The sequence below is a fragment of the Echeneis naucrates genome, chromosome 4, assembly GCF_900963305.1.
Source record: "Echeneis naucrates chromosome 4, fEcheNa1.1, whole genome shotgun sequence".
In the NCBI taxonomy this organism is placed as follows: Eukaryota; Metazoa; Chordata; class Actinopteri; order Carangiformes; family Echeneidae; genus Echeneis; species Echeneis naucrates.
In genome coordinates, this window is record NC_042514.1 from 6,493,338 (window position 1) to 6,554,285 (window position 60,948).

A 60,948-nucleotide genomic window follows, 5' to 3' on the forward strand; every position below is an offset into this window, starting at 1 on the left:
TTGTTAATCCATTGTCAAGTTTGGTTTTTCAGGCTTGGAGTTTTTAATTAACAGGGAAAATAAACAAAAGTTATTTATTTATTTATTTAAAGTGTTCCAAATTTATCAGGAAGTAAAATGTCAACCTGACAAATCTCAACATTTATGTCGAAGCACGGTGCTTAATTAAATTGAGTAAAAATTTCATTTAATTTGGCCAGAGCAAAGTAATAAAGCAAAAGCTGTTGAAACTGCAATTAAGTTGGCAGAGGCTTTTTCAAAATGCCAGGTGATTGATTATGACACTGAATTCACATTTTGAACAAAAAATGAAGGACAGCAGCAGAACCAGTAGGCCCTCAATCCTGGACAGAAAATGCTGAGCCCAAATGAGTCCACCAGGTGTCACTGAAGAATCACAACACAAAGCCTGTATTTAAATGAATAATAAGAAGGCAAAAAAAAAAAAAAATAGGTTTAACCGCTTATTTTAATGGATGCTGACAGGAAGAGACTTTGGATTTGCAAAAGTTGGAGATGGTGAGAGTTATTGAGCGGATGAAGTTTTTATCTGTTTGAACAATTTGACACAGGGGGGATTTTTGGAAATTTTTTTTTTCTGGCTTTCTTCTGTAGCTCAGCTGCATTGAATGAGGCAGATTTGTGAGTCAGGCAGTTTCAGACAGGTATATGTGATATGTGTCATGCTGGAATTTGCTGCAGAACTAAGGACGAGGTTGAGGTTTATTCTTGATGAAAAAGACCAGGACTTATTATTTTTCACACAATTTCTGATTATGTTTGAGAGGAATTATTGTTAGACTCTACTGAAATGTCTTTATATACAAGCCAAATGATTTTCTTGTTATTAAGGTACATAAAATAGTAAATCATATCTAATCCTGAATTTTCTGTCTAACTCAGTATCATGTTGAAAACAAATCGCCAGACGTTTTAGTGAAAATCTAGAAAAGAATATCACAGCCTGTTTTGCCTTCACTTCCATTGATTATTCAATATAGTCTTCCCAGTAAACAAGACTGCTTCTGTCACTCCCCATTGTTTCTGTGTGTGCTTTTTACTAGTTTATTTTTATCCTGTATCCTTCAGATCTATTGCAGTATACCCACACACCTACACCTGTGTTGGTGGCCTACAGGTAGCCTTATGATATCACGCCAGAGGGATGAATGGACAAATTAACTATTAAGATCACACATAATATCACAATTCATTTAGAAAAAATCAGCGCATTGTTTGTGTGTTGCTTTCGGTCATACATTTTTAACAACTTCTGATTGTTGTTGTGATGTCATAAATAGTGAAATCGCAAAAAAGGGAGTCTGTCAGTTTTATTCCGATGTCTCCGACACACTTTGATATGAATCATGAATAGTAAATGTTAGGATCTTTTGAAATGGGAGTGTGAGGCACGTTCTACTTATTTTCCAACAGAAGCATACTGAATCCTAGCATCACTTTCATGCTGAACTCAAATGTGGCTTTTATTACTCATTACTCTTCTCTAAAACATCACATAGTTGAAAAAGTGTTTTGTATCAAAAGGATGCAGTGTTTTGACGAAACAGTTAAACGTTTTGGAAAATATGTTCTTGCAAGTTTGGGAGGTATGTGTTTTAAATTTATAGATCCCAATTCAAACAGTAATGCCAGCATCATCCCTCTGGCCCCAGTCATTTCTGCATACTCCCTGTCTCTTGATGTTTCCGTGGCCATCGAAAAATAATGATGCTGCCTCAAGCACGAGTGGAAAACGGTGACAACAGGATCATTTGCAGCCAGCTTGTCCTTTGAAGCCTTTAAAATCCAACTTTTCTACCTGAAGGGCTACTTGGTGTGCAGAGCACACCTAGTAGCAGCAGCCAGTGCACTTAGCATGACGGCCCGGCTCTGCATGGGCTTCTCTCAAAGCACCTGAGAGCCGCACAACATTAGGATTCCACCTGAGTGCAGGCTCTGGTGGTAAAACCCTGGATTAACAAAGAGACAGAGACCAGTCAATGCTTTTCTTTGCACATCTTGGATCAGTAGAGGCTGCCCCCCCCCTCACCCTTGAGATACAGTGGATAGCGCAGTATAATCCCTTGCTAACAACCAGCTCTCCTCTGTATACTGAGGAGGCTGAGACAGAAGCTTGTGGGTCAGGACTGAAGAGCCTGCACAGGGCGTTTGGACGTAATCACTCGAATCAGTATTACAGAAGCTGACGTGCTCTGTGGTTGGGGGAAATGCCTTTGAGGGCTTGTTCTGACATTTGGCTTTAATTATAGGACAAATCATTGCTGCGAGTGTCTGACACATGGCTGGCAGGGCCTTTCTGAGGGGCCATCTGTTCTGAGCTAGAGCGTTTTCTAGTAGTATAAATTTTCACATTTGAAAAAACCCAAATAAAATTTAAAAATAAAAGTTCTCTTTTTTTGACCTAAGCAACTGAAATACTTCTGGTATTTTACCTAACAGAGACAAACTCGTGAAGAAGTGTACATTTTTGAGGATTTATAAATACTGATGTTAACAAACTAAATGACTCAGTAAGTTTTTGTTATTGTTGTTGACATTTTTTAGGAGAAAGCAATATAATTTCATATAATTTTCATATAATTTGAAATCAGCCATTCATTTTTAGCTCATACACTTATATTGGTTATTTTTCTGGGTAAACAAGACCCTGCCGCTCCTATTTTTTACTTTGAGTGGTTTTTATTTGTTTTTTTCTTGTATGCCTTGGATTTAATCCAGTATGTCCTTAAACCTACATCTGTCTTGTTGGTTTACTGGTAGTCTGATAATACTGTTTAAAAAATTATGATTGAAAGTCAAATGCTTAAGACTGCACATAATATCACAGTAACTTTGGGAAAAACTGTATTATTGGTATGTAACTGTAGAACGTAAATGCCAGAAACAATATTGAGCACATGACCTCATCATCCTCAGTGAATCTGCGTTCAGCTTTAATTTATGAAAATGTTTCTTCATACTCCAGTAATTGCAGCGGTGCATCGTCTCATCGTCTGTCCCCGCTCTGACAGCTCAAGTGCTATTAAAGCAGATCCACACAGAGTAAAAAGAAAAAAAACAAACAAAGAAAACACACGCACACACAAAAACACTTGAGCCAGCCTCCATGGCTTGGATTCTAGTATGAAATTCATCCTATTATAGTTACATTTCCAAAACACTGTTGAGCCTTTGTGTTGCCATTATGCAATGATCCCGATCTGCCAAGCTGCTTAGGCTTTCAGGCTAACAGCCACAACAGCAGCTTCCTCCGTCCTATTGCTGTCTCATGAATTCATATTGGCCAGAAAAAGGGAATCTGCAGGCTGGAAACTCTCCACACACACACATCCCACACTTCAAGTCAGCAGTGAGCGTCAGGATCCAGCTGGAGCCGGAGCATACGAGCTGTTCGTACTGGTGATGACAGCAACCGGCTTCCAGTCTGGCTGGTAAAAGTGGATATCGAGGGTTCGAGCCCAGTTTGCAAACACCGTCTTCTCCGTGATGAAGCGGTGGTGGCTCCCTTGTTGATTCCTCTCGTGGGAGAGATACATGGAGCACTCGTCGGGCCCTGAGGGCTCGTAGTAATGATACGGCACAGAGGCGTGGGTGGAGGACCTTCACGGGAGCAGCATGTAAAGTCATGAAAGTGAAAGTGTGAGGGAGGGATGTGGAAATAGCACAGATGTGAGATGAGGGGGGTGGGGATTATCCATAGTGGAGGGAGAGATGGAGACAGGAACAAAGAAAAACTGAAATCAGAAGAATCTGGGCTCACAGACGCGTTCATTATGCACCATCATGCTCCTCTGATACACTCAGTCTCACTGAGCCACATGAGAGTCACTTCAATCTGGGCTGCATTTCTCTGTGGATATCCCAGTGTGTCCTTTGTGCCTGTATAGATATATGTGCAAAAGTGATTAGCCAAATTATTCTCCTATAGTCAGGGAGCTGCACTTTTTATTTCCAGGCTGTTCACTCAAACGTGTTATTTCTGTTATTAGATGTCAAAATGAATGTTTTGTCGGGTGCTAAAATCGTAGTCGTTCACCAGCTTGGCTGCGTGGCAATAAAGGACTATTGAATTTGTCACTGCAGGGAGTAGATGTCGCATTGTCATTACAAGTTGAAGACATCATTAAAGATGCACTAGACAAGATTTTAACGTGGAGGCACACCCGTGTTGTCAGAACACAGTAAATCACAAAGGGAAACTGCAGCCCTCCTTGCCCTGCTTGCTCAAACAGGAAGTGACAAACTAAAAATCGAAGCCCTGAGGAGGCTTTTCTGTGGTGTCTTATATTTATAATTTAACAGATGATACAGAATGATGCTGAGAGAGAGAAAAGACTAAAATTTGTTGTTGAACTTGTTAAAATCTTTTCATGGTTATATTTATCCCTGGTATTTATTATATTTAGTATGTCCCTAAAAGTACTAATAATAAGGAGATCATTATCTTTAATATAGTAGGAATTTAAGAAATTGTGTCTTCAACCAAAAAATCAACGAGAAAATGATCTTCACATTCAGGTGCTTTAAGTCATGTAAACACTGTTGCTAGGAAACGGTCACTAGGAAACGGAAAGTGACACGGTCTTATTTCTTTTTCAGAGATGATTTTGCGTTTTCAAAGCCAAATTCAATCAATGAGAAAACATGATGACGAAAAGACGCTTTTGTTCACCGACAGTTTTTGTCCCCCCCCCCCCTCCTTTGGGCAAAGGTCAAAGGTCAATCTCACTGTGTACGAAACATGATTTTTGGCCTTGGAAATTGCTCAAAGACACCCTTTCACTGGGACTCAACAATTAACTGATTACGTTTTGATGGTCAAAGGTCAAAGATCAACAGTTAATGTTGCCACATAACACACTGTTTAGCCATAACTTACCATAACCTGAGACTTTCCGTGGATGCACAACCACCAGTTTGCAATTCTGGTTCCTATTTGTTGCTTCTTGCCACAAGGCAAGAAGTCTCACATATAGAGAAGAGTCTTTTTTTTTTAAGGTCTACTGTCAGCTTGGACTAATGATTCCTCTGGAGCTAGTAAAAAAACTGGATTTTACCTGCAGAAATCAGGGGGCACCATGCCATAAACGCTGATCCTGTCACACAGCTCCAGGGCTATGGCCATGGTGAACCAGCCAGTACTCAGCCAGGAGTTGGAACTCTTCCTGGAAGACAAGAAAAGATTAACATGCCAGAGTCCATACTGGTAAAGCGTGACTATACTGGAAGTGCTGGCTACTTCCAGAAGACTGACTGGTCAGAAGAGATAACATTAAAAGCTGCAGTGCCTTTTTAGATTTTACCTGATGAGTCAGGTGGAGGCACATAGATGTTCTGAAAAAAGGCGTTCTTTCTTGCTATGTCCTTCTCCAGTCAACAGAGGAAATATTAGTAAGTGCGATGTTCATTTAAACACTGGGCACATTGATGTGATTGGATTTTTAATTCAAAAATCACACCATCTTATCAGCCAATGAGTTTAAAGTTCACAGGCATATGAGTTTGTATGAACAGCTGAATTTACATCAGTGAAATGTTTTTATCCGCTTGGTAGTTTAGGTCTCATTTTGTAATCTCATGTTCAGTTCCAATTTCTGTACTAGTTTCCTTTGAATCTATGCCCACAAAAATTATTCTGTTTGTTATAAACTAAGTATTAGATTTGCCTCTGAAAATATCAAAACATCCAGTATAGGCCTTCATATAAAGTGCATATTAATAATATATGTCTTTACTTTAGGTCTCTGCAGCATAAACTCAGAAATGAGCCAAATACAAATGTTTCAGGTGGAAAATAGTTTCCTTCTCTCATTTTTAAAATGCGCATATTTATAGCAAGGTGTGCACAAAGCTGTGAAGAATAATGAGAAGTAAATCTAAGGTGAGCATGGCTTGGCAGATGTGGCACATTCTTTTATATACGTACCGATTTTACCATCAATGTCTGTGTCAACATCGTTTCCAAATTAAATTCAAATATGATCCGTAAATATAGTTATAGTAATAATATCAACTCAATCAAAATCCTGTCAGTGATAAATATATATATATATATCACTCTGCATTTTGTGAATTGGCTGTCAGCATGTTGGATTTGTGAAACCAGATGAGAAGGTGTATATGAAGAGGCATGAAGGCTGGATCCGACCTGCCCCATGCTTTCTCCAGCAGGTTGCTCTTTGTGGTACTGTCAGTCTGTTAGAAGTTACACAAAGCCTAATGCATTCCCCGCTTTATTGTCTGCTTTCCTTTTAAATGGGGCCATAAACACATAAAACCTTTATTGAGCTAATAAATAAAAAGAAGACTTGAGTCATTTCCAATAAACACATGTACAGACATTGGATAGAACACAGGTTTAAGGCTCTTCAACATCGGCTTCACTTTTCAGCCCTGGTCCATTTTTTATACAGTCTATGACTTGATGCTATAAGTTATAGCTGCAAATGTAACTTTTCCATAGATACAATTAATGATAATTTCTGCACATTGCACATCTTTTTACCCACACTTCGAACATTTACCTGTCAATCCCGGTTTCCTTTTTGAATAGTTCATCAAACTTGAGCATCTTGATCCGAGAGATGATGTAGATCTGCAGCCTTGGAAGCAGCTGCTTTAACAGCCTGAGGTTGTTGTAAACGTGACCTTTCCCGTCCCGTCTCATGCAGCTGCTTGGTCCCCAGAAGATGAACACCGTGTCCTGGCTGGCGTTGAGCAGCTCCTGTCGGCTCCGCAACACCCTCTGCAGGCTGGAATGAGCTACGACGCGCAGGCTGGTGCGCTGGCCTACGTCCTGCTCGTAGCCCACACTGGGAGCGTCGTTCATGCGGATGACGCACTCAGAACGATCAATTTCTTGACCCCTTTTTCTCCCAGTCAGCTGAGCAGAGCTGGTAACAAGGGCACAAGTCTTGCAGTGCATCTTCAGAGACTGTGGAGGTGAAAAGTCAGAAGTGAGGCGTCTTTGCAGTATCACAGAGACAATATTGAAGACTATATGGGAGACAGTACTGAAGTATACACTTGGCAAGCATTACAGTTTCAAACAAGACTCATCCTCTGCTCAGACATAAAAATTTTCAGCACCTGGAGATCAATTTTACAGTCGAGAGAACGACAATAAGATACAAATTAGCATGGGGTGGTGTGAATTGATGCGTCTGTGCCCATTGCAAATGGTACAGTGTGTTTAAAAACTGTGACTTGGGCATCTGCCTCATTCTCATATTGAGATGAGGTGAAAAGGAGAGCGCTTGGATGGAAACAACTGCATAGGAGGAATGTTTAGTGGGCTTCCACATAACAAGCATAGAATTAAAAACCACCAATGTCAACTTTGTGGTGGTGCAAGAGAAAATCACAGCAAAGCAAGTTGGGGTTCATCCTCTGGGGATTATGGATGTCTGAACAGAGGTTCAAGACAGTACATGTAATAGCCAACCAACTATGGAGTTGTGATAACAATCAAGAACTTTTCCAGAAAGCATGCTATACCAAATTTCATAACTTTAACCGTCAAACTCATTCCTTCACATCATCATTCACTCTGGCATCACATTGCTGTTTATGATGCACGTCTCAATTTATTTGTGTAGTTATTGTTTGTGAGTTACAGTGATGTGCTTTCATCTGCCAGCAAAGCCGAAGGAAAGTTTCCACATTCAAGGACAATAAAGATTATTATTATTATCATCATTATTAATATCACTTCTATCTCCAGAGCCATGCTTGTGGGGCTAATAAATCTACAGCCTTTAGCCGTCAAGGTCAGACTTTACATGCAAAGATTCTAAACTGCCAGGAAAAAAGGAAAAAAAAGGAATGACCCTGAAAGAGTTTGCACAGTAGCACAGAAAGACATGGCAGGGATGTCAAGGGCATTTTCCACAAGCTTGATATAAATCATCTCTGATTGTGCAGCTCAAAGTTTGGAATTTAATGTTGTGGACTTATATTTGCAGGTTAAAATTGCTTTGTGTCACACACATCATTGCTCCGGAACAAACTGGTCCTAAATTAAAGTTGATACCACTTTTATTACCGTGATTTTTCTGTCATCTGCATCCAAATAGGACCTTAAAAAACATGTAACATGGCACAGAAGTAGGTTCAGTCATTCTGGTCTTCTTTGTCAGGTATGCTATTATTCAAATGCACTGCAGATTATAATGGTTGACAAGAGTGCAGAAGAAATTCTGTATTGGCTATTTTTGTTTTGTAGGAACAACATGAATACACAAAAAAGCCTGAATATTTATTCAGTCAAGCACAGCCGTAGAGAAGTGCTAACTTTCAGAGAACAAGGAACGTATGTAACCATCAGCCTGCGTACCTGTGTGGGATGCCCAGTTGAAAACTCTGCAGTAAGTAGAGTAGCATACTAACTTACCATATACTGCAGAACTGGGCTCCACAGGGTATTCAAGTAGTTGTGTCCAACCAGGTTTTGAAAGCTGTAAAAGCAGAGCTTGGATTGAATGATCCAAGAGCCAAAATGGCTCTTCACACAAATTATTCTCGACCTTAATAGAGAGCTACATTGGCATTCTGAAGTGTGCGCTGAGCTTCACACTCCATCAGCTTCTGAGGTGGGAATGTGTGTCTGTGTGTGTCTGTGAGTGGGTGCATACATACAGGTGATATTACGAGCACCGCAGGCTGTGCTGCCCCCATTGCTATACTCATAATACTCTCTCTCTCTATCTTTGTGACCCCATGATTGCCTTGTGTGTGTGATTTCTTCAGTCTGGTGCTGTTATGGAGCTCCTCATTAAGGTGTGAATGTAGTTTGAATTGAGATTATGGCATTAGCTTCATTCATTCATTCATTGTTTATGGTTAAAGTAGGCAATATCCCAACAAGGACAGGATTGTTACCGATCTGGCTTCTGTCTGGCCCAACCTGTTTAAGGTTATGGATAACGTTGGAATTGAGGTTAGGTTCATGAATTGTTTATGGCTAACGTTGGGGTTATGGTGGGTTAGGGAGTTCATAACGAATAGAGGTCGACGCAATCCTGACAAGAATAGCTCTGAAATTTTTTATGTAGGTTTTCAGTGTGGCCTGATATATGTAATGCAATCACGTTTCTCTGGCGAGAGTCTGCCACTGCCTGAAAAATGTCTACATCCAGAACCAGGTGTAATCCCTCCTGTTCACAGGAACCCTCCCCCCCAACACACACACACACACACACACACACACACACACACAAACAAACAAACATACACACGCAATCAAAATCTGAGAATTGAAGGTATTTTCATTCTTCAACACACTGCCATTTCCTGTAGGAGTGTGTTTGCACACTGTGCACAGACCCCTTCCCTCAATAATGGGTAAACTGGAGTGAATTACACGCTTCACTGCACAAACACACCCTGTCTGCCTTTGCTGAGGGACGAAAAAACTCCCAATCTTGTTCTTTTACCTGCAACAGAGAGAGTGTGTTTTGCTCTCCGCACTGTCCAACCCCCCCCCCCCCCAAAAAAAAAAAAAAATAAAATAAAAAAAGAATCACATCCATGTAAATTTTAATCATTTAGAATTTATATACTAATCAGGGATTATGTGAAAAACAGTTGAAGGTCACAAGGCTAGTGTTGTAGTTTGGAGTACCTCTGAAACAATAAAGGCACTCTTGACAGAGATTGTGAAGCTCCTGCAGTTTCTGGCAGCCTGATGATGCTGGGAAATAGCCACTTATGAGCCCTGTATCACAGTGAGAGGGGCTCTCAGAATCAGATGGAGAATATTTCAGATGGCAGGCAGCTGAGGATGCAACTGACAATGAGACTGTTAAATGAATGAATAAATGAGGGCTTTAGCAATCAAATGCATATTATAGGTAGCTCATAATCAGCATTAAATGAGTACTTCCCACACACATTCTTAGTCTGCTTCTTATCATACAGACAGAGGGTTCTCTACCTTGACCAATAGTACATAACCTCATAAGCAATCCACTTTCTTGCATTCAGAGGAGAACTGTTTCGACCTTAGGAGGTGATTCAGTGAATTACACAGAGCCATCATAATAAGAGGGGCAGCAAAAGAATAATAAACAGTTCGGAGAATGGCACTGGTTCCACTCCCAATCAATTACTGCCCACACAGTGGCTCCAAACTCATCAGTATGATCCTGTTTATACACGTCCCTGTGGAACCCGGGATCATAATTGCTTTCAGAGCAAACCCCATCAGTCAGCCTCTAATAGTGCACCAGAGCTTCCTCAGCGCCTCTGCCTGCGCCACTTTCACTTTAAGAAGTGTGTACAGAGCAAACTGGAAGGAAAGAGGTCTACAGGGTCAATATTTCCAAAGGTCAAAAAGGACTCATGAGAAAAAAAGCAAAACCAAAAATCTAAATTATTCTTATTAATTCCAAATAGTTTTTCATAAGAACAAATCCCAAATTATATTTCATTTAATTTCCCATGTACTGGCACAAACTGGGTGGAGCATTTTTTAACTAACATTTTCCCTGTAAGCAGTACCTCTGACAGTCGTGGAGCAAAACTGAAGCACAGGATGTTCAATATGCCCAATTATATTCTGCTAATGTCACATCTCTGATATGTGAAGTGGGCGGCTAAATATAAAGACTGAAAGGTCGTCTTTACTTGCAGAGAAATCAATTATTCAGGTGTTGAGCATTATTATAACGGTAGCTATATACTTTCTAAAGTGTATGGAACAGGGGTAATGGCTCATCTGAGAGCTGAGGTGCATTAAGTGGCACCTGCTCTGTAGTGTAAGGGCAGGACGATCAGTGCTGCTTCGTTTTCTCAGCGGCTGATTAATTAAACTGAGACCCTCCTAACAGCTGACATCTCACTGAGCTCCTCCTGGTGACACACATTCACATCCTATTCTTGATCTGCCCTCAGTTTAAGGGAATAAAGTTTCCACAGCCGGAGCAACTGTCCTTCCCTCTCACGTTATACAGTCGACCTCAGGGAGGATGATTCTCAGGACGCAGCCTCGTTAGCAGCCAGTGGAAGGAGAGACATGAAATAGAGCTGGCGTGGTGGTTTCCTCCTTGGCATAAACATTAAGTTCACAGCATTTGGCTCTTACCACAAACCTCATCCATTCCAGCTGGATAAATATTATGAATTAATGCGAAAGGAAAGAAAAGTATTTCTTAATCTGTAGTTGCGTGGCTACAAATTGGACTGTGTAACAGCACTGTACGGATGACACCTGATGTTATAATATGTCCTGCCAGGTGTGCTTCCTTACTTTCAGTGGAATTAAATATTTGCATATCCTGGGAAGCCGTCCATTAAGTAAGCTCTGCAAAAGGATGGAATGTGTAGGGAGGAAGCTGTTTTGCATAAGTGACTTTGTAATGACACAATTTTCTTTGAGGGCGACTGTATTACAGGTTGTCAGGGCCCAGAAAGGTAGTGCCCATAATAAGTAGGTACACCATCAGCTGGCACAGGCACACTATCCACATTCTTACTCCCACAATGGCTTTTTGATTACAGCACATAAAGGCCAATGGAGATTGATTCTGCTGACGGTTCTTCAAAGGTCAACATCCCTTTAAGAGGAGTCGGCAAAAACACCGGAGGGGGCGAGGTGGAGGATGAGGGGAATGGAGCAACTGTCTGCGCCGGTGTTCAAACTTTAATGTGTGTGTTGTGTGTGTGGATGAGGAAGCACGGCTTTGAAAGCGTCTATTCAACTCTGCAGCTCTAATTACTGTAGCTTGTCAAAGAAAAGAAACAAACACAAGAGGACATCTCGCAAAAAGCTGCACACAGGCGGACAGAGTGAAACAGAATAAATACAGCCAGTTGCTCAAAATATCCCACGTAAATGTGCTTCGCTGTGACGTCTCACCTCACAGTGTATAGATTTTTGGCTTTCAACACTGCTGTTTTCATTTCACCCGTGAGCACTTGGAGGACACAGAGAAGAAGCAAATTGTTGAGCCCTTAACCCTCCGCAGCATGAGATAGTATTAGTTATTAATGTGTGCGGGGTATTTTATGACCTCGTGGGTCAGACGTAATGAGCCAAGCAGCCACAGACCACCACCCACCTTGGTGAAGTTACAGCCCAGGCGAACTAGAAATGCGTATAAGTTAATATGGGCCATAAAGAGCGTCCAGCAACCACATTAGCTCGAGCTCTGCTCAAATTTTCCAGCGTCCCTGGCTCTGATGAGGCCATAAAATTTTAACGTGTCTGGGCATTTACATGGACGTACCAGTGCCGCATGAATGTGTGTGTGTGTATCTGTAGCCAAGAGTCCCTCCAGCAGCAACACACTAGATGGCCCTGAAGGGAAGTACGCAGACTGATCCACCCACCCTACGGATCCTACAGCGGCGATTGAGTGACACACAACAGCACCAAAATGTCGCAGTGTGAATCTATCATGAATCAGCCATCAACGAGGAGGAGGTGGACAGTCAGGTGAGACTTTGAATAATAAAGTGGCTGCACCACCAAAAACTCCAAATGGCAGCAGCTGCCTCTTATTTCACTTAAGAGCTCCTGAAAAATGTTCCTTTTTAATTCGGTCTGAAAGGATGTGATGAGGGTTACAACATCCCTGGAGATCCCTGAGCTCAGGAGTCCTGCACGTCTCAGCCACAGTCTCAGCTTCCAGCCTCTAGCTGTGGAAGGTGTGGAAGGGGAAAGTGAACCAGCGTTTTCCTTCCTTTTTATCCTTTCTTGTCCAGCAAAGCAACTTCCTTTCCCCTCTGCTATGCTTTGCTGCCTATCTACTTCCTTTAAAGGGAAATGCGACACTTGCCTGAATGATCAGACTATTTGAATAAACTGCCTGTAAAACTGTGCTACGTCTGAATGGTGGGCCTCTACATTATAGCAACAACAGTTCTGAGGCTTAAATGACCATAAGATTATCGCAGTGATGTCATTATTAGAGACTCATCCTGTTTTAAATGCTTTCGTGGCTAAATATTTCATGGTGGACACATTAATTATGAATAAAGAAACTGAATAAACTACAGAGAGAATTAAGAAATGGGACAAAGCAGCGAGTTCAATACCATTACTTGGTATTATAACAGATTTAGAGGGGACCTAATTAACAACACATGCTGAGCAATTTCAGTCACCTCACAAAGAGTACTTTTACATTACACAAAATAATGGCTGGTTCCTGCATCAAAAAAAAAAAAAAATAAAAAAGAAAAAAAAATACACAATCTCAAAAACCTGCAGACAGCTACAAGGCTGTAATTCTGTCTACAAGTCAGAAGTGGACAGAAAAGATGATTTTTCAGTTCCAATTGAAACCTGTAAAGTGGCTCGAGCTTCAGAAATGTATTTTAAATGCAACCCTGAGTTCTACATTTACATGCAAGTCTCTGCTTTATCTGGATGCCAGCAGAATAAATATGAAGTCCTTTGCGTTACACATATGCAAAAGCGCCAAGTATGATCAGTGTTCTTACTGACAGTTATAGGAGCTTGAGAAACACGTCCGACGTGTACTTAAGAGATTAATTTTATTTCTGCACTCTCCACAGTCAAAGTATAATTCTTGCTTTAGTACCACCGAGTCTAATAATATTTCCACCACTGAATACCACACACCTCAAAAATACGTTTAGCTGTCCTGGATCCTGCCTCCCCTCCTGAGCAGACACCTGATGCGCTGACAGGAACCTGATCCCTCACCCCAAACAATCCCACTTTCTTTCACTGAAACAACCAACCAGATGATGTTTTGTCGTTAGTGGGTGAGTGGTTTTACTTTGTGTCAGCTGAAGCTTCTTGCTTTTTACATAACATCGTAACTGTTAAATATCACAAACTATGAGCGTCTGATTCCTTTTCAGCTGATGAATGTTTTTTTGTTTTTCTTTTCCATTCATACAAGCTTAGGCATGTGCGCTCACAAAAGATGATTAAATCTTTCAACGGTAGAATGAGTTCAAATTGCATGAGGAGACAATGTCACAGTGGACAGACAAGGTATATTTACCTTATGATCCGTGACACCTGTGTACCCCTCAAGTGCTCTGAGTCTCTGGGGTCTCTCTGGGTTTTTTGTTGAGGAAACAGGAGTAATTAAACGGCGGGAGGCAGGTGATGATGATGATGATGATGATGAGGAAGCTGATCTGTCACCAAAGCCACTGTTGTACACCAACATTAAGCTGGTAACCATGGTGACGATGATGATGCCACTCACCCCTTGGTACTGAAAAGACACGAGACAAGGCACGAAGCAGTGCGAGTTAGACAAAGAAACCTGACGTAGAGAATTTCTTTCAGGGTGTCTCTGTGTAAAAATGTCACATCAGGATACGAGGGAAGCAAAAACTCACTGTTAATTAAATGTCAGCTTTCAAAGGCAGAAACAACCCAACAACAACAGCTGCACTCTTCTCATGCGAGGCAGCAAATGTCAGCTGTGCCACTCAACATGCTCCATCAACAGGACAGGATGTTTTCATGTTTTAAAGAGCACAGCACAAAGCACTATTAGGTTGGCTGAAGTCTAACTACCCTCATATGAATTAACAACTAACTTCAGCCTGGTGCTGCCTCCCAGGGTGGGTTTTGTTGAGTTGTATAGCATGTACGTATTACGCATACATGTATTTTAAAATACAGGATACAGTAAGAATGCAAAGTCGACACCGTAAAGTACATTTAGGTCACACAGAACAGAGCTCAGCCTGTAACTCACTTCAAAGCAGCATAAACACTGAATAACATAAAATAAGCATTACAGTGATATTTTCCTGCCTGTCTCATTCATATTTACCACTCTTATCTTCATCTTCATTTCCCCTGGTTGCCACTCGTAGATCGAGCCTTCATCCTAATGGGGCCAAAGCTTTCTCTCACTCTCTCTCACACACACACACTTGAACACACAAACGCACAGAGAGCGTTGGGACTCTTCAGCATGCAACACTTAATCGGCAGCATCACTGGGATCAGCGCGGCGCAGATGAAGAGAACGACGCTCCACTACTCTTTTCCCATGCTCTCCCCTACAGAGACGCCCTCTCCCAGCCCTGCGCTCCTCATGGTCCTAGATAACTCAACTTCCCCGCTCACCTCTTTTCCAGGGTCTCCTGGGGCGCTTAGTGGGATGGTGCATGCCCATCACTACTTAAAGCAATGGACAGCAAATGGTCATTGCTGCGTATACATAGTGAGGTGAATAATCATTTATGTGAAGCCGTGTCTTTGGATGTAACAATAATCAACCCACTAATATCAAATAGTGAATATTTTTTAATTTTGCGAATAATTTAAACATTTTTTCCTCGCTTTTTTATAAATGCTATCAAGAAGGCGATAAAAATTGTCTTCTCCTGTATAAGTGACGTGTTCCATCCTGGTGATGACAATGTGTCAGACAGATACACGCTCATAGTTTGGATCCCTGTAGAGCATTAAACTGATAACATTTCAAATGCCTGTGCTTCATAAAGAAAATGTGCCCTTCTTAATCATAATCTAATAATGTTTTTCATGAAAAGGTGTCCATCATCCATATGGCTGTATATTGTGTCTGTTTTGAACAGAAATGCAAAGGGTGTAGTTTGATGAGAAAAAATGTTGTTTGAATTATTTCAGCAAGTTCTCTCAAAGTAGGTGATATGTGAGGCATTTTTGTTGCCTGTACAACCCTATCAGATGTTTTACTGAAGGGTTTTCTTCTTTGCACCATGGCAACAGATGTTGTTTTATGATAATTATGAGGAGAAACACAGTAAATAAAAATGGATAAATGTTGTGAAAGTTATCAATGTTCAAGGTTATAACTGAGTGATATCAGTAAAACAGATTATTTTCAAAATTCAGCAAGAGTTGAAAGCTTTGGGTGAGTAATTGCCTTTTATAGCCTTTTTATAGGCCAGATGAAGTCTCAGCTGCACAGTGTGCACAAACCCATATTGGCCCTTATCTTCTCTGTGTGCTTTCGTTGACACTAAAAGCCATGATAAGATTACTGTAGTCCTTCAAACTGTGTTGAAGGGTGTTGTGATGATACGAAATAGACTCACAAACATTCGTGGACTAGTGCATCGTCATTTTTTTGTCAATCAAGGAGATCTCGGGGCATCCCATCAAAGGACAGGGACCAAATTTCCTCATTTATCACAGCAACCTGAGAAGCCAATGTTTCTCGTGAGAGACAGATCTGCTGGAAGCTGTAATTTAGTCAGGATACACGGGGAAATGAGGAACAGGTCTTTTTATAGACGCCCTCTGTGCTGGTGCAACTGTGTTCAGTCTCTAATGCATCTTTTATGTTCGTGTTACTCCTCATCCAGTCTCATTTCACAAAATATCTTGGCTTTGTGGGAACTGGCTTGCAATTTGTCTCAAAAACAACACAGAATATTGCCATCAGATCAGATGCTGGAAGGAAAATCAGGATAGCCTGCATAAAAGCTACAGCAGGAACAAAATCCAGTCTAGATGGCCTCACGTTTAAATATTGTTACATTTAGCATCTGAAAGCGAATCATCTAGAACATGATGTGATACAAGATACAAAAACATACTAAAACAAAATTCAGTGTATGATGCAATATGACAGCATACTGGTACTTTTTTTTTTTTTTTTTGACTTGGTGGTAAAAAATTTGATGAGTTATTTATCGTTATGTTGAAGTTTTGACACTAAATATAACTTAAACGTTAGATAGATTAGTTAGTAAACGTTAGATAATGCCACATAAAGAATGGTCTCCAAACTGGGGCTAGGGGCCCCCAAGTGGTTAGAAGATAAATCTGAGGGTCAAGAAAAATCATTGAGAGTGATTGTTTTTAAAACTGAAATTCTTCAAAATATAACCCTCACTCCTTTAGTTTACTTCAACTGGCATACATGCAGCCTGTGACAAGGAGAGTGCTGTAATATAAGAGATTACACAGGCACATAAAACACACATACACTCAAGCAGAAGTACAAACACAAAGAAAACAGCAACTATTATAACGTAGGTGGGAAATCCACCACAGAGTAATAGAAAAGATCATTATTTTAAACCCGAAATGTAACTTTCACGTATCTCCCACTTTAAAAGAAAGGCTAATAGCTATAATTGTTCTGAAGTCCAAGTGTCGGGAACAGTCATTTACTAATTCAACCTTCTGAGGACAGCTTTGAAACAGAAGCTATTACAGAGCCAAGCCATTTGTTGGTTTGACAGCAATCAATACAAGTTAAAATTCACTGCATAGGCTTGTAAATAGATGCTTGTGGAAGGTTTGCTGAAATGGAAATAGCACTACCTTCATTTTTTTCCAATAAAACATTGCCACAGCTGCAGCATCCTTAGTTGATAACACAGAATTAATCTTAAAAGGCTGGCTATAATATATTTTTTTAGGTTGATAACTCCTACGACCTTGTAGGTCATCGGAGTATGAATTATTTTCTTGACATTCACACAGTCTCTGTTCCCTTTATTCTGTCTCTTTACTGTTTTCTTTGATGCCATATGGCCATATCATTGGGAGATGAATCTTAATCACCTAATTATCTGTATCATTGAGGAGCAGTGCTTCATAATGCACCTCGTCATTGTGAATGCGGGGGATTAGGTAGCTGGAAGTCTGTGTTCTTTGATTAGAGGTGTCTCTGAGGTTTAAAATGCATCTCAAAACAAGAGATGCAAGGCAAACGTCTGTGGAACAAAACCTTTTTTAATTAACTCCAACCTCCTATCCAGCGAGGTGCCAGACGGCTTTCTGCCTGGGCTGAGCCAAACACAATAGAAGTGTAAAAAAAATGTGATCTGTTTGCACCTGTTTACTGTGCCAAAAGCAGTTTGGTGTTTCTCATTATGTGCCTAACATGAAGAGTTGCTGCCTCTGGGTCTCAATCAAGCAACGGAACTAAGACCAAAAAGTCAAGGTGTTGCAAATGCCCTTCCAAATTACACAGCTGTTTATGGGAGAAAAAAAGCTTTTTCAGCCGTATATTTGATGCAATGGTGAGGCTGTCAGATGCCACAGAGGAAATTTGGTTAATTTATATTTAAATTTCTTTATTATTATTCTATTCTATTCTTTTATCTACATCTGCTGTAAGTATAATACAAATGTGAAGCTGACATATCTGTGGGTAAAATATAGGTGCAGGTACTCGTGAAGACATTGAAAAGTTGCCTTGTCTAGATGTTACTGTGCACTTAAAAAAAAAAAGATGATGGTATCTGAAAGCAGCTACAAGCTTTATTTCAAGCCTAGGAGACAAAACGTCTTCATTCCCTTTGCAGATTGTTTTCACTTACAGACAGATCATTCATTGTTTGGCGTTCCCTCCAATCACAGATGCAATTACCTATTGCCCAGTGTGCGGTATATCTTTCTCAGAATTGCTGCGTTTATCCAATTGAAAGGCAAAAAAAATAAAAAAAAAGGATTCCCTATCAACTAGTTCATTCTATACAGCTGTTACACATTTATGCGGTGATCCTACAGCGTTGCTGAATGGCCCTTTTTATGATGGAACCTGGGAGATTTCAATTTTTAGGGGTTGAAGGGAACAATAGCAATTATAACCAAAGAATACAAAAGATAAAGGTGATTTTCTGAAAACCATCTTCTTCTGCCTCTGCTATCAGAAAAAAAATATCTCATTCACTGTGCAAACTGCAATAGGACAACTACCAGAGAGGAAGAAATTACCTTTTGTTTCACAAAGCGGAAAAAGGCTACACAAATTAAGCTCCAGATTTGCTTGCATCTGTTGTGCATCCTTGCCCTCAATTATGCAATTAGCAAGCTGTTGGCATCCATCATTTTTGCTGAACACTCTTCTTTGTTTTGAACCGTTTCAGGCCATAACGGGTTGAAACTTGCTGTCAGCAAGATAGATTGCTCCACACTTTAGTGTATTTTACTTGGTGGTAATGCGATTCAGATTCTCCTGGTGTGCTGCTGGCAGTGATGCTGTCATATCAACATATGATATGTCCAAGTGAAGTCAATCCTTTCTTAATGACCAGCCTTTGGCAACTGAGTTCTCATTACATCCATCCACTGAGCACACAGAGAGATGTCAGTGCAAATACCTGTTCCACTTTTAACCCAACAGCATATTAAAGGAATAAAATATTAACATCTTCAATTTCTGCCATTAAAAAGTGATTATGTTTGACAATGCACAATTGCCATTCAGGTAAAATCCATGCTGGATCCCTTCGACTGCTGTTTCCACAGATTAAAGATGCTCGCTCTTTGGTAATACTATGTGAAAAACTCACGCTGCAGCTCTTGCATTTCTCTGTTATTGTCCATGATTTCTAGCCTCTTCTACCACTTCCTGCTCATGGTCACATGGTATACTCTCAAAATCCAAAAACAGTGTTTCTCTGTGTGCCATTACAAATGTGCCTTACATAATGACTTACAGCACAGTCTAATTCTCACCTTGGGTGTTATTATTCCCTGTGACTCAGTATTTTACTTCCTCCATTGCCAATACGTGTTTTATTTTTCACTCAAAACATTGATCTCATAAAACCCAACAACATAAAACAGTGTCTGTAAGGCGTGGGAGCCACCTGGATGACCCAAATATAAAAAATACTACATACTGGACACACATTGCAATGCTATTGATGCAGAGGGTTTACATGTAGCCTAATATAAGCATTATCTTGTTTACCAGCAGCATGGCAGCATAATGGTTAGCACTATTGTCCCATAACAAGAAGGTGCAGGTTCAGTTCCTGTTCCTGTTCCTGTTCAGTTCAAGGCCTGGGGCCTTTCTGTGCTGTTTGCATGCTGGCCTAGCGGTGGACTGGCAACCTGTCCAGGGTGTGCCCCGCCATCAGCCAGTGTGAGCTGGGATTGGCTCCAGCACCCCCCTGTGACCTGGAAACTGATAAGCAGTAGAAGATGAATGAATGAGTGATTTTGTTAACTTGTGATTATAAAGGCTCTGTACACCAAGTGACCAGAATTTCTGTTTTTCCTGTCAGGGCTCTGAGACTGGAAAGTCTGTGTTTGACTGACAATTCTCTGACCATGTATTTGTTTTGATGTCAATCTTTACTGGTTTGTGAAATTTGGGGACCTGATGTGATTTGTGTGACCTTACGACATTCCACCAAACTGAGCAGGGGTCCAATATTTCAAAATGCACGTCAGATGACACGGGCTGGAGTCAGAATCCTAAAATTAGATGGCTTTGGCTGGCTCATGGTGACTTCACCTGCAGCCTTGAAAGACTTCATGCCCTCCCTTTTTCATATTGGCTCTGCATTAGAAGCAGCAGCAGCATATTAAGAGAAGGAGCGGATATATTCACAATGACACCGTTCAAACTGAAGGGGGAGCCAGCAAAAGAAAGCTGTGCAATGTGAAAGAACCCCCAGCTGAGGTCAGTGTTTCTCCACCGGAGGGTCCAATGTGGACAGAGACGTCACTGCCACCAGAACAGAAAAAAAATATAATAATAAATAAAAATCAGGAGCTGCAATATTGGTAGTGCTGGCCTTAATCGACTAAGAAGCACGTCGGTGCTCTTGTAGCCATCTTCTTTTCTTTTGTCTTCCTGCCGCTGTGCGTGTGAGGTGGACATCACGCACACACACACACACACACACAAAACAACAACAACAACAACAACAACAAAACAAAAAACGCATCCTCTTCCTAACAAAGGGCGACAGCGGCGGCTCGGAGGTGCGCGGCCCCTTTAAGGAATAATTAATGACGTCGCGCTGTAAACACGACTGACGCTCGGCTGCGTGGCCGGAGCATCTCCAGACCAGGAGCCCGACTCCCCTCCAGGTTCCCCGGCGTGATCTGTCGACGGGATCGGCGGAAGGCGTTACAACGAGCGAACAAAAACAGCCGCGGTTCACCTCGACTCTCATATGCGGTCTCCAAAACCGAGACGACGGAGCTGCATCTCTCCTACGAAGTGCCATGGCTAGAAAGACGGACATCCCCTCCCCTTACTATGGTGAGTCGGGTCGTCTTTGTTGTAAACGCCGAGATGTGTGTGTCTGTGTGTGTGTGTGTGTGTGTGTTGTTTTTGTCTTTATTTTTTTTTATCATCTCCGCCTTTAACGTTATGACAGCAGCCGACAACGACGCGTTCGTTCGGGTGAAAGCTGTTTGAATCCCTCGTTGTGATTTTACGGTAACGTCTGCCCGTCCGTTTGCTAGCTGCTATTTTAAGGCAATTTAACGGCTGGCGACGAATACGCAGTAACGGCTGGATACGTTAAAAAAAAAAAAAAACAGACCCGTTGCTAACGTTTGATTAGTTTAGAAACCCAACGTTGTTTCATTTGGTTACGTTGTTCATCTTTCTTTGTTTGTTTTTATGCTTTAAATCGTCAAAATGATCACGTTATCCGTGTATCTTCGTTAAGGAGATAACTGTCACAACAATTTTTTAAAATTATTTTTGTTGTTGCTTTGAATTGTTCGCCTGGTGTTTGAATCTACTTTCCTCCTCCATATGTCATTTGGTCTTTGTTGTAAACGCAGATTTGTTTATTTATTTATTTATTTTAATAGTAATAATAATAATAATAATTATTATTTTTTACAAACTATCAGCTGACAACATGACATTGCTCTCAGGGTTAGCGTTATTTTCGTTTGAGCTGCAGAAGACAAAGATCAGAGACGATCTTCACTATTGTAATCGATTAATTGCTTTAAAAATGAAGGTACATTGTGAGGAAGGCTTCATCCAAAGTTGAAGTTCTGATCACATTGACTTGTTTTTAGTGTTTCAGGCTGAAATGTAGAGACGTTTGTCCAGTCAAACAAGACAAAGAGATTTTTCCCTTCAAAACACCATCAGAAGACATGACATAACCTCAGTACCTTCATGAGTTGATTCATGAATAAAATAATTACTAAATAATGAATGAATGTGAGAAATTAGCTAAACCTCAAGAATATGCCACCAAACTTCTTGTTTTTAGCCCATTGCCAGCCCAAAAGATAACAACCAATAAGACAATCATGTAAGACAGAGATATGGAACCAAACATCTGATACCATGACATTATAATATCCCCAATCATTGCAAATCAATTAAAGGTTTGCATGGCATACCTCTCACTATTCACTAAAGCTCAATTAATGCGGTTAAATTGCATTGTTTTCACTCTAATGGCAGCCCAGAAGATATGCAGTTTCATTTATGCAGATGCAGTTTCAAGCATCTGTGGTATTGACAAAATGAGGAAAGATTGGCAATATTGCCTGAAATAGCCTTCAACCACTACCAGATTGTTTACCAGTTACCAGAATAACTATGTATTGACTATTGCCTGACCAGTCAATTAATCCTGTCAACTCTAAATAATCCTCTTTTGCCTGAATGATGGTTGAACTTCTGCTGTGATTTAGTACATTTAGTTTCAGTGACATCAAATACGCAGTAATCGTGGAATGGTGTTCTCTTAAATGGCTATTTATGATAGAATAAAACTGCCCCTGTCTTTCAGCATTTTATGAAATGCTGGCTCATAAATTATGCGTAAGTCATTTAATATGATTTTCTGCTTTATATTATTCACTTGGAGTCTGTTAAGAACAATAAGTCCCCATCCACTCCTCTTTCCCCTTTAGTGAGAATTAACTAAAAGGTTGGAACAGCTTCAATCCAGGTATTGCGGTCAGTGCCCTCAGTTGCCAGTTTTAATGGGAAAAAAAAAGGATTTATTGTCTCAAAGTGTCTTTTTTTCTGCCCCAGGCTTATGAGCATATTTAATCCATGGGCATATTTTCTGTCCATTAGCTTGCAGTTGTAATCATGTTGTTTATCAAAGCAATATAATCCTTTATCACCACCAGATGCCTTTACAGACAGAAATGTCTTTCCTCTGAAACAACGAGTCACTTAGCTTGGTGATTTTTACTGAACTGATGGCTTGAGCTTTTCAAGGCAGTGATACAGCCACAGCTAATAATATTAAATAGTAGCAAAATAGTATTTAATTTTTTTTTTTATTTATTCATTGGAATATAAGTATTCAGTCACTATTTTATGATTAAAAATGACAAGACTATTACTGAAACCCAGACAAAGTGAGCCATACCACAGGGCAACTCATGAATCCTTTCAATAAAGAATTTCTCTGACAAATCAAAATGTGTTCCACAGAGAATAAAACAACAAGGAAAGGGGAAATACTTTAGGCATTTATCAGTTTATTAGGGCAACCCTACCTGTAACGCAGATGCCTTAGCGGCCTTCTATATTTATATTAGCCGCAAATGTTTAAGTTGTATATGATAATTATAGCTTAGATGTCAGAAACAGAAGCTTTGCTGTCTCACAATGGCACAGGCACTGCCCTGACAGCGCTTGATGGCCGGAACTACTGTGTCCTCCTGTTACTTCCCCATATGTTCGCCCTGTGTGTCCCTCAGATCTCATGACTCCAGGACTCTGCCAATCATAACCGCAATATGTCAGCTTATGTCAATTTTCACTGCTCTCTGCAGGCATGCAGCTCAGCATAGGGGCCTTCAAATTATATCACTCCCTGTTCACAAGTTCAAGCTGGTGCTTTACACAAAAGCTCCAACATTGGGTTTATGGCATACAGTGAAATGTTGAATGCAAACACTCTGGAGTTGTGAAACAATCTCAAGCCTGTGTATCAGTGATATACACACGAAATAGAAACAGCATCTTACGTCATTACACAGGCTAATATGTGCATATACTTGCATTACTTTTTATTGATTCAGTTCATGTATTACTCTGCAAAGAATTACACATAATATGGTGAAATGATATACTTATGGGGCATAATTTTGTCCTAACAGAGTCCAGTGACTGAGCTACTGAAGTGTAGGATAGAGTTATGGTGCGTCCCTGTGTTTAGGTCAGCTGCTTTATGTTATTGGCTCTCTGGTGCTTTTGTTACATTAGCTGGCTTAACTAAAGAGCTATTTAAGGTAATTTGGTCTCACAATTGAGCACAGAACAAGAAGACAAATTTTACATCAGCCTCACCTTGTAGCGTTGGCAGCTAATGTTTCACACCCTGCTTTTGTCTAAATGCAGATTCTAAGTGCGGTGCACAGCAAAGAAAATCACCCTCCTACTTAAAGATAATATCATTTTTATTTTTGCCTGTCTAATTTTATCGAATTATCGAAGATGCTGATGTTGTTGTTGTCCAGTCCATTATTTCCAGTGCTTGCATGATGTCTATTATTATTATTATTATTATTATTATTATTATTATTATTATTATTATTAACAACATAAGCCAGGTTTCTTTCTAAACTTACCATATTGGAGTGACACTCCACTGTTACATAGGAATACATGAAAGGAAGACAGACATCTTTTTATCAACAGTAGCTACAAGGCATGTTTTGCAGAAAGAAGTGTTATTGTTCTCACTTTTTTTCCCTCATGAGAAAACCTTCCCACTCCTGTTGAAGTAATCAGCCCACTCCAAAAAATATGGGACACTATTTATTGAAGCCTTGGTAGATTTGGCAGGATAAGGAGGGATTGATGATGATGATGATGAGGAGGAGGAGGAGGAAGTGATAACATTAGTTATCCTAAAATAAACTTGAACTTACTTTTAATTAACATATGTAAAAAAAAATATCAGTGAACCATATGTTGGCAGGTTGTCAAACTAGCTGTTCCCATCCCATCATTCACATCCATTTGCTTTCCATCCCACATTCAAGTGTACACTGGGGGTTGGTTTTATTATATAACATTTCTAACTCTGTTGCAAGTGTTCAGTTCGGCTATACAGTACTACTGAAATGTTCAGTCAGTCAGAAAAGTAGAAAAACAGGTCATAATCATTCTGTGACAGCTTTGTAAGTAACAATTTAGATATGAATTCCATTCACCACAGAAAGTGTTGAGACGGGCACATTGTTAATTAGCAAATTTCTCGCATGGCCAGTTTCCCTTAATGCTGCATTTTCATACTGAGTCAATGCAGAGTCTTGACAGAAAGCTGAGAGCTGTGGTTTTGAATCAAACATTCACAGCCTCTCCCTGTGAAATTGCAGTCAGAGAAGGTTGTGGTTCAAATGGCCCATTTTCCACCCAAGACGAACTGCTATTACGGGCTTTTTATGTGTCACTGTCCTCTGCAAATACTCCTTTTAAATGAAGACCAATGCTCACTCCACAGTGCTACACATTATATTAGTCTGTACAGCAGACCTGCCTGTATGGTCTGTATACGCTCATTATTTTTTAACAAGGTTGTGCTCCTTTGCTACTAATTTCATGTGTCTGATAGCTGTGTCAGCACCTGGAACTTTGAAATATATTACTCATACTAACGACAGGGTGAGTGTGTAAATAATTTCACAATTTAATTTCTGTCCAGAGACAAGCATGGGACAGTTGTTTGTTCAATTCTACATTTAGCTGTGAAGGGGCCGTCAAGGTGACAACAAAGAGACTTTACCAGTGCCAATATAGGCAATTTTTGTTAATGACTTTAAGACTAAGATAAGTTGCAAATGAAACACAGTCCAAAGAGGCACCAGAAGATGTACACCATGCTAAATATGTAGATGCTGACTCTTGCTGGACTAAGGGAGCCAGATTTATGAAAATAGTCATTATCCAAAAACAAAAGAAACTTGATTTTCAATGTCATAATTGTGCTTTCTCGCTCACATCATTCATTTATCCTCTACCGCTTATCTCTTTCTGGGTCACGGGGGGTGCTAGAGCCAATCCCAGGTCCCATTGGGGCAAAGGAGGGGGGGTGTCACAGGTCCCCAGCCATACAGAGGTCAACAGAAACAAACAACTCCTCACACTCTGACCTACCGGCAAAAAAACCCAAAAAACAAACAGTTAACCAAAACCTGAGGCACAGGGAGAACATGCAAACTCTACACAGAAAGGCCCCAGGCCGGGAACCAAACCTGCAACCTTCTTGTAGTAGGGCAGCCGCGCTAACCACTATGCTGAGATCAAGATTTGAGTCGTGTGACATACCCCAACACATCCCTTGACACACGGCACACAAATTTTAATTTATGTGAGGTACTACATCTGCATGACCTTCATCGCTTTCCTGGCTTTTTGGCAATGCAGAGAGCAGCTAGTTTAGATGAGATTTATACACAGTTGATTAGTTGTAATGTGTAATTCTAATCTTTCTCCCAGTCCCATTAGGAATCTGTTTGCACTTGCATTACACAGGAGGAAGACCCTCATCCTGCTTTAGTCCATTAGTTGTAAACCCTTTTTCCTAAAGCCTGCAAATAAGTTTGCCCACAGGATGAGATCTAGAATAACTTGTTTTCAGTGCAGATTAATGGAGTGAGTATTCTATTTTGGTTTTCCAGATATTGCTAATTGCTGTATGTTGTGAAATTAACTGTGGCATTGTATCAAATTGTGAATACTGAACTAAACTGATAATATTTGTATATATTTAGACCGTGGCAGATATACTATCTCAATATGGCATTTGTACTTGTTTTCTTTTTTTAAGTCTTTTAAATCCAGGCCATAGCTGGTTCAGCCTGTCACTGATCCGCAGTAGCAGGAGCAGATCTGGTTTCGCAGGAACACAGGGCTGCCACTGACATGCCTGGAGGCTCCCACAGAAGTAACCAAGGTCACAAAACTCCAGCCACAATACGCGACTTCTCTGCTCTCCCTGCAGCAGCAGGCTAGCTGTCAGGGTCTGACACCGTCTGATGCTAACTCACCTCTTGGGGGTCGAATCCCATGCCAGATTCCACTATTTTATGAATTTTAGGAGATGTCAGCTACGACTGTGTCTTTGCTTCACTCTGAAAATAAGCACTATAAATACTGTTGATGCACCGATAGGAGTTAACCCAGTGGGTGACCAAGGCAGATATGCCAAGTACACAGTCCTCAACCATCTGCTAATAGTTTCAAAGGATCCTGAGGGACTCTGTTAAGTAAACCTAAACCAGAGATCTGGATGCTGTTGCCTTATTTCAATGAGACAAACACTTTAAAGGTTATTCTGTTCTTCAGAGAGGGAAAATAAGAGCAAGGCGGAGAAGATGTTTCTGGATTCAGAGGGGCAATACACTAAAGGCCTAGATAAGGAGAGTGATAGTGCTACATAGAGTGTGTTGGTGTGTATTATGGCCAGATTTTAAATATTATGAAAATCAAGAGCCATCTGGAGCTTTTTAAATACTTTGATTGCTGAAGAGGGATTCCAAATATAATTTTTTCTCTTTTCTGGGGACTGTGGGAGACGAGATCATGATGGAGTTACCAATTAATCTGTCTTTAGATGTGTGCATTTTCTTTGCGTGACCCTGCTCTCTCTTGGAGTATCTGTGTATGTTTTTCTGATTCAGCAATGAAATCTTGACAGGGAACCCCGAATACCGCTCAACCTCCTTCTGGTTGTATCCAGTCACAGCTTTACTGGCTTCTTTACTTTATGGCAGTGATTCATACAGGCATCTCTGTTACCAGTGTAACATGTCCCCAACACTAATGTTGCAAATAGAGACTTCAGGAAAACATAAAGTCCGACTGATGCTTCCCACTGTGAATTGGGGGAAGCCATTTTTTTTTTATTTAATATGAATAAACATACTGCACACAAGATTCAGACATACAGGATGCACCTGCCATGCTGAGCCATATCATTATTCTTGATTTTTAACGTGTCTATTTTTTCTTTTTTGTTTATTTGTAGCTGCATGGTAGACTTCTCAAAGCCGACCATAGCTTTGACCGAAGTGCTTCTTAAAACGCTTCACTTTCCCTTATTCATGGAAATGTTTATGAATCAGCAGGGCAAAAAAAATCCAAAACAAAACAAACAAAAAATGTCCTCTCCAAATGTCCCCTTTGACCTGGCCCATGAAAAGCACCTGCAGTGTTCGAGCTGTTTGCCTTACCATGCTATGAAAGAGTTCAGTGTTGAACAGTGGAGCCTGGAGACAGTAGTGCCTGTGTAGGGACGAGCTCAGAAACATGGAGGAGGGGGTATAAAAAGGACGTGGGGAAAGTGAGGAAAAAGTTTTACACTAGAGAACACTGTACAGTATTCTAACTCATTATATTTGCAGACTGTTTCGTGACTATTTTCTAGCACATTAACAATTAACATTACCATGTAAGTATATATATTAAATCATCAACCATCATCTTGTATTGATTTTTTTTTTTTTTTTTTAAATCAATACAAGATGATGGAGAATAAAATATATAGACTGTCTGTTTATGGACAGTATGGCCTATACAAGGGCTATGTGGAATTCAAAAGAATCATATTGCAATTATTGTGGCTGGTATTGTGATATAATTTTTGTTGGAAGAATTTTTTTGCTTTCCTTTTTTTATTTTTTTAAGAAAACATAATATAGAAGCATATTGCAATTTTGATTAACTGTGCAGCCTTGGTGTATATCTACAGCGTAAGTGTGCGGAGACTGCTAACACACTCAAAAAAATATTCCCTGAGCAGACTAACCTTGTGAGTGACCTACAGAAGATAAGTGTGCAATTTAGTTTCCTCCCAAATTGTGAAATACAAGCAATGAACTGCCTCTGGTGGGTTGTTATAAATGGCTCTTTCCTAGCTCAGGTACTCTGGAGATGATCTGTCGTCAACAGATACTTAAGAATCTGTATGGACTTTAAATTGAGGCATTGTCATTGTGCCCTCCAGTTTTTTGTTTTTTTTTTTTAGGACTTTTATTAAATGTCTGTCAGCAGCATTTTAAACACAATTTTAATCTGTCACAGGCTTCATCTGTTATGTGTGGGTCCTCACGACTCTATTTTAATACATTGATCTTGTTGCAGAATAGCTGCAAATGCAAGTAAGATTTGGGAGAGGAGATGACTGCCAAATCCTTTGTCTGATCCTGATGTGTAATTCCTCACCCTGTCCAGCCTCATTGCTTCAGAGCCTTTGATTACCACTGTGATTGTTGTGTTATATGTAAACCTCTCAGTCACAGCGGGAATGCGGTGGCATTATCCAACAATTTGTCAATAGAGGTGACTAACAGTTAGTGGAGTTAACAGTGGCCCTAGCTGTCCCAGTGTAGCATCCCTGCCAGGCTTTTTCCAAATGGTGTTGACTACAGACCCCCATTCAGCCTGACTGCAGCCAGCCGCACACATCCAGTCCACCAGCTTCATCTCCTGCACTGGCAGACTGCAGTGCAGTCCAAACAGCCGTCATGTAATGCAGAGTCTGCTGGTGGCCCAGCTTCGCTGATGATTGTCTCTATCCTCTTTTAACCGTTCAAAGAAACCTCTTTTGTTGCCAGACAAAAGTACTGCTGCCTGCTGTAACTACTAAGGCCAGTGTAGTGACCAGGAACAACAGCGAAAGCAAAATTTGGCTTTGTTAAATATGCCTGTATTCTGTCACCTCTATATTATTGAGTTATCCGGGAAATTTTCCGCAATAATTTTTTGCTGCAGTGTTGTGTAATGTAAACTATTTTAATTGCAATTTGTTCCCAACATAATGACTGCCTTCATTTTTCATCACTTGTTGGGAGGGAGCATGTTGCCTGTTGCCTGTCATCTTGCTGGACGTACGGGCTGGCTCTGCAGCTCCAAACAGTAGGCTGATGATCAAGAAACTACTGACATGATTGTGAAAGCGGCTCCCCTCCCTCACACTCACTGCACCACAATCTGTCCTCTCACCACTGGCTCCCCTTGATCTCAGTGTGATTCAACTTGTGCGTGCCACATGAACTAACCTGGGTTTACTACAACTGCTGCTGCACCATGGACACCTGCATGTGTTTTGAATATCCGCACAACCCAAGAAGATCAATGAAAGGATTTCTTTGCAGTCTATGCATATTAAGCTTGTGTTGGCCCCCGTTTAGAAGATAGCTCTCTATCTTTGTCGCCCCCAGCCGCTGTACATCTAATTAGCTGTCATATGAGTTCAAGTTACGTACTGTAGCCTGTTGGCCATAAAGCTGTAGCAACAATTGTCACCATTAAAGCAATTTTAGGCAAGTAAGACTAGAGAGGAAACAGAGAGGAATTGCTTTAACTTGATCTGAGCACAGTATGCATTTGCTGCTTTAAGAAAGGCCAAATTATAATCTAACTGGTATGAAACACTATTAGAATTTAATATCACAATTATGTGTCACAAAGGAGCTATCACAATTATCACAGTATTGTTGAAATGCGTATAAAATGTTCAAAAAGTAATAAGTTTCACCATGTGAATGATGAATAAAAACATTGCCGACACATCCAGGTCACAGATGAGGACAGAGTACCAATAGCATTTCTGGGTTTTCTCTCTATGGACAAGGAAATGACAATGCATGATAATTATTAATATTTGCAGCGCAAACAGATGCATGTAAAGGAGAGACTGTTGATGCAGTGCACAATTTAATGTGAGTTCAATTTATCAGTAATTAGCTCTGCTAATCAAACGCTATCGTGATATTTAAATTTTAAAAATCCAATTCTAATCATGAGGAATTTGTTTTGTGATTCAGCATGACACCAGAGCTATCTCCAAATCACAAATACTAAATGCAAATTTGGATTTCTGCCTTTAGCGACACGCGTTTTAGTGGTAGCTTGTAAGTCAACAACATTGCTCATGATCCTTCTCCATGTGAAACTATATATAAAAAACAAGGAATTAGCACCGTTGATATCAATCAATAATTGATAATAGAATTTGTCGACCATGTCAAATTTATTTTAGTGCTCATACGTTTTTATCAAATAGCAATAAAGCAATGCAGTGGATTTCTCTTTTCTTGTTAAATTTGATTGTTTTAAAGGCTGCTGTTTTTGTGCGCCGCGTATCTTTAGATTAAACTGTCCAACCGCCAGTTCTGCCCTTAGAGTGGGACTCTTCATCTTGGAATAAAGATTTAATTGAGGGAAAATTACACAGAATTTTGATATTCATCAAAATTTTTTATATAAAAATACAATGATTAATCTGTAATTGATTAATTTTCCTGATGATCATCGAGTAAAATGCCTCCAGATGCTCATTCCCATATCATTTTTGCCTTCATATATGAGCTCTGCTCTACATTTCGGTGTGATACAGATTAGCATCCTTTATACTCAGTGACCTGCAAATGCTGCAGTGACCACCTGGTCGGTGGCACTGTGTCCTTGGCTGAGGAGTTTAGTCATATACTTAACCCAGAACATCTCTCATTTTTAAGCCTCAAATACAGCGGAAGTGAGCGTCTTTCAGTGACAACCAAGCAGATGGCTTTGGAGTAAGGTTTTGAACAGCAAGGACGAAAGAAAAGGGGACATGAAACCCCAAGTGTTAAAGTTTGTAGTTTAGACTGCTTCCTGAAGTGGCCTCCTGTGCACGTAACGAATGTCCAAGTGTTCGCGCTCCCATGAAGTCATGAGCCAGGCCAGTTTTTCAAAGCTGAGCTTGTAACCTTTGTCAGATGTAGGCCTTCATTTGATATAATCCATTGCCATCTGGAATAAACGGTTTGGAAGAATGAATAGTAATGTGACAATAGACACTAGGGTGTGCCAAAAACATGATTCAGAAACAATTGTGATTCGAATTTACTACTACTACTATTCAGAGTCTGGTCCTGTCGCTGGTTTGGTCTAGTCTCTAGTTTCTGGAGGGGTCTGGTCTAGTTCCTGGTAGGATTCCCATTCCTTGCTGCAGTCCATTACTAATCAACAATTAACCATTTAACCTAGACATGTTCAGGTGCCCCCACTGGGAACTGAACCTTGCCCGCTACACTCAAGTCACCACATTCATTCATTCATTTGTTCATGGGTAGAGGGGCGTGCATTATTAGAGACCCCAATCAGAGCATTTTCCCAACAGATATGTTCTTTTTTATTCCGGGGAAAAAAAAAAAAAAAATGTGTATGTAAAATGTCGGCCAGTTCTGTTATTCCGTGTTAATAATGAATTCCGTGTTTTGTTTTGGGTTTTTTTTTTTTCCGTGATCGCGGATTTTATAGACAGGGCTTGACGTGAGCTTCACAGTGTGTAAGGTCTGCAAAATGAGGAACCCATGTTTGACTGCACTATTTTTTTTATATTTTTTTATAAAGAGACACTTTTACTTTTGCTACTTAAGCAATGTGGGATATTGCTTTTATGCAACAATCCTATCTAAGTATGGATAAATGTTTAAAACTCAATAAATGTGAAAAAGACACTTCAACGTCTCCATTTGTCATCCTGTCTTGCAAAGCAGACTGGAGTAGATCACGAGGCTCCTTTGCACACCTACAGATTGAAGCAGAAATCATTATGAATCAAATCGTTTTGAATTGAATTGAATGGTGAGATAGTAAAAGATTCCCACCCCGAATAGACACTCACTTCCACAAAGGTGCATTTCTAGTCCTTGCAATTTTTGCTGCTGACTTTGCAGCTTGAGGATGCCTCATGGGTGAGCTACTTTCTCAGAGTGTGTTTGGCTGTTGGCCCAGAGATTTGGCATTTCTATCCTTCAGGTCACTGCTGCTGCAGTAGAGAAACAGCAGCAGGGAAAGGAAGGAATGCCCCATGTACACAGAATAATGGAGATGAAGGAGAAAACTGTGAAAGCACATAAAGGTGAACAATGGACTTATGAATCAGATTTTACTCAGTAAGCACGGGAAGCTATCAGGGCCTAGAGGGTCCATGGACACTAATAACTGCAAAGTTCTTTCTCCATGAATATTTTCTGTGCATGTGGATTTACAACTGGAAATGCGTGAAATATCCTTCCTTTATAGTGTGTTATGTAAATACAGAAATATTGGCTCTTGAAACCTTTTTTTGCCACAGCGCAAACAAATTTCTCCACAGCCAGACAATTGCCAGTTGTAAGAACTCACTCACTCAGGTATGCGTATCTGGCAGTGTGTGAAAAGCAGCTGCCAGTGTTTACTGTGCCGATTCCATTACGTTTCTGGGCGCAGGGGGAGGTTTAATGAATGTATTTATGGTACTACAGGGTTTCTGCTTTTGAAGCTGCAGTTGACATCTAAACTACACTAACTACGGCCAGGAACTACAGACTTCAGATCACATATCTGTAATAAATATATAAACATAAAAACAAGCCATTAAAATGTCTGTAATTGTAACTAAGAAAAGACACAAAAGACTTACTTTCTCTCATGACGTGCTGCTATTTACTCACTGACTACAATTCTTTTGTTTTCATGAACAACAATCAGCCTTATTTCACTACTCATGGAAATCAAATGCTGTTCCACCTTCACTTTCAGGCTAATATCCCAAAATCAAGATAGATAATCTGAATTGTGTAGCAACAACTTTAAACCTTTTTTTTCCAACTACTCCATTGCACCATTTACTGACTTTACACTCAGATAAAATAAAGATAGGCCATTATTGTGCTTCACACACGTATGAGCAATTTTGGCAGCACAATAAGTTCACCTTATACCAGTCAATTTCATTTTCTTCGGCACAGTGATGGCAGAAAAGTAATGATTTTGTGTGAACGTGCCCAGGAGATGCATTACTTGTAGTTTCAGAGGCAAGAGCATACTGTGGTGTAGTTTACACAGAGGGAGGCCTAATAAATCAGCATGTTCACCTTTCTCCCAACAAAACAGAAGTAAGCTGTGTGGTATGACCTTATTAGGTGTGATGGAATGTAAGTGGATGAGAGAAAAGATGAATCATGTTTGATTTAGTTTCCCAGCAATGTTTTATTCATATCACTTAATTGTCTAAAACATTATTCACGCTATTCACAGTATGCAGTATGCAGCATATATACGTAGCAAAGCTCTATGACAAAGAGGTTTTATATTCTCAGAAAAATGTTCAGTTGTTTCAGGATAGAAGACACTGGCCGTGTTTGTGAAAGGTTATGTTGCACAGTTCAACAATATGGCTTTTAATGTGTAATGTGTGTAATTATTTCTGGAGGAATGTGGTACTCTATGGGATAAAGGTGAAAACTAAATCAGGCATAAACACAACTTTTTGTTAGCACACATTTTTTTGTACTTGTTATGATTTTAATTTTATCTATCTGTATTACCTAAAACTAACAGCTTCAAGATCATTTTTATGCTACACTGACTTAATAAGTACCAAAGCAAATGCAGTTGGAATCCCTTGGCAATTGCTTATGGTTTTGGGTTGTGCTGGGATTATTCTGGGTCCCCCACCCTCAGTGACAGGTTTTTGTTTTGTTTTGTTTTTTTTTTTATGTGCATCAACTGCCAAACCTTTCTGCTGGGAGCCCAGCATCTGCTCAACAAAAGTGAAATGGTCTCTCTTTAAATTTCGAAGTCTTGAAGTTTCATTGTACATTCAGGCTCATCCGATTTGCATCTGCGTAGAACAACATACCCATTCCTCGCACCTCTACGGGCGAGGGTGGCTTGTACGTCTTCTCGACAGCATTAGTTTGGGAAATGGGCAGATGGGAAACAGGCCCACTCATGCTGCCCCTAAGACTGCCCCAGCTGCTTGCCAAGATTACGCTCTCTGTGTGATGATTAATAGGTCCTCACAAAAACATTGCACTTAGTTTTAACTAGGGTAGCGATAACTTGGGCACCAAATAAGCAGTGATGAATGAAAATGCCTCCCACCTACAAGCACTGCTCTTTACTGCAGACATACTAAGGCCCTTTGGGTGACTGATTGTGCTCGCAACTGTGGTTCAGTATTTACAACTTTGCTAGGTCAAGTGGGGATCCCTCAGTGTGCCCCAAATAAAACTTCAAATGATTTATGATGTTTCCTTGTTACGTTGTTGTGGCCTTTAATGTGGTAGCTTAGCATGATCATCCCTTTTCCTCTCACTCTGGCCAAGGGACTTGCACTGTGAAATGACCTAGTTAGCTGAGTTGAATGGCACAGCGAGTAAACTTATGACAGTTTACTTGTACACAGTGTCAGTGTAATGAAATCTTGATCATAAATGTTTCATCAATGTTTCCTTCTGCTCCAAGAAAGCAAAAATTACATAAAAGCAGCGTTTTACATCTCCACTTCGTTGACGTATCAGATATACGTGAGCACACTTTAGTGCCTTGTCGTCTATGAATGTAATTTTAATTCTGTTTCTATAGATTATTTCATGCTCATGTCAGCTAATTCTGTCCATACTCTTGTCTTACAGGTGAACCACGCAAGTTTGACCCAAACTTCAGAGGGCCTGTTCAGAACAGGTATTTCATATGCTCTACATCACCACATTTTGCAATGTAAATATGTTAACAATTACAAGGTCAATTATACTTATTTTATTCACTTTCATTGTGTTTTGCCAGAAGCAGAACTCTCAAACTGACCCCTTAACTTTGTCATTATAACGGCATTATCTTCCAACATCTGATTCTTACATATGTATTGATTTTTACCCATTATATAATCTTTTAGGCACACACGGCTGTCAGGGCGCTGATAAATTGATTGCTTGTCATGTTATGTTAACAAAGATTGAGACTGAGTGCTGGCAGTTCTCTCCACTCCACCACACAGATCAATGGCCATAAGTCAAGCTGGTGGCTAGGCTTAGCCCAGTGACACACATCATTAACCAGGCAGATGTCCCAAAAACCGATGTAGTCCGCACATCACTGGGACTTTTACAGTTAGACATTAAAGTGCCTCCTGTATGTCAAGTGGCAGCACAGCGGCATTTCTTTCTACTATCTCCCTCAGAAGAGCTTTATCTCTATACACATTCACGTCTACTTCATTTCTGTTTATTTGATTTGAAAATAGACTAAATGAAAACAAAGAAAATCAAACATGAACATTTGTGTTGTTTGAGCCATACATTGATTTATATATTCTTTGATTTCATAAAATACTATCCGAATGTCGCAATTTTCAAATTCACATGAAATTGTTTAGGGACTTAAAATTGGGAGCATGACTAAAACCGGTGGAAGTATTATGTGGTCCATTGTATTTAGAAAAACAGAACCATAAACTTTAGGTTGGAGTTCTTACTCTTGAATTTGTCTCTGTGGTGTTTTTTGAAAATTAAGTCTTTGAACAGTTTTAACTGCCTTGATTTAGTACAGTGAGAAGCAGAATTTTTCAATAAGGCAAAACGCACCAAGGGAGTCACCACAGGCTTTTTTGATGATTTAGTCATTTACTAAGGTAACGCAGGCTCTTATCTCTTTTATGCTCAGTTCAGTTTGGCAGGCTGCTATAGAGGCATGTTTCAGTCCTCCTGCGTCTCTTCATCCCACCCTCTCCTGTCCATTTCACTGCTACAGCTGGTTGAAGGCGCCAAGGATACTTTGATGTTTCTGTGGCTCAGAGGCTTTTTCTTAATGAGAGCTGGGAGAAAACCGACTCTGTGGTCGTCTTGTTTTCATCCAAGCTCAATGCCTAAATGAAGTAACTGTATCTGTTATTAAGCAGTCCACTCAAGGCCAGACAGAAGTGGACGCAGAGTAGTGTTTATTCAAACTGGCTATTATAATGCACACAGGCAGTGCGGAAATTTTATACAACTACAATGCAAATTTACCCGTAAATCAAGCAGTCTCTCCCTTCATAACGTGTGACGTCTTACCTAAAAGTGGCTCGTTAGGAGAGCAACTCACTTGAGCTAATTTCATTCTTGACTTTTATGACTGTGAGAAATAAACCCTTTGTGTCCAAATCTGGCTTCCAAATATCCCTTCCTGTTCATGTAATGTTACAAAGCAGGGACAGTCTGGCAGATTCTCACCACACTGGCACCCACGCTATTCTGTGGCACTGCTGCCATCTGTGTCACCTTGGCTCCTGCAGAGTATCAGCCTTGCAAATATAACACTGGCACAAAAGTTTCTCATTGCACTGACAAAGCTTCCAGTGCACTTTTTTGTTTTTTCATCCAAGGCATTACTGCCTGCCAGCACAGTTCACAAGCAGGGCAATGCTTTGGTACCTGTGCATGTGAGAACTGAGGGGTTCTGTGTATTGGGAACAAGGCCTGGAGTCAGAATAGATTTGCAGGTTGACCATATTTCAGATCTGCCTTGCTGTTCATGTGGCCTGTTTTGCTGAGATAATGTAGCGAAACTGTCTCTTCACTTTGCCACCTTCCATACTCACCTTTGCGTGCCCCAAAGAGGACTTATTAGCACTATGGTGTCGTGTTTACACCGTCATATTAATGCAGCTATCCATATGATGGAGCTGTGAATAAAAAGACAGTAACAGTCTCATCACTGCTGAGGAGAGGCAAGGTCTGCTCTACACTCATATCCCTCAGATATCCCCTCTAATTACCTCAGATATGGGGCTGAGTGATAGCCAATTTATCTATCATCTAGTACAGAGAGGGATTTGGAGACAAGCATGCAGCCATCGTCATGGCAACCCAGACAGCTCTTCCCCTTGCTCTTTTTGAATTAAATGAAATGGTACTCTCTTTGTCTCCCTCTGTCAATAACATACACAATAATAGAAACAGTTTGCTTTGGTTGTGTGGCAGGTTGTCTTTATACTTCACCAAGTAAAGCTGTGACCACTTTAACTGTATTTCTTTCTCTGTTATCTCCCAAAAAATACTGGTTGATATGTGTCTCAAGCCCCAAACATTCTTTCATATGGTAACCAATTGATCTCTCAGGCTTTTGTTATCAAACGTTGTTTCATAGAGCTTTCAGCTGATGCTTGTGGAACATTTGCTGAGTCTGTATGGGTCCATTATCATCAGCTCCAAACACACTACCCAGCTCGTGAGAGGATATATCACATTTAGAGTTTGCAGGTAGACGGGGCTCCTAATGTAATTCAGATAAAAGTGGTGATAGTGTAATCTGAAATTAGAAATGAGGAGTATCTGCAGTCCTGCTGGGACAGTGTGGGTTCCCAATCCTCCATGTTCCTTATGTTCAGGAAACCAATCTAGCTGTCTATTAAAATAGATTGCAAGCTTTACTGCAGTTATTAAGGCAGGACCATAAAAATATCTCTTAATTGCAGCTGAACTAGTAAACAGACCCTAAATTGACCCTAAATCTAGGAGGCTACACTGAAAATGTAATTGCAAGTATTATATTTGTTAATAAAAATGAATTTCAGATGATTGTGTTTTCATCTTAATATAAAAGCATTTCTGTATTAGTAAGCTTTTTATCCCTCTTACTGTGAGTTGATCTTTCAGTGCTCATTTGACTGATCTTAATCATAAAATTAGATTTTGAGGCTCAAAAGCAGCACCCTTGTGTTTTTGTGTGTATACAACATTGTATAAATGCTGCATACAAAACAAGGACAGACTACTCCTCAAAGACCTGCACAAAGGAAATGCTGTTACATCTCCAAGTCCAGGCCTCGGTTTGACCTTGGCTTTGTTTCTCTGTTTGAAAGCCGAAGGAAATGAGGATTTCAGTTTAATTTGTGTAGCATATAGTGTCAGGGGAGGGAATGCATATGCCTTCTACACATGTCAGCTTTGCACAGTGGATTGAACTTAGCTTTATTCAAAGCTGTACTAAGTGCTGAATAGTATTGAAAGAGGACTAAGAATGAGCTGGACTGACAGCTTCTCTCAGGGTGGAAAGGCGGGCAAGAATGCTGGTTATGGAGGAGACAGGGAAGAAAGAGAAAGGGAGAGAGATGCTGCTTTAAACTAGCAGACTAACACTGCTGTGGAGAGGCAATGCTCAAAAAGCTGTCTCTGAATCCCCCCAGAATTCTGTCCCACAGGCACAGAGTCTCATTAGAAAGTCAGAAGAGCTCCACTCCACTTTCACAGGAGAAAGAAAAAAAAAAAAAAAAACAGGATACAGATGACAACTTGTCAGGCCTGGTTGCAAGTAGTGCACCCAGATGTAGATCTCAGAATCACTTGTTATAGAACAGCTATTTCATGATTACCACTAAATATTTAAAGACATAATACACACACTTTTTTTTTTCCCTTGTTCAGGTGCGCTAAATTACCAATTCTCCCATTGTTACATAAAAAAAACAAAACTTCTGCTTATTATATTTTTGACAAAAACAACCAACCATATTAAATAAAATTTATTTCTCTCTCATAATGTTGGTTCCCCACACATTACTTATTTGTCCTCTCACTTTTCTTTGCCCCCAGGAGCTGCACTGATGTGGTTTGTTGCGTTATCTTCGTCATTGTCATCTTTGGCTACATTGCTCTGGGTACCGTGGGTGAGTTGGACACATTGCTGCTGATCACAGGTGGTTTCATAATGACACACAATCATAGGGTTGATATGTTCTGGTCTGGAAGTGTGAGTTGCTTATTTATCCTGTTCTGCCTGGTGGTACGATTCCATATCTCTAGCGGGCAGAATGAATGGAAAGAACAGGCGAAGTGTGTGAGTGTTTGTCTGACAGTGACTTGAAAATATTTTTTTTTATCATAAGATAGGTGCTCTCCTCTCCACCAGATGCATTAACACTTGAAGAGAATACAAGATTTTCTTTTCTTTCTTTTTTGAGATAATTACATTGTGTTTTTAAAGAAATGGCTGATTATTCGAAGTGTGTGGGAGCTCTGAAAGGCAGCCCCCTCAGAGAATGAACAATTATTTTAGTAAGTAGAAGTCTAACCACAACATGCAGCTGGTAGTGATCATTCTAGCTGTCTCTTGACTCGAGGTAATTGTGTTAGTAAAGCTCATTAATCTTTCTTATTCTTTTCCCTTTTCTCTCTTTATCCTTACTTCTCTCAATTTGACCTTTTTCCCTTAAAAAAGTTTCCTGTTTTAGTGTAATTTCTAACTCTTTCTCTCACTTTATTCCACTTTGCCTCTTTTTCCTAGAACATACAGATTTCTATCTACCACACCACAGTGCAGATCTCTTTTCACCCTCTTTCACACACATGTATGGCAAACATCACACACCAAGCCAAAAAGATCCTGCTACCATTTTGAAAGTGCAGTCTCCCGCCAGTTTTATGTCATTGAATATTTCAATACGGCAACTTATTGTTTTCCAATCATTTAAAAAGAGCAGAAGTCATGACATTGGATGACACTTAAAATAGACACTGACAGATCTGCAATCAGTTGAAGAACTTACTGTTCTTTTTGCATAATTATCCAGTTTCATTATGCATTTCAAAGAGCCATAAAGTGCCTTTGTTGTGCTGCCTCACATTGAACACATTTCTTCATTGACCGGTAAGGTGAAAGGCCTTAATACCATGTTGTTCAGGTTGGGCAAATAAATTAAACGCTGGAATTGAACTTCAGGGTTACTGCCAATATCTTGAGAAACAGAACAAATTAAACTGGAATGATGTTTTTGTTTTTTGTTTGTTTGGTTTTATTGTTCGTTATCTTGTGTGTAGATGTTTTCTCAATTGTTGATGTTGTCTTGATTAATATGCATTCACGCAATCCTCCAATAAATTTCCCTTCTTGTCTTTTTAATTATGTTGTTTACTTTCTGTCGTCAGTTAGCTCACAGAGAGATACTCATGACTTTGGCCTGATGCCCTCAGAGAATTCAGAAATCCCATTTATTTAATCAGAACCTTTTGGATTTAGCAATATTTTAAGGGCAATGCACTGCTTGTCCTTAGGTAGTAGATCATTTTCTTTTATCTGCCGACTTATTGGCAGACTGTGTCTGAGACCAAAGTGACCCTGATCAGCTCTGGAATTACCACCCATTTGAGTTGATCCCAAGTCGTCAACTGCAGAACATTTGATTCACGCTGGGCATTAAAATCCCACATGCCTCCTTTTGTGATCAAACCTTCCCCACCTCCTGCTCTGTATCCATATAAACAGGTATATGTTTCGTTTTTTGTTTTTTTTTTTTTTTAATCTGACTATGGTGGACTGTGGAATACGGTGCAAATCACTCCACTCCACGCAGTTTTATGATGATTTAAGAATAATTCTGACAGGACCAATTAGACTGTGGCAGAAGATGTCATTAATGAAAGAAGGCCTTTAATTTTGCTTTAGCTAAAGGAATAAGACCGCATATGACCCAAGACCACCTCCAAATGTGGTCCGAGTGATTTCATTGGATGAAAATGGGTCTTCAGTGTGTTTTAGGTGTGCTCACACCTGAACTTCAAATTGAAATAAAGTTGCTGTGGTATGTTTTCAGCCTGGATCCATGGTGACCCCAGGAAGGTTGTCTACCCAACAGACAGCCACGGGCAGTTCTGTGGCCAGAAGAACACCCCTAATGCGTAAGTGGAAAAATATCTACTTCCTGAATTATTATATAGCAGAGTGATTGTGTTCTATAATTTGTCTCTTTGCTTTCCATTGTTATCTTTACACTTACAAAAGGCTTTGACCGCAATAGATGGAGAAGATTTACACTTAATTATGGCAAGCTTGACAAAGTAGAGTGTGTACGTGCATGCGTTTGATTCAGTGCTTGCTGATAAAACGCTGCACGATAATGGGCTGATTTCTCACTGTTCTGAATCTCTCTAATCTGAGTCCTCTCCATGTCCACATTTGTCTCCACAGAAACAAAGCCATATTATTCTACTTCAACATGTTGAAATGTGCCAGTCCTGCAGTTTTAATTAACCTCCAGTGCCCTACAACCCAGGTAAGAGCCAGCAGAAGCCCCTTCTAGCGGTGCATTGTATAATGCTTTTGTGTAACTTTATCTGCAAGCTTCATTATGCAAGATTGATGGGCTCTCTCATTAAGAGAATGTGTTGCCCCTTCCAGCTCTGTGTCTCCAAGTGCCCTGACAGGTTTGCCACTCTCCTGGATGCGTGGAATTCCAAAAACTGGGAATATTATAAGCAATTCTGCAAGCCAGGCTTCGAGATCAGCAGTAAGGTGAGAAAACACAAGTTTGCTATGCTTTGTGTTTTGTTTTGTCACCCCCCCCTTCTTTTCTTGAATTTTGCTTGGAAGTTCCAATTTGTCTCTTCCTTAGGTAGATACTGTACATGGACATCGTGTTGCCATTTATAACAGAGTTTAGACCTTCAGGCGGAGTTAAGACCTTTCTGTAGGACAAGCACTTGTCCTACTAAATTTAGAAGAACATCAGCCTGTTATGGTCTTAGACAAGAAGTAATCCATGCCCAGATTTCATCAGCTTTATCTGTACAATCCTCATAATGACAAGCTTGTTTGAATGTGATTTGAGAGACAGTCAAACATAAGTTAGCATCCACTGATGTCCATCACAGCCCTGTTCTGGCAGCAGTTCAGCGATGATGACGTTGGCATGATGGTGTATAAAGATCAGAAAGTGAGGTGATGTGTGGGAGCAACTAACAACTCAGTCATAGTGTTTGAAATGAATCACTGATTTCCCCACCCACCATATCACAAGCATGATGGTGTTACATCAGACAGGATTCAGTTCATTTCTTCAGTGTTTTTCAGGAATAGTGATATCAATAATACAAAAATCATAATCGTCACAGCACTAAGATTATTATTCTAAACAGAGGAGGAAACATTACTGTTGCTGACAAAGATATCTCCACTGTAGCTATGATAAAATACTATATTTGATGAATTGTTTTCAGTTGTTTGACTCATTATCTCCTTTATTTCCCATTTCACTGCTTTAGTCTGCTTTAGAAGTCATACGAGATGAGGACTGCCCATCTATGATTGTGCCAAGTAGACCTTGTAAGTTTCTCTCAAGCAGCTAAAACTATAAACATTGTAACACAAAATAGGTAATTACTCATTTAATAAGCCAGTAAAGAAAACTTTTTGAAAATGTCTTTCAGTCCTTCAGCGGTGCTTCCCTGATTTCATTACAAGAGATGGACTTCTAACTGTAGCCAATCAGACCCTCTTCAAAGATGGAGAAAATAAAGAGAGAAGTGTCAGCGACCTCAAAGCTGCTGCCAAGTAAGTCCTTCTTCTGTGTGACGTCACTCTTGAGCTTTGTTGTTGATTTAGTTGAGCTATACAAGTAGCAAAGTCAGACTCAGTGCATTACATGGAGATTTGGTAGCTAGCTGTGGTAAAATAATTTTGCATGATAATTTACCCTGTGGTATGAATTGTCCTAAAGCTTTTATACTGTCATAGGGCTGCCAATTCTACACCCAGAGAGTTCTGGACAGATATTAAAGGGTAGGACATGTGGGCATGTCACTTATGCCCAGGAATGTGTCCAGCCACATTCAAAGTTATTTGCATGTGTATTGCATGAAAAATTCAGCATACCTCCCACTTCCAGGGAAGAATTTCAGGGATGACCAAAAGCTTTTAACAATTGCGTTTTAAATAAATGCTGTCGACATGTTAATGGGCTAAGATGGAAAAGCAGCGACATCATGTATGCGAACTACTGAGCTCATACTCTGAAAATACATGATTCTTTGCTGTGAATTACCTGGAAATGTAATGTGCTTTAATGCTTCTCTTTTCATAGCCAAGTAACCGCCATGCAACAAGGAGTGGAAAGGTCTCAAAATGATTTATTTCAGCTTTTTAACTTTCCCTCTTGTAACCAATAGCCTTGTGTAGACTAACCCTTCCACCTCTGCAGTTCATCATGGAGAATCAATCCCTTCATCTTGCCACCTGCAAAAGTGGAGAAGAATTAGGGCAGATAAATAAAACTTTATCTACTTGGTAACATCAAGCCAGTTTATATACCTTATTAAGCTCTGCACAGCGTTGTAACATGAAACAGAGTAATGCAGTGCCCCCTGGTGGTCACTAATTTAACTACCTTAAACTAGATATAAAATTAAGTTTGTATAACAGCACTGGAGATGAGCCAAACTCTTAAACATGGGCAGGGTTTCTCTGACCTTTAGGCAGCCGAGTTAGAGCTCTTCATCATAAGAATGCTGTCAAAACTCAGAACACTTCCACTGCTTGTTTGTCCCATAGAAATGTCAGCTTGTCCCCTATTCCTCCTCTGTCTGTGGAGATTTATCTGAGTCATAGGGCAGTGTCTCTGCAGTCAAACCTTGCTGTAGTTGTCTCATAACTCTGCGACCTGTCTTGTAGTTTGGAGCCAAACGTTTGTAATCCTGTGCATCCTAATGGGGCACAACATTAGCATTCAGCACACAACACAGAATTATCTAGTTTTATAGGACTTAAAGTACAGTTGTTTTTAACACTGACATTATAATGTGAAAAGAAATAAATGGGTGTCTAACATATCCACCACTAAGTGCTCACCTGTTTCACATTTAGTAACATGCTGCCAAACCATTTTCCTCCTTATTGTTAGAGCTGCTGCTCAGTAGCGCTTTAGCATCACTAATGCTGTTTTGTGATTCTCTGATATGAAGTTTGTTTTTTTGTTTGGTTTTTTTTTTCTTTTTCTTTTTTCCACACTCTCAAAATCCAATATGGCTCATAGAGATGAGATAATCGAAAGCATTTTGATCATTTTGATTTCATCTTTGTTTTGCAGTGAGAGCTTTAAAGATAAATCCAAGTGTCAAAATGTTTTCGAGAAAACCTTGCAAACAGAGGCAGTAACACAAACTCTGCCATAGCCACCTCTGTCTTCTTATTAACTTCCCTTTTTGTCATCCTTCTCTTTCCCACATACAGAGGTATTGCCAGTTTACTAAATGCCAAAGAAGTTGGCATGAAGATCTTTGAGGATTATGCAAATTCCTGGAACTGGATCGTCATGTAAGAATGGCTGTTGTTTCTGCTCATTTTTCATGTTATTCCTGCACCTTATGAATTGTGTGCTGTCTGGTGCTCTGAGAAATTTACTTAGCCATCAATGAAAGCAAAGGTGAACCGTGTAATGTTTTTCAACTTATCCACCTGCTCAAACAAAACAAACTAGTGGAATTTTGCACATTAGGTAGTTAATAACACATCATGATTTATTTTTTTCAGAACATCTTGCCAAATGAAATTTTATTCAACAATATATGCATTGTATGTGAATTTCGTCACTTTTCGTTACAGCAGTATATATGTGTTTGTATACATTGTGTTGTTGCAGTGGTCTGGTGATCACCATGGTAGTCAGTCTGCTCTTTATCCTGCTGCTGCGCTACACTGCTGGTGTGCTCCTGTGGCTCATTGTATTCTGTGCTATCACTGCTGTCGGCTATGGTGAGTAAGCACCATAAACACTTACCCACATCCCAGTGACTTTTATATACTTTGCACATATGTTGGAGATGTTGTCTGTATTTTTATCGTTTGTTTTTTTTTTTTTCACCTGTCTTACAGTTAGCCACCCTGCTGTTATATAAAATTGTAGGAGATTTACGTGTGCCTGGATTTGTCATTCCTTCTCTCTCTGTCTTCCAGGTATCTGGCACTGCTACTGGGAGTACAGTACCCTGAGAGGGAAGCCAGGAACTAATGTCACCATCTCTGATATTGGCTTTCACACTGACTTCAGCATTTACCTGAAGATCAGCGAGACCTGGCTCATCTTCAGTATGTTGTCATGTACCACAAATGATTTGTTGTCCTTGCAAGTTTACTTTCACAGTCAAGTTGATGTTTAAATGAGCATCTAGTTTATGAATTGCCCATTTTTTAATAGACTATAATAGTTTTTCTTTTCTTTTTTTTCCGGATACGGAACTACTGATAGTTATTCAGTAATATTTAATTTTGTTTTTATTTCGCAGTGATCTCACTGGCGGCGATTGAGACCATCATTGTGGTGATATTGATATTTTTGAGATCAAGGCTGCGCATCGCTGTTGCATTACTGAAGGAAGGAAGCAAGTAAGACTGGATAAAAGCTTTGCTGACTACTTAAAATTTGAATACTGAGTGTGATGTATTTTTTTTTTTTTTTCCCCCTCCCTAATACAATGTTTGATCTTTACTGTTTTTAGGGCCATTAGCTACATCATGTCCACTCTCTTCTACCCTATCATCACCTTTTTCCTTCTGGCCATTTGCATCGCTTACTGGGCCGTTACAGCAGTGTATCCTCCAAACTGCAACGCTAATGAACTGTTTTGTGACTCTTTCATGGAGCCTAACATAGTTTTGCAGTAGAAACACTACATGTATTTAATTAAGATATCAGTAACAGTAAATATATCATGCAGTGTAACTGAAGTTAACTTTAATAGGTGAGGAATGTTATGGATTGTAGATAACCCTTTGTGTTTCCCTTAACTAGTCCCCCTTCAGCTTCTTAGCATCATCTGGGTACGCAGTCTATAAGGTCACTTCCCCTGATGATAAATGCATGTATGCCAACATCACATGCAATCCAAAGGTAAGCATCACACAGCCATGCCAATCGTTCGCTGAAGAAATACTTCATGTGTTAGTGTTTTTAGTTTGTATTCAGAAAAATATGTCACATTTTTTTGTGTTTGTAACTAAGTAATTTCTCTGTCGCTTCTTGCTCTGTGAACTATTTCTTAGATTCCTTCACCACAATCAACTGTGATCACGGAAAGCAAGCGTAATTGCTTTTTTTTTAATTGCTTCAGTAAAATCTGCTGAGGAGCATATATAACCATTAGAACTGATGTTCTCTAATTTAGATTGACTTTATATTACAGCCTGTCAGCTATCAATGCCTATTTTACATATATTAATTATTAGCCTGTCTGCCCTCTCCTGGCTCATGCAGAGTAATGTGAGCTTTAAAAGGATTGATGTGCTGTGTGGTCACACAGTGTTAAATAAATGCAGGATTACCTCAGAGCCTTATATTGATAAAATGATTCATTACCGCACAAATGAAGATGCAACAGAGGAAAACAGTGACACTAGTGTGTTTTTGTATTTTTTATTTATTTTTTTGTTTGTTTGTTTGTTTTAGTGATTTAGTAGCGGTCGTAAATTAAGTTAAGCTAAGAGTGTAGAATAGTGCACTCTGTCTGACCAGACAGACAAAATAAAATCTATTACTTTCTTTCAGACCTTCAGTCAGACCAACATCACCAAAGTGTGCCCTGGATCACAATGCATGTTCGCCTTCTATGGTGGGGAGAGTGTATACCACCGCTACATCTTAGTCCTCCATCTGTGTAACCTATTTGTGTTCCTCTGGCTGGTCAACTTTACCATCGCTTTGGGCCAGTGCACCCTGGCAGGGGCTTTTGCTTCGTACTACTGGGCCTTGAAGAAACCAAATGACATCCCTGCCTGCCCGCTCTACTCCTCATTTAGCAGAGCCATATGGTAGGGAGCATGGTGTTGGATGTTATGTTCGATTGTACCTGATTAACAAATCAGGTGCTAGTTTTTATCATGGCGAGTTTCTGTTGCTAAGTAGAAAACAACATTGTACAAATATACATTTTCCCATAAAAAAGTCAAGAATGAACAAAATATTTGCAAGTGAATGCACCACAAGCATCAGATAACTCTACAAAGTTAACAGGCACTGTTTTAGTTGATGTGAAATATAAACCATGCAAAAAGTTGCATCGACTGATTTCATCGTGTGTCTCAGCTATCACACGGGCTCCCTCGCCTTCGGTTCTCTGATCATTGCAGTGGTACAGACTGTTCGGATAGTTCTGGAATACCTGGATCAAAAATTGAAAGGTAAGCTGTGACTTTGAGGGACACTGTTGTTTTCCCAATAGAATGATTATTTCCAGGGTGATAATTTGTCTTTTTCCAGGTTCTCAAAATGCTTGTGCTCGATATTTACTTTGCTGCCTCAAATGCTGTTTCTGGTGCCTGGAAAATTTCCTCAAGTTTATAAATAGAAATGCATACATTATGGTGAGTGGCAGAGCATCTCCTTTTGGGTATCTGGGAGGTCAATTTTAAACTGGCTTGGCTTGTACCTTATTTTATCTCCCTCTACTAAGCATTTATTCCCCAACAGATAGCAATATATGGAAAGAGTTTCTGCACTTCATCGAAGGACGCGTTCTTCCTCTTGATGAGGAATGTTATTCGGTAAGACCTATTCTTACACCTACCAAGGGTCAGAGTACCGATGATTTGAAAGGTTTCTCCATTAAGAGGCCTACACAACAAATCATTTTGTGGAAATAAAAAAACAAAAAACAAAACTGTAGGTGTAAAAGCTTTAAATTTGCGTGTATACATTGGTAAAGCAACCAAGAGTGTCTGTAGCATTTACACATATTTCTTGGCGAACCTTTTTCTACTTTTGTACTTGATGATGTATGGCCCTTGTCTTACTCCTCTGTAGGGTGGCTGTTCTGGACAAGGTGACAGACTTTCTGCTCTTCCTGGGAAAACTACTAATTTCAGGAAGTGTCGGTAAGTTTAATGATGAGGTGACATAAAGAGCGGCACAGATGAGACATTAATTACTTCTGTGTGCCCCTTCTGGTGAGGATTTGGGCTAGTCTGATTGCTTTTAACTCTTAAGTATCATCAGTGTGTTATTTATTGAGCTGAAAGTAGTAATGGTGGTTGATAATGTAATGGTCCATACTGTATACACCAATCAGCTGTAACATCGTGAGCGGTGGCAGGTGATGTTAATTATATAAATTAGCTCATTACAATGGCACCTGTCAGTGGTTGGAATATTCATTCATTCATCTATCTTCAACCGCTTATCCGTTGTGGGGCACTGGAGCCAATCCCAGCTCACACTGGGCGAGGGCGGGGTCACCCTGGACAGGTCGCCAGTCCATCACAGGACCAACACACAGAGACCAACAACCACTCACACTCAGACTCAGACCTACAGACAATTTAGAGTCACCAGTTAACACAAACATGATGTCTTTGGACGGAGGGAGGAAACCCCCCATCAGACTCTGCACAGAAGGGCCCCAGATCCGGGACCAGAACCTGCAACCTTCCTGTTGTGGGGCAACAGCACTAACCACTATTCCACCGTGCTGCCCTGGTTGGGATATATTAGGCAGAAAGTAAACATTTAGTAGAGCTTCAGTAATGTAAACAAGTTCAAGGTTTTGGCAACTTACAGGACCTCAGGCATCTGCTGCCAATGTTTTGGTGCCAGACATCACAGCACACCTTCAGACGTCTAGGGGAGTCCAGAAAAGGGAGACCTGCACAATATTAGGCATTGATCATAATGTTATAATTGGTGGATGCATGTTCTTTTTACTTATTCTTGTTATTCTGAAATTGTTTTGTTTTCCAGGTGTTCTTGCGTTTTTCTTCTTCACACGGCAAATACCAGTCATTCAAGAGGAAGTCCCATCTTTAAACTACTACTGGGTGCCTCTTTTGGTGAGGAGTTAAAATGTGGGCTGTTTCATAAATAATTGGAGGAGTACATAGAGCTGGGACTAATTGAGATGTAGTTGTATTCTGATTTGGGCTATTCACTTTTCACACAATGGATTTAATCAGATTAAAATTATTCCATTGAGACATGTTTTATCTTTGGCCTTTCTATGCCTTCTCAATAGATAGTTATGCTGATGGCATTTTTAATACCCAGAGAGAAGAATGAAAATGCAGTCGGAGCATTAGGAGGACAAAGACATGAAATGCAATGAGAGAAGCAGAAACAATACCAGTGAAAATATTCTTGTAGTGTACTTTCTAGTGACAGCTGTTTTCTCCTTGTCGGGTTTCTTTTTTTTTTTTTCTTGGTTCTGATAAATGTAAGACCCCACTGCACTTAGTCCATTCTTGACAGTTTGCTGCAATCTAATAGTTTTGTTAATGAATTTATGGCTCCTCCTTTCATACTTCTTGATGCTCTGGCAGATTTTGCTGAGAAAACACTGCACCCTGACTGTGACCTGTTGATTCTTTCAGACGGTGATATTCGGATCGTACATGGTTGCACAAGGCTTTTTTAACGTCTATGCCATGTGCGTGGACACATTGTTCCTGTGCTTTTGTAAGTATGCAGGTCCATAGCTGGGATGGTTAAAGATTAAATGCCAAGTGACCTGTCAGAAATGTACCATTCTCCGTCTTTAAACTGGCTTTAAGTCCAAACTGTGACTGACTTCTGCACATTCACTGTTTCTGCACTCTTTGGTTCCTTCATGTCTGTGTTTATTCATTTCTACTAAGCTTTTGCTTTTCTTTCTCTTCCTGGTTGCCTCTCTGTCCACTGTCTGCTATTCCTGCTGCTCCTTCCTGTGCTGGGTCCTGGTCTCAGGTGAAGACCTGGAAAGGAACGATGGTTCTTCCTCCAGACCCTACTACATGTCTCCTGGCCTGCACAAGATCCTGCGCAAAGGAGAGGAGGCTGCCAAATCTTGTGCTGCCTCCTGAGCAATGTGCGGCCATTTTACTAAACCGTTGACTCTTACTGACTTCTCCATATCAACCTATTTGCGTGGGTGTCTGGACGTTTAAGAGCGAGTACTGTAGGGCTAAACATTACGACTGGAATGTGTTCCAGTCTGGTCTTGGATGACCTGGAAAGGAGAGGACATGCTTTTACTTTGGTTCCTCACAGAAAAGGCATGAAAAAAGACCTCTGTACACTTCTTCTCTTGAGCCAACTCAGATACTTGCCTTTTTTTCTGTCACATTTTTGGTTCTTTTTTCTTTTCTCTATTTTCTGCTGACCTCTGCCTTACTGAGAGGGTACTTGTCAACTCGCAGGATCGATGCACAGACTGTGACAAAAAAAGGAAAAAAGCATTTTACCCAAACAAACATGAGGACCTTAATATGTACAGATGCCACTGATGGACTGTGGCATAAGGTATCACCGTTCGAAAAACAAACAAACAAACGAACAAGAAAAAAGTGGAGGACTTATGAGGCACTCTCTTGTCGCACTTTGGTCTTCTAGTGTAAAATCATGTTTTGTATGCACTTTCACATATGGGAAAAGAACCATGTGATTTATTTCATCTGCCTAGCATGATTATTTTTGCTGGCTGTTGATGTTTACCATTGATTTTATAGGTTGCTTTGATCCACTGTATTTATACTAACACAGACACACAAATCCAAAAACAGTGTGTATACTGCACTTGGCAAAACAGGTTTTCCTTCTTTTCCATCATTAAAAAAAGAAAAAGAAAAAAAAAAGGTCACAATCATTTCAAGGTTTCCATTTGACTTATAGATGTACTGTAAACCACACAGAGACTTTGTGGGAGGCCAAGACTTCAAAAGACATTTTATGGTTTTTGCGTAAAATTTCAACAGAAGCTGACAGTTTTTCAGGAAACTTCTGAATGCAGCCACTAGTTTATGTGCCTAGTTGTGGAAAAAAAAAAAAAAAAGTTCCTCTTACTCGGTGGTTTTAGACCTAACACCAGGAACCTTTGCGATACAGTTTATAAAAGGATGTCAAAGCCATTTTTGGTAAATTTTTTATTGGATGGTTCAGATGTAGTACTGTTTTAATACTAAGTATAATACACACATCTGTCTGGAGGTTATTCAATGTTCTTTTTGTATAGGGGAATTTTTTTAATCAATGAAATCCAATGAAAATGTGAATTTTTTTTTTTTTTTTTTTTTTGGAATAAATATAAATGGTTAAAGTATTGTCTGGTATATTTTCAAAGCACCTAGCTTTTGGCTTTAACACTTCTAGCATATCGTAAATGTCAGGGTTTAACTTCAGTGCACAGATTTTTCCTAATGTAATTTTAACTCTTTGCTGCTGCCTCCTAGTGTGGGATCTGGAGGTTAACGACGGCAGTCTGGAGCGGCCTTTCTACATGGAAAAAGGCTTGAGGCACGTCCTCAACAAGAAGAACGCCGTCAGAAAGAAAAGAGGCTAAAGGTGAGGAAGGAGACCAGCCCATGGTTCGAGCCCAATAGACAATAAGCATCCTGCCAAATGTAATTTAAGTGTGCATCAGTTGATAATGTACACTAATAGACAAACTGGGGAGATGGAGATCTCATAATCTGACTCATCCACATTCAATTTAAGGATCTGGAAGTTCCCTGGTATTCCTGCCTGAATCCTCTTGTACATATTTTTAAGGCATGCAAATGGAATATGGTTTGCAGCACAATCAAAACCAGACACAGCCACTGTCTATGCACTGAATTCCTATTGGAATAAGTGATTTCTTACTTTATTGAGGTGGAGGTTTGTTTCTGTTGCAGAGTGCTTGTAGGTGACAGTTTTCACCACATGGTGGTGCCAGTCATTGCAAAACATAATTCTTGTTCTGTTTTTTTTTTTTTTTTTTGTTTCTTTTTCTTGAAAAAGTTCCGCTCATTTATGTATTAACAGATTGTTTGACTCTTAAGTGTCTCACATTGAGAGAAATATTCAGCAAATATTTTATATTTAAGTGTCAAGGGCATAATGGTATGGCAGCTTTAAGAGCTGCTTCAGTCTTAAGTGCCTTTTTTCTTGGAATTGCCACATTTAGTGTCTAATTGCATGTTGCAGCTACATAGTTTACATCGGAAGATGTTTTTCTGAGGTTTTTGAAGAATTTGAGGTTGAAAAGAACAACGAAAAAAAAAAGTCACAGGTTTATTCTTGGAAGCACATCTGTGTCTGAGGATCCAAAAACACAGAAACTGTACCTGTTACACATGGGCTATTTTTTTTGCTTTTTATTCATAAGGATGTGTGTGTGTGTGTGTGTGTGTGTGTGTGTGTGTGTGTGTGTGTGTGTGTGTGTGTGTGTGTGTGTGTGTGCGCGCGTGCGTGCGTGCGTGTGTGTGTGTGTGTGTGTGTGTTTCAGCGACTCAGAAGGCAAAGTATTAAACGTTTCATTTGCAACAATCAAAACGTGATGATTGGCTCTCTCTTAATGTGATGCTCTCCAAAAATATACCGGATTTGTTTTAGAGGAAACACAAGCTTGTCTAAGATGAACCAATTCGGATTCATAAGATTTGATCATCTTCAAATGATCATTTGGTCACTATGGGTACTTTATTGAGTCAAAGTGGTGCTAAGTGTTGTAGCAACTTTTCACTTCAAGATATTTTACTAAAATTATTAATCAAGAGTTGGAAGGGAAAACTCATCTGTATGTGGCATATGCAGATCTTGCATCAGTGCATGAGCGTGTGTGTTTTGTGATGTGAAGTTTAGTCAGCAGATGGAATAATTCATGAAGCAGTTATATAATTGAATAATTAAAGATGCAGTTGTGAGGATTTGTCAATTTAACGAACTTTTGTTTTTTTTTTTTTGTTTTGGAGCCTGAACCTGCTCTGTTCTTGATAAATGTCTTTGCAGAGTGAAATATCTGCACTCCGCAGTAGCCAGACTGTTGTTGAGGTAAATGAAATTTACCTTACTAAACTTTTTTTTTTTTTTTTAATCAGGTTTTCTTTTTCAACAAAAGAGAAAATGCGTCATGCCTGGCTCTGTATGACACTGACCTTTAGATCTTTGAGAACTGGCTCATTTTTGTGAGTCTTTGTAATTTGTTTGTCAAGCCTGAGAGCCTACCCTCATTGTGTCTCAGAGTGACAGCACTACCAGACTTACACACCTTCCTCCCCAGTTTGAGCTCAACATGCTGGGACAAGAACAACATTAACCATTCAATAAAAGCAAAACAACTCTCCTTGTGTATCTGAGAGAAACGATGCATAGAGTGTTCACTGTATTATGCATATCGCAGATTTTATTCCATTTTTTTTATTTGCACAGAAAAGCCTTTTCTCTCAGCTGAATTTAGTATCTTATTTGTGCACGGAGCTCAGGTTAAGTTTCTTTCCCATGAGGGAAAATACCTAAGATCTGATAAGTGAAGTAAAAACTGTGTGTTTATATGCTTCTCCCTCCCTCCCATGTCTGGAAATTAGATTCTTTTGGTCAACCACAGTCAACAAGTACACACAAGTAAAACGTCTGCCTCAGTTACAGGAGGCATCAGTTTTCTTACTGCAACTCAGAAAAGTCAAAGTCTACAGGGTAGCTTATCTTTCCGTCAGCTGACAGGTCAGAGCACTCCATCTGCTTATTTATTGTGCAGTTTGACAGAAAGCTGCTTATTTATACTCCAAGTGTTGCATGTATTTATTTAACAAAATATATTGTCTGTTTTAAGTTCATTATAATATAAATGTGTTTTCTTAGTTCTGTTTTTATCAATAAATTGGTTTTCTACTAAACTCATTTTCTTTACACTGCTGTTTTCTTCGCATTGAGGTGCAAACATGAAATCTGCCATCACTGGATCTAAGCTGTTGCTGTAAAAATGATTCTTTTCAGTCCCAGGTTTGTGAAATTAGACATTTATTTTCAAAACAGACTTCACATACAATAAATAAATTAAATTGCAATATTCAAACACTGCTATACAAACAATTTCAAGTTCATCTTCATGAGGGGTTGACATTTGGGGTCAGGTGGCTTTCACTTAGAGTAGCACGATCAAACTGTGTCACCAACAACACAAACAAATATAAATCTAAAATGTCATATCTCACATTCCTATGAGTTACACTGAAACTTTCCCATTTCCACTTTGTACAGTTCATCTGGGAATGTAAATTGTCTTCCATTAAATGCTCAGCAATGAGTTCAGTGTTGTCAAAGAATATAGACATGCAATAAACTACTGGTGGTTTTACAAAAAGAAAGGGGTTTATGGTTCAATTAATTTTTATTTACCATCGAGATCTGAATACTGCAGCTGCTACAGATGGACGCTGGTAAAGTCTGAGGCGTGTGTGTGTGTGTGTGTGTGTAACTGCTCAGGCATGCGACACAGGCAGGGAAGTCATGGCGTGGGTTGGCAGCATCGGTTGAAACATGGATGGAGGGGGGTGTACTGTGGGCACACACAAAGCACCAGTCATTACTGTAATTCATTAGTGGCATACTACTATAAAAATGTTCATGTTAAAATCATCTCATTCTGCCTTATGTCTTTTATTATAATAATTAATAATATAGGTTATTCTCCGCAATATGAAAATCTTCTATTAGTATTTACTGCTTTCTTTAAAATAAATGACTTTTATTTGTGCTGGGCACACGTCAGGTCGTACGACCAGCGGGCCAAAGTTTCCACTTCTCAGCAGGACAACACAAAAAGAACTACACTAAAGGTAAAATGATCATTAATCAAAGGAAAGTATTATGTTATTGTGTTGTTGTTTTTTTTTTTTGGTATGAAATATAACATCAAATCATCTGCATATACACAAAATGTGTAGTTTTCAGAGCTGGAGGGTCAAATGCTAACCTACAAGGAAGATAAGAGGCAGCCTATTCTGGGGCCCATTCTCAACTTGCTTCAGAGTTGCATTTAAATGAATCTCTGTCACGTCTTTGGTGACTTTATCATCGTGCAAATATTTCCTCGGGCTATTCACACAGTTTTTTAGCATAAACAGATTGAGGAAGTCTGAGATTTGCTTATTTGTTTTTCAGATAACTTATATCAAACGTGAGGTATCATTCAGAATACAGTATACAATTTACACAAAAACTGACTTTTAAATGTTAAAACATTAATTTTTTGTATTTTTATCACATTTTTTTCCCCCCGTTTTGCTGTCAGCACTATAAACCTCATCACAGGAGGTCAGAATTTTGTCACCTCCATGAAATACAAATCAAAATTGGTCAAATGATGAGTCATAAAAAGTCTGGTTCTCACTGTCTATGAAGGAGTGTAGTGCGGAGAGCATTGACCCCTCTGGGCCTCCGTAGGCTGTGTACTGCAGCTCCTCGGGGGTCGGGGTGGGCTGGGACAGGCGGCTGGGCTGCAGTGAGGTCATGGGCGTGCTCGACGTGTGGTTGGGGCTCACATGCTTCTTGTGGCGAGCTCGGCAGTTTTGGAACCAGACCTGAGTTCCCAGAACAAACAGTTTTTTGAAGAAACGTGGCGTTAAAAAAAAAAAAAAAAAAAAAAAGGCGTATGCTGTCACAGCAGTTTATTTTACAGGTTGTAAGTTGTCTTTATCTCTCTGCCAAAACAAACCCTCTCTTAATCAGTCTTTTCATGGAGTCACATTCACTCCTCCTGGGTAAAACCATTCCTGCCTCTTTTTTCTTTGGCACTCATCAATATGTGTTGGTTTGGCTTAGAACCTGAGCCACGTTGGGCTGAACAGAAATGACAAATCGGCCCCACAGGTTTCTTTTCTCAGTGTCATTCTATTGTTCTGGAGGAACCACTGTTGGAATCAGTGCTTCAATTTTGGCTGAAATCACAGCAAACATAATTCAGATTTTTTTTTATTAGTTACATCAACCTTTTTAACTCGCTGTTGCTTTCACTACACACTTATGTTTGTTCAAATTTACCAAGCACATTTAGACGTCTGTAAGCACGCCTTCTTCTGACAGAGTGTTTGTTGGTTTTAAAAATGTTTCTTCTAATGGAAAAATGTCTTCCTGATCTCAGATGCAGATTACACCCTTGCCAAATAGTGTGCTATGCTAAACATTGAATTTTCAGGTACTTCACATTTTATGGCCCATTAATTTACTCTCCACATTTATAAATTTCAGAGAAAGATGATGCACTTGGTAGTCCGTTACATTTACTCATCAGCTCCGGTTACTGCGTATTTTGTTGCATGATATTTCACATATGATCAGTAACGTGTGCATAAAACAAAATACTTGGTGGTAGATTAAACTACTGGGATGTCAAGTATTTTAAATTTGCATTACCCCAACCAGCCATCAACCGGCTGTCAACGCACTATTGCATCAATAATCACAAGCCCAATTTCCTGTGTACTTTAAAGATCATGCAGACAGATCGGCAGTTTAAGTTGGAGAAAGTCAGAGAGGTAAGAGGGAGAAGCTTTTATTCAAGACATACTGTAGGCTTGTAGTATTTACTTTCTTTCTTCTGCTATTTGGTGCACAATTTCTTTGTCATTTTACACATGAAAGTGCTATTTGAAACAGAAGTGTGTCCAGTGCCAGAAATCCAGTTCTGAATTGCAGGCAGGTGCATGTTATTCAAATAAACCTCAGTAGTGGTTTGGATTGAGCTCTTTCTTCTCTCTAATTAGCAGGATTATACACTTCACGTTCCGTCCCTTGGTGCACCGATTCTTCACTGACCTGTATGACTCTTCGACTGAGGCCCGTCTGCTCTGCCAGCTTCTGCAGTGTTTGGGCATCTGGGTTGTTGTCCTGAGCAAACTGGGCCTGCATTACCTGTAAAGAAGTAAAATAATTCATTATCAACAATAAATCCCATTTTTTTGACTCTCAAATGGGAATAAATTAATAAAGCAGATGAAATTATTGAAAGGACATTTAGGTTCTCTACGTGGCCCTAAATGCTGGTGTCAAATTTAACTTTTCAAAAAAAGATTTAATTGAATTATTATTACTTGAAGAGGAAATTAGAAGAGTAGATAATGATTTCAAAAAGCATCATCTTTGTCATCTTCAAATTGTGCGATTCACACCAATAAATGTTTTACTAAATTGACCAAGTTTGTTAAAGTCAGGCAGAAGTATGCTGCTGCTGACTCACAGTACATCCTCGGTGGCGTCTGTCGATGAAAGCGGAATTTAAAGTTAAATCCACATGAACTCGCTCCAAATCTTGATTGCACAAATTTGTAATTCAAATATCCATCTAAAGGCCAAGGCCAATGCTTTCTGACTTAATTTCTGAGGCCATAAATTGGATGCATAAATTTCTGTCTTGCATAATACATATTTGTAGTTAGTGATAATTAAAGTGATTTATAGTCTTACGTTTTGCCCTCAAGTCACAGCACTCATACGTTATTTTACTCAGTGATCTCGTAGAAGTTTCCCACGTGTAGTCTGTCTGTTTTAGTGTGAAGTTGGATATGAACCTGCAGCTGGTCGGCAGTGAAGCTGGTCCGGGCTCTCTTGGAAGGCTTCGGCTGGTTAATCTCCTGCTCGGTGGGCACGGCCCCCTCCATGTTAACACTGTTTCCTGCAACAAAGAGCCAAAATCTCAGATAAAAAAGGGCCTCAGTGCCATATTGCATAATTTTAGAATTACAATTCTAATATGCTTTATCAGTAGATATATTATTACATTATAGCTACCGCTTTTTAATTATGTGTGTAGTTTTTGTTTTTTTGTTTTTATGTTCAGTAAATGCCAACGCTGCTTTAAGCAAAAGAAAATAAATATGTTGCTTTGATTTCAAATTATTTTTTTTCTGGGGACATTGGACAGATTTATCTGTTTGATCTATTCACCAATTTCTTTTGCAATAGTGATTTATTATCCATACAAAAAGAGGAGAGAACAGCTTATTTTACCTTCCCATTAGCTTGAAATCAAAGAAAATTAATGCTTGGATATAGAAATGTTTTTTTTTTTGTTTCTAAATCTGTTTTTGAAAATGAATGAAAAGTGCAACACATCTGCAGGAAGTATTTTCTGTGATTTCAGCCGGCTCACCTTTCTCCACAGCTCTCTTCAGGTTGTCCAGCATGCAGTCGTAGTGGACCCTGCAGAGCACCTTCTCCTCCACCAGGGCGAACTCCTCCCCGGTGGACAGCTGCCTTTTGCAGGAGAAGCAGGCGAAGCAGGCCAGGTGGTAGACGTTGCCTTTGGCCCGGCGGACCCAGTCCGTGGAGTGGATGTTCCTGCCGCAGCACGCGCACCAGGTGCCGAATCTTCTGCAGGTGGAGGTCACGGTGAGCACATCAGACAGCCACGCCAATAAAAAAAAAAGATAAGACCTCTGGATTTTTTTTTTCTTCTTCTACACATATAGATACTTTAATGACACCTGCAGTTAAATATGATTATTTTTTGAGTCTGACACAGTTGATACTATTTTTCGCCTGATGAACCAATATCAACAATTTCTGTCAATCTAACTTTTTACATATTTTTTATGTGATGATAGTTGACAGGCTTTTTTTTTTGTTGTTGTTGTTGTTAGTGGCAACGAAATAATGAATGTTTGAATCTTTTAATTCGACAAACGCAAGCATTATTATTATTAATTTTTTTTTATTCATTCCAGTCCAATGTCTGTATTAATATAGCTCCATTTCACAACAAAAGTTACTTCGAGGCCCTTTGCAAGTAGGACAGGTCTGCATCCGAGCAGTTTCAACTCTCTGTATCTTTGTCACTTTTAGTTTCTGAGATCATTTCGTTTCAGTATTTAGGATTTTTCGTTTTGGACGTACCGAAAGTAATCCAGTTTGCAGAAAACTTCTTTATCTTTGATGTAACAGCTGGTGTGGCTGCCAAGTGAAGTCTGGCACACGCTGCACGACAGGCAGCGCACATGCCAGCACAAGTCGTTAACCTAAAGCAAAGATGCAGAATAAATAAGGAGTCAGTCAGCTCGGAGGTGGATAGAAAAAGCCACAAAAATCCGAAGACCAAAAAAAAAAAATGGAGCCGTATTCCGAAGTTAATTGTAAAACAATCCTCGCGATAAAGCCAGAAAACTGCGGTGCACAAAAAAAAAGAAGAGCAGTGTTTACCTTTAATAAATATTTATCCACTATTTCCTCGCTGCAGCTGGCACACAGCGTTCTGCCCAGCAGAGGCGCGGAGGCCATCGGCTGCAGCGACGACGCGTCCTCATCCAACACTTCCACCGGTGCGCCCTGCGGGGATCAAACCTGCGGTTAAAAGGTGACACCCAGGAACGCGTCGCCCGCCGTCCGCCCCGAACACAACCACCCCCCCCCCAAAAAAAACAAAACAAAACAAATAAACAAACAAACAAAAAAAAAAAAAACCCGGAGCAGCAGGCCTTACAGCACAGGACTGTATATGATGTGTTTGAACTGGGCTCATCTGTCAGCACAAGCTGTTTCTCACAATACAGAGGCTGAATATAAGAATGATATAATATATATATATATGTTTTTTTTTTTACCTATTACAGAAAAAAAGCCTCAATGTTAACTTATACAAGAGACAGAGAGTTTCGGAGCTGCCTTCTGGCTTCAGATGTTGATTACAATAAATAAAATATATTCAGTATTCAAACTTTTATCCATCAAGAATGGGTCTTCTTGTCTGTTTCGGGAAAAAACAACTTAAAAAAAAAAAAAAAAAAGTAGTCAAAGTTACAAGATGAAATTCCTACCATGGTGTCTCTCATGTCCTCAGTGCATTTGCCTAGCAGCTCCTCGTCTCCTTTGCAATCTTCACACATGACTACCAGCTACGGAGGGAGGATGGAGTCAATCCGTCAGACCGCCTGCCTTAAATGCCCCTCAGCTCCATCCCATAAATATCATGCCTTTCACTTTTTTTTTCACCATGACAACGCCGAGCGATTGCCGAAATGACATTTAAAAGAGGACGATAGTCATTACTTAGAAAAACAGACAACACTTGAACTAACACTCATCCCCATGGGCATTATGTTCTTCAGACCTGCCATTTGTGATGCTGCTGGCTGAAGCCCCGGGGAAAAAAAACAACAACTACAATAACAACAACAACAACAACAACAACGAAACACACTTTTGACACGTCAATCAAAAAAAAAACAAAAAAAAAAACCCAGCGCGATGTCTCTGGAGGGAAAAGGGGCACTGATTTATTTAATAACAGCAATTAAAAGCCTAAGTTCGCCCCAAACGTCTTCCAAAAAGGTGAAGAGGTCTCATTAACTACTTGAGTTTTTAATTGCAGAACTCGGGGAGGAGTAATTTCCTCCGGCATTTCTTCAAATTGCGAAAATACTGAGCTGTCAGCCTGTGGAAAGGCTCACTGGAGCCCACTCCCGTTTAATTGGCAAAAGATTTCTTAAAAAAAAAAAAAACTATTTTAGCCCGTATTCAACACCCCCCATAACGCTCACACCACAACCTGCTGCTGAGAGATCAACTCCAACACAACCTTTGTCATGACTCACCTCATCGTTGGACAACAGATTCCTGTTTTCGTTCTCGCCAACGATGCAGCACTCGACTTTGACTTCACTTTTCCAGCGCATGTCTGAGTCCTGTAGGAGAAAAACGCTGCTCGGTTTCAAAGTAAAAGTCCCCCCCCCCCCCCCGTAGACGCGCGCGCGCGCGCGCACGCACACCCCATGTGCGTGTTTGCCCTGAGCAGCGTCTGGAAGGCGGATCATAATTCATATTTTTCCTGCACTCTTTGGCCGCGCCTCCCGGGAGCAATTTCATTTTGGCCCTCCATAAGTCTCCAGATGTGCGAAACACTTGTATTTCACCTGGATTTCTATTGTTTTCTGAACTTCATTGACTTCACTCTGTAATTAATTTCATCCTCAGCCACCCTGTACATGTAAATGTTCTACATTACTCTACAATTTTTTTTTTTTC

At 39.9% G+C, this 60,948-nt stretch overlaps 3 protein-coding genes across 6 annotated transcripts; 1 reads left to right on the forward strand and 2 right to left on the reverse strand.

Moving 5' to 3' along the window:
- Nucleotides 1–3,377: 3,377 nt before the first annotated feature.
- Nucleotides 3,378–14,810, reverse strand: st6galnac5b (ST6 (alpha-N-acetyl-neuraminyl-2,3-beta-galactosyl-1,3)-N-acetylgalactosaminide alpha-2,6-sialyltransferase 5b). The gene is made up of 5 exons (XM_029500561.1): nucleotides 14,790–14,810; nucleotides 14,001–14,219; nucleotides 6,546–6,955; nucleotides 5,079–5,186; nucleotides 3,378–3,621 (listed from the first exon to the last, which is right to left on the reverse strand). The coding sequence occupies exons 1-5, from the start codon at nucleotides 14,808–14,810 to the stop codon at nucleotides 3,378–3,380; spliced, it is 1,002 nt and encodes a 333-aa protein (XP_029356421.1).
- Nucleotides 14,811–20,783: 5,973 nt separating this feature from the next.
- slc44a5b (solute carrier family 44 member 5b) lies at nucleotides 20,784–54,103 on the forward strand. 3 transcript variants are annotated; one of them, XM_029499567.1, is made up of 23 exons: nucleotides 20,784–20,969; nucleotides 35,105–35,153; nucleotides 39,041–39,114; nucleotides 41,038–41,122; nucleotides 41,412–41,496; nucleotides 41,622–41,735; nucleotides 42,485–42,545; nucleotides 42,650–42,773; nucleotides 42,957–43,001; nucleotides 44,448–44,531; nucleotides 44,857–44,969; nucleotides 45,171–45,302; nucleotides 45,500–45,599; nucleotides 45,713–45,805; nucleotides 46,017–46,104; nucleotides 46,759–47,021; nucleotides 47,296–47,390; nucleotides 47,470–47,573; nucleotides 47,680–47,753; nucleotides 48,013–48,083; nucleotides 48,946–49,034; nucleotides 49,572–49,656; nucleotides 51,405–54,103. In XM_029499567.1, exons 1-23 carry the CDS (start codon nucleotides 20,933–20,935, stop codon nucleotides 51,512–51,514), a joined length of 2,175 nt encoding a protein of 724 aa, XP_029355427.1. In that variant the 5' UTR covers nucleotides 20,784–20,932; the 3' UTR covers nucleotides 51,515–54,103. The 3 variants fall into 3 exon arrangements, with proteins under 3 accessions (XP_029355427.1, XP_029355429.1, XP_029355430.1); XM_029499569.1 differs by lacking the exon at nucleotides 42,957–43,001 and adding an exon at nucleotides 43,303–43,335; XM_029499570.1 differs by lacking the exon at nucleotides 42,957–43,001.
- LOC115041797 (LIM/homeobox protein Lhx8) lies at nucleotides 53,945–60,602 on the reverse strand. Of its 2 annotated transcripts, XM_029499571.1 has the most exons (9): nucleotides 60,519–60,602; nucleotides 59,742–59,819; nucleotides 59,128–59,253; nucleotides 58,825–58,946; nucleotides 58,082–58,302; nucleotides 57,501–57,604; nucleotides 56,749–56,844; nucleotides 55,325–55,514; nucleotides 53,945–54,490 (listed from the first exon to the last, which is right to left on the reverse strand). In XM_029499571.1, exons 1-9 carry the CDS (start codon nucleotides 60,597–60,599, stop codon nucleotides 54,414–54,416), a joined length of 1,095 nt encoding a protein of 364 aa, XP_029355431.1. In that variant the 5' UTR covers nucleotides 60,600–60,602; the 3' UTR covers nucleotides 53,945–54,413. The 2 variants fall into 2 exon arrangements, with proteins under 2 accessions (XP_029355431.1, XP_029355432.1); XM_029499572.1 differs by lacking the exon at nucleotides 59,742–59,819 and having other exon boundaries at nucleotides 60,519–60,586.
- Nucleotides 60,603–60,948: the final 346 nt, after the last annotated feature.

Coding starts and splice junctions, on each gene's coding strand:
- slc44a5b (XM_029499567.1), top strand. CDS start 20,933: ATGGCTAGAAAGACGGACATCCCCTCCCCTTACTATG. Junction 45,806..46,016: donor TACTGGGCCGTTACAGCAGT/GTATCCTCCAAA, acceptor GTCCCCCTTCAG/CTTCTTAGCATCATCTGGGT. Junction 47,022..47,295: donor TCATTTAGCAGAGCCATATG/GTAGGGAGCATG, acceptor CGTGTGTCTCAG/CTATCACACGGGCTCCCTCG.
- st6galnac5b (XM_029500561.1), bottom strand. CDS start 14,810: ATGAAGATGAAGATAAGAGTG. Junction 6,956..14,000: donor CAGGTGTCACGGATCATAAG/GTAAATATACCT, acceptor TCACCTCCACAG/TCTCTGAAGATGCACTGCAA. Junction 5,187..6,545: donor AAGGAAACCGGGATTGACAG/GTAAATGTTCGA, acceptor CTTGTCTTCCAG/GAAGAGTTCCAACTCCTGGC.
- LOC115041797 (XM_029499571.1), bottom strand. CDS start 60,599: ATGCGCTGGAAAAGTGAAGTCAAAGTCGAGTGCTGCATCGTTGGCGAG. Junction 58,947..59,127: donor TGGATAAATATTTATTAAAG/GTAAACACTGCT, acceptor TCTTTGCTTTAG/GTTAACGACTTGTGCTGGCA. Junction 56,845..57,500: donor TCACTGCCGACCAGCTGCAG/GTTCATATCCAA, acceptor ACTTCTTTACAG/GTAATGCAGGCCCAGTTTGC.